Source organism: Enhydra lutris, unplaced genomic scaffold, assembly GCF_002288905.1.
Source record: "Enhydra lutris kenyoni isolate GAN:26980312 unplaced genomic scaffold, ASM228890v2 scaffoldscaffold45, whole genome shotgun sequence".
Lineage (NCBI taxonomy): Eukaryota > Metazoa > Chordata > Mammalia > Carnivora > Mustelidae > Enhydra > Enhydra lutris.
In genome coordinates, this window is record NW_019154129.1 from 2,539,059 (window position 1) to 2,611,147 (window position 72,089).

The window sequence follows — 72,089 nt, forward strand, 5'->3', positions numbered from 1 at the left end:
GTCTTTGCTACCTGGATCCTGCCCCAGCACTAAACTGTAAGGTCCACACATGCACCAATTATTGTCTAAGGTCCATTGCTATATTCCCAGGGCCTAGAACTGTGCCTGGCCCACGGAAATGCTCAGTAGACACTTACTGAATACATGATAGCTCTGTCCTTTTGTATGTGAGTTCTCCTCTGCCCTTCCCTTCCCCACCTTTGCCTTCTTAAGCCCTACTTTTCCTTCATGAGGTAGCAACAAGCATCATCTCCTTTTAGAGACCTGTCTCCACCTCCTCAAATAGGGGCCTTGCCATGTGGGTCCATACAGTCCTGCCAAGTAGCCACCAAACCATATCCCAGTTATGTGTTTACCTGGTATCCCACCCAAAGTGTGGCTGTTTATACAAGTGGAGGAGCCATGAAACAAGGTGGGGGGTCCTTTGCCCAGCTGCTCTGAGACCAAGCTCGCTGCCTCACCCTCCAGTCCCAAAGCTTCATACTGTCTTTCCCTCCAGACTGAGTGACTTGAGGGCAGGGCCAGCAGGTAATTCATTCTTTATATTCCCAGAATATAATGCAGTTCCTGGCCAAGGGCAAGTGCACAAAACTGTTGCTCAAATGATAACAGCCAACGTTTACTGAGTGCTCACCGCCAGCCATGAATCAGTCTATTAGGGTTTCCCAATCGCTTCTCGGCCTTTTGGCTAAGATCAAGTGTAGTCTATTAGGGTTTCCCAACCTTGGTACTCTTAACATATGGGGCAGAATAATTCTCCACTGTGTGTAGGGGCTGGCTATCCTGTGCACTGGGGAACCAGCATCCCGGCTTCTACCCATAATCCAATAGCATGCACCCCAGTTGTGACAACCAGAAAGTCTGCAGACATCACTAAACGTCCCCTGGGAGGCAAACTTGCCCCCATTTGAGAATTACTGGTCTAAGTGTTTACTGTGAATTAATTAATTCAATGCTCACAGTGACTCTGTGAGGAAATACTAGTATTAAATTAAATCACAGAGGAGCAAAGTAAGGCTCAGAGAGGTTAAACAACTCACTGAGAGTCACACAACTAGTAATTAGCAGAATGAGAATGTGAACCGGGCAGACCAGCTCCCAAGCCTAGACAATCAACCACCTATAAGTTAAGGCTGGAAGGGAAGCAGTTGGGAAATGGAGAGGGGAAGAGGGGACTACATGCAGGCACTATTCTAACCCCAAGAAAAATGATTTCATCTAACTCTACCTAGCCTTTGACACTCTCATCATTGCTTTTAGCATTGTATCAGAAAAGGAAACCGAGGCACAGAAAGTACCCGGTTATTTGGAGGCGTAGCAGCCAGAATTTAAACCCAGGAAATTGAACTCTAAAGTTCATGGGGGTGGTGGGCAAGGGCTGAGGGGAGGTGGGGGTGGATTTCTACTCTGCTCCAAGTCTGTGCAAAGTCACATTGCCCTTCACCAACTTTCCCTGCCAGGCAAGCCCTGGCACTGTCCCCGTGTTCCCTCTAAAATAGTTTCACTGCTCCTCAAACTCACTGTGCCCCCCTCTCCGGGGCACTGAGCCCTGAGGGTCTTGGAGAGTGCTTTCATGTTCCAAAGCGGTCTTTGACACAAAGCCAACTGTGTGGGGAGAGTGCCAGAGGCTTCCCCAGGGCTGGGGCTTCTAAAATGGGGGCAGCCTTTGTCTTCAACCAAATCAGGCTTAACAGAAGAGCATGAGGGGAGCGTGGTGGGGAGATCTCGGGGGTGTTTTCAGAATATCATGAGAGTCTCCTCTACCAAAAGAGAGAGAGAGGAAGAGAGAACTATGAGGCACCTTGTCCAATTTTCTCCCTTTCAGTAGTTACCAAAGCAGAGATAGTATGTTTCAGAGGTGTCTTCTGCTATGATTGCCCTGGTGTTTAAAATAATGATCACATCATTTTCCCACAGCCATTTCATCCAATGAGCCCAAATAGGATTATTGAGAAATTGCAAGGTCTTGCAGGAAATATCTCGTCTGACCTTGGGTATTGTTAGCCAGGCTGACTCAGAGAAAATAAGATCCCCTTTCATTGTTAGAGATGACAGTTCGGCAGCCTCCTCTCCAAGTGGGGTGACCCCAATGTGGCAGGGAAGAACCACTCGGCATGGACGGTAACTGATCACCTGTGCACGCGGACACAACTGCCCTCTGTGCAGATGGGAAGCAGAGGCACTGTGTGTGTGTGCAGGTGTGTGTGTGACCATTTCTGTGACTCTCCGCAGTGAAGCGATGTTAGCTTTTCTTAAGCAATCCTCTCGGCTTCACCAAGATGCAGGGGGAAAGATTATAGTAGGCAGAACACAACGGATTGTCCTTTAAAATTTTTTTTTTCTTAAAAGCCCAGTTTGGTAAGTAGATGAGACTAGTGAAGACCACATGAAAAAAGAATGAGGGAAGACTTGCAGGGTCAGATATTGAAGTGTACCCTAAAGCTGTAATAATTATAACGATCAATATGCACATGCACAAACTGCTAAGATCAATGAATCAAAACAGATAGCTCTAAAACAAATACACACATTCTCTCTTGTTTCCTCTCTCTCCCTCCTTCCTTCTGCATACGCCCCCCCATAACACACGTGTGCATACACAATAAACCTGGCATTGCAAATCAGTGGGAAGAGGAAGATTTATCAGCGTACACAAAAGAAAACTGAAAGCACTTCAGGTATATTGAACAGAAAGGAATTACTACAGGAAACTGACTACAGGTACATGGAAAACCCAGAAAAACAAGAGCAGTACATCTTGCGTTGCCCAGAGAAGAACACTACGACCGCTTCTAGGGCTAGAGAAATAAATCATAAAAGGTAGTGTTATCAAAAGCCTGGGAGTCAGCATCTCTGCTGTTACTATTGCCACATGCAGAAAGATAGCTTTTACATTTTTTTAATTTGTTAATCCGTGTGATCACCTCCCAATGGCAGAAACAAACACCAGCTGGCAAAGAACTCTGGGAAATGTAGTCTTCCCACTCCTGGTTATGACGGTGTGGAACAGAGCACATACAATGGTGGGGTGGGCTGAGAATCAACAGACAATACCTGGCACAGAAAGGTTATTTGAGAATGGTTTAAAAAGCAATCGGTTAATTCCATGCTCTTGGATCGGAAGAATAAACATTGTTAAAATGTCTATACTGCCTAGAGCAATCTATACTTTTAATGCCATTCCAATCAAAATTCCACCGGTATTTTTCAAAGAGCTGGAGCAAATAATCCTAAAATTTATATGGAATCAGAAGAGACCCCAAATCGCTAAGGAAATGTTGAAAAACAAAAATAAAACTGGCAGCATCACATTACCTGATTTCAAGCTTTACTACAAAGCTGTGATCACCAAGACAGCATGGTACTGGCATAAAAACAGACACATAGACCAGTGGAACAGAGTAGAGAGCCCAGATATGGACCCTCAACTCTATGGTCAAATAATCTTCGACAAAGCAGGAAAAAATATACAGTGGAAAAAAGACAGTCTCTTCAATAAATGGTGCTGGGAAAACTGGACAGCTATATGTAGAAGAATGAAACTCGACCATTCTCTTACACTGTACACAAAGATAAACTTGAAATGGATAAAAGACCTCAACGTGAGACAGGAATCCATCAGAATCCTAGAGGAGAACATAGGCAGTAACCTCTTCGATATCAGCCACAGCAACTTCTTTCAAGATATGTCTCCAAAGGCAAAGGAAACAAAAGCGAAAATGAACTTTTGGGACTTCATAAAGAGCAAAAGCTTCTGCATAGCAAAGGAAACAGTCAACAAAACAAAGAGGCAACCCACGGAATGGGAGAAGATATTTACAAATGACAGTACAGACAAAAGGTTGATATCCAGATCTATAAAGAACTCCTCAAACTCAACACACACAATAGATAGTCATATCAAAAAATGGGCAGAAGATATGAACAGACACTTCTCCAATGAAGACATATAAATGGCTAACAGACACATGAAAAAATGTTCATCATCACTAGCCATCAGGGAGATTCAAATTAAAACCACATTGGGATATCACCTTACACCAGTTAGAATGGCCAAAATTAGCAAGACATGAAACAACATATGTTGGAGGGGATGTGGAGAAAGGGGAACTCTCTTACACTGTTGGTGGGAATGCAAGTTGGTGCAGCCACTTTGGAGAACAGTGTGGAGATTCCTCAAGAAATTAAAAATAGAGCTACCCTATGACCCTGCAATTGCACTACTGGGTATTGACCCCAAAGATACAGATGTAGTGAAAAGAAGGGCCATCTGTACCCCAATGTTTATAGCAGCAATGGCCACGGTCCCCAAACTGTGGAAAGAACCAAGATGCCCCTCAGCGGACGAATGGATAAGGAAGATGTGGTCCATACACACTATGGAGTACTATGCCTCCATCAGAAAGGATAAATACCCAACTTTTGTAGCAACATGGACAGGACTGGAAGAGATTATGTTGAGTGAAATAAGTCAAGCAGAGAGAGTCAATTATCATATGGTTTCACTTATTTGTGGAGGATAACAAATAACATGGAAGACAAGGGGAGATGGAGAGGAGAAGGGAGTTGAGGGAAATTGGAAGGGGAGGTGAACCATGAGAGACTATGGACTCTGAAAAACAACCTGAGGGTTTTGAAGGGGCGGGGGGTGGGAGGTTGGGGGAACCAGGTGGTGGGTATTAGGGAGGGCACATATTGCATGGAGCACTGGGTGTGGTGCAAAAACAAGGAATACGGTTATGCTGAAAAGAAATAAATAATTTTTAAAAAATTTAAAAAATAAAGTTGTTTTAAAAAATCAAAAATAAATAAATAAATAACTTTGGTAATCCTTGAGGTTTGTATATGGTTAATTCATGTGAACTGAATTTTATTTTCCTTTTGGTTTAAATTAAATTAATATTTGCTGTAAATTCATCATGAATTCCTTTGTAGTAATATAATAAAATGTTTTAGCTTCCAAAGAAAAACCACCTCATGAATTAAAAAAAATTTTATACTAGGAAAAAAAAAAAAAAGCAATTGGTTAGGGATGCTTGGGTGGCTCAGTCAGTTAAACAACTACCTTCGGCTCAGGTCATGATCCTAGGGTCCTGGGATAGAATCCCACATCAGGCTCCTTGTTGTGTGGGGAGTCTGCTTCTCCCTCTGCCTGCTGCTCCCCCTGCTTGTGCTCTTTCTCTGTCTCTCTCTCTCCCTCTGACCAATAAATAAACAAAATATTTTTTAAAAAAGCAATTGGTTAGCAACTTAATAAAAACAAACACGTTCACTTCTTGCTGTAAAGCAAAATAAATTTCAAATGGTATAAAGGGTTAAATGCATACTTAAATATTCAAAAGACAGAAAAGGAAAAGAACAACAAAACAGAAGAACATAATGAAAAGAAATTCCAATTAAGGGTGACAGAGAACTTTCTAGATATCGAAACAAAATGAAAGAGTCACCAAAGAAAAAATTCATATACTGGAATAAAAATAATTTCTAATTGTCAAAGAGAGGCTACAAAAGATTAGGAACCAAATCATCTGGATAGTGTACATATGTTAAAATGAACTTAAAACCTAACATACTACCAAGTAAAGGGGAAGCTGTACATACCAGGACTCAGGTTTCTTTAGAGAAATACAGAACCTACATGTGTACAATGCACAACTATTCAGTATGAAAAGAAATGAATTTTAGTATACACATAAACATGGATGAATCTCACTTTGGGATTAAATAAGCCACAGAAGGATATCTACATTATTATTATATTTACATAAAGCTCAAAACCATATAAAACAAACTTTGTGTTTAGAGAGGCATAATGGGTGGTAAAACTATAAGGAAAATGGAAGAAATAAGTACTACCCATGTTAGAATTATGGTTACTTCAGAAAGAAGGAGGGAAACATTCATAGGAGGAATAACCAGGAGATTTCTAAGGTATGGAAATGTTCTATTTCATAAACTGAATGGTGGAGAAATTAGTGTTTTACTGGATTATCATGATGAAGATTTAAACCATACATACACATCATTTTGATTTATGTCACAATAAAAATGAAAAATTTTTAAAACTCAGATATAAAAAACTCAAAACATGGTTAAAAACCAAAAAATCAAAAATGTAAAGATAAGAATATTCAAGAACATTTTAAATCAAAGAACTGTACAATTATTTTATTGTTTTAAAGATTTATTTGTTTATTTTAGAGAGCAAGAGCGTGAGCAGGGGCCGGGACAGAGGGTGAGGCAGAGATAGAATCCTGAAGCAGACTCCCCACCGAACACGGAGCCCAGTGTGGGGGTCCATCCCAGGACCCTGAGATCACGACCAGAGCTGAAATCAGTAATTGGACACTTAACTGACTGAGCCATCCAGGCACCCCAAAGAATTGTAAATTTAAAATAAAGTGATAAGATTTTAACAATCAAACTAATAAGGATTCAAAATCTCTGAATTCTTATTGTTAGAGTGGTAAAGTGAAAACTATCATTCTCTTAGTTAAATCATTAACCATGAACTCGGTTAAACATTTCTAGAAAGACTTTCAGCAACGTATATCATGAGCTTTTAAAAAAAATTTTATTTTATTTTTATCATGGGCTTCCAAAAATGTCTATGCCTTAGAAGAAATGACTACAAACTTGGATCAGTTTTGTATATGAAATCATGGTCATCTTGGTATTTCTCTAATAGTGGAAAATTCAGAAACAGTATGGGAGTAACTAAATCATGATAGAATGAAATATCACACAGCTTAATTTAATGATGATTACAGAGAGACTGCCATTATCATAAGAAAATGCTCGTGTTATATTAGTCAGAGAGGCAAATTACAAAACTTTACACCCAATATGATTTCATCTATTTTTTTTTAAAAAGCAAGCATATTTGAAGGAGAGACAATAAAATATCAACAGTGGTTGTATCCGGGTGTCAACACTATGGACACTTCTTTTCTTCATTTTTTCTATATTTTCCAATTTCCTAAAATAAGCAGTTTTTACTTGTATGATAGGGTGGGAAGGGTAGGGGGAATTTAATAAAAGATAAAAGTCTGGTTTAACTCATGCCTTTTTCCCTGTTCAGTCCTATTACACTGCACTTCAGCTCTTAGCTTGGCCTTATCCCAAGAACATTCTCTTGTGGCAAGGAGACGGGAGGTAAGGTCATTTCCAATTGCCATGGTTCGTTTCCACCCTGACTTACATAGTGTTAGAGAAAGGGGAACTAACAGTCATTGACTGTTGTCCTGGGCACCATGTTATTCCTGCATATTATCCCTTTGAGACAGAAAATACTTAACCCATTTTAAAGCTGAAGAAACTGAGACCCAGCAGGTGAAGGCACTGGCTTGAGAGCACACAGCTAGTAAGTGGCAAGGGGCTATACCAGGTTTCTAGTTGTTTCACCAGACTCCTTCGTTCCCATATGATGGGGCCATCCATTCAAGTTTCCTGTCAGAGCTTTAGTGACTTGGCTCAGGAATCAGTCTGCCCGGGCTACAGCAGTGCCTCCATTTAGCTAACTACGGGACTTCATGTAAGTTTTATTTAACTTCTCTGTGCCTCAGTGTTCTCATCGGTAAAATGAGAAAAATAATGACGTCTTTCTCATGCGGTTGGTTGTGAGAAATATACAATATGAAGCATATACAGTGCTTAGGACAGTTCGGGGAACTCAGTAAAAATTAGCCAACATAGTTCTCTCGAACGGGATCTGAGCAAACAATGAGGACTGATTTGAGGTCATTTACATTCCCATTCTCCCAGTGGCTCCAGTGGAATGCCACCAGACATGACCAGGTCCAAGGCATGATTTCACAGACAGGAACACCCGGAACCAGAGAAGTGAAGTGAGTCATCCAGACCCTCCAGTGGTGAGTGATTGAGGAGGCTACTATTAGCCCCACATGCTCTCCACCACTGCACGCAACCTTCCCCTGGCTCCCAATCCCTGGGACCGACAGCAGGGTGGTCACAGTACAACCCTGGAAAACCAGTCTCTTCTTCAGGCGTACATTATTCTTCATGTATATATTATCATTTGGTCACTCAGCAACCCTCGGGGGTTGGGCAAGGCAGTACTGTAAGTTTGGAAATGACCTCAGAGAATTTAGGCTGGGTCTCCTTGGTCCCATAAGAGAGCAGAGACAGGATCCCAGAGCTCTCTGTATGACACCATGGTGCCTTGAAGAGCTTTGTGTCTCTGCTGCTTGAGATAACCAGCCTCAGATGTGCGTCTCTCACAGGCAGGAAAGAACTCAGACTGGTGGATGTTCTCACTCTGATTTCTCTCTTCAACTCCATAAGGCCAGCTATTACTCACCAGCTGCTCAGGGCTGGAGACACAGTTTCAGCCAGCTCTCCACTACTAGGCCTGACCCACTGAGTCTCTCTTCCTGAGCCTTAGGGGGCCAGGTGTGGGGATTGTGAGAGAGGTTAAGCCTGTGGGACAAAAGTGGTGTTGTCCTTTTCTCCAACTCATCCCCTGCTGCCCGCAACCTTAGGGTTAAAGCACCTGCCTTAGTTACGTATCACACTATCTTTGATGCCTGAAGACAACCGAGAGCAACCAGAACTCTGAAGAGCTGCTAGGTGGGGGTGTAGACTGGGGGAGCCTCTTCAGAAATAAGCCAGGCAGTATCTCCTAAGGCTAAACGTTAACCTACCCTATGACCCAGCAATGTTTGTGACAGCTTTACTAATAGCGGGCAAAACTGAAAACCAACCTAAACGTTCATCAGTAGGAAAATGGATTAAAAAAAAAAATGACAGTATTTGCTTTGTGGAATTTTATCTGATGATAAAAAAGAATGAAACACCACCACATGCCACAGTATGGTTAAATCTCACCATGTGTTGATGAGATAAGTAAGACAGACACCAAAGAAAACATCTTGTAATGATTCTACTTACATGAAGTTTAAGAACAGGCAAAACTAATCTATGGTGATAGAAACTGTAGTGTTTATTGTTGCAGGGGCTTCTACTGACTAAGAGGCATGAAAGTAACTTCTGAAATGACAGAAATATTCTGTATCTTGACCCTGAATGGTGGCAGGTACACAAGTAGGAATATATGTAAGATTTCACCAAGCTTTGCACATAGGAAATGTGTCCTTTGCTCTATGTATATTATATCAAAATAAAATACTTAAAAACAAATCCTGTCAGCTGGGTCACTAAGGTTTCACTCACCAGAAACTCAGAATAATCCCAAAGCAAAAGCCCAGAAGATAAGGTTATCTTTTAAGTCAGCCCATGGACTGTGAATACCTAGTAGATTCTTCTTTCTTCAAGACTCGATCCCTACACTGTCTCTTCTCTGAGCAGCAACTGGCACTGCACTCCCAGAGTGGCTACGGTTCATCAGAATGCATGCCCCGAGGGAAGGGAAGTTTGATCCATTCATCTTCTTACCTCAGTACCTAGCACCGTGCCTGGCTTAGAGTAGACACTCAGAAAATACCAGTGGGCAGCCGAAGGAGTGGGTGTATCAGAAAATGAACACAGCACATACAAATATCATCTATGCCCACAATCTAGAAAGCTGTGGCTGGGCTATGAGCTGTAGAGACAATGTCTGAGCAGCATCATGCAGACCAGTGCTTCTCAGTCTGGGGAAAGGTGGCTTCCCAGGAGACATTTGGTAATTTCTGGAGATGTTTCTGGTTATCACAAGCAGGGGGCTGGGGAGGTGGTGGGGAAGGCTATTGCACCTGGGATAATGCTAAGTATCCTACAATGCACAGAACAGTGGGCAGCCTCCTCTCCAACACACACACACACACACACACACACACACACACACATCACCCCACACAAAATGTCAGTAGCATTGAGTTTGAGAAACCCTGGTTCAGACGAAGTAAACACAGAAAGGTAGTAAACACGGAAAGAAAGCCCTGACGTCAACCGGCTACTCACGAGCTCTGTGACTTCCAGTAAGTTACGAAACTTCTCGGAGAGCTCTCCCTTGTACTAATAGGGCTGATGCCTACCTTAATGGTATTTGAGAGGATTAAATGATCTCAGCTATGTGAAAAGTCTGGTTCAAAACAGGAGTCTGGTGAAATTTGGTTCCCTTCCCTTCCCTAGAGTCATGGATGGGCAAGTTTTAATAAGAGAAACAGCAAGCATTGCTTCTTTTCCCTCTGCTTTAGTAACTACTGAAGAGTGAGGCAGCCTGTGAAGAAAGCATTTTATTTGCCAAGTACATCAATAGCCCCTGTTCCTAATGAAATGCATTATTAAAAGATAAAGTCAACATATTCAGAACTCAGGCCCACGTCGCATCCCAATGTAATCTGCCATTCTCCCAGCATTGCAGGTGTCCTGTAAGCTTGCCTCTGAAACACTGATTCTGATTTCCCTGCTCTCCTTCACTTTTCTCTAAACAGGCACAAACACACTGGGTTCCCGGGAGATAGGGAGCAGAGCTTCACACAATGCCAGCACTATGTGCAAATGGCAGAAACACCACAAAGAAAAAGCCCAGCCTTGTTCTCTGCAAGTGGGAAGTGGAGTTTCCCGCAGGGCTCAATCCTCCTTCATATTCCTTCCTATTCCTCCCCCACCCTAATGTATTTGTAATAGTCACTGGCCCCTAAGCAATCCTATGCTGAAATCTTATGAACTGATTGTTATTTAGTTTGCTGTCCTTGGTGCTGAAAAAGTCTCACCGTGCTAAGAGTGTCTGGGTCACTTTTACATTTCTATTATTCATACTGACCAAGAAATATAAGACAGAACACTAAAATACATTTCTACATTACTGTAGCAGGTGCTTAATATGGAATATTTGAAAAACATACAGAATAAAATAACAAAAAAGACTACTATTTACCAAATGTATGCCACTTAGGAGGCATTGTTATTTATCTTATCTCATGAGGTATGTACCAGAGATTCCCCATTTTTCAGATGAGGAGAACCGAGGCAATAACAATCCATTAGCCTAACCTCCAGTGGCAACCACACTGGCAATGGAGAAGAGCTGGGTTCCTTCACAGGTCAACCCATCCACTTGGCTGTAGATCCTGTCTCCTCTAATCTGCAGATGTTTTTTCAGTGTCTGGAGTCCTTGAATTATCATCCCCTTTGCTACACGACCAGCTTCTTTTCTACTGCACCATTCCCAGTCTCATATCAGTATATCCCAGTATTCCTCATCTGACAGAAAAAGAAGCTAAAGCCCTTGGCCATCACATTTCTCTGGACATTTCCTCATCCCTTTGTTCCTTTTCAAAACAAACAAACAAAGGACACTCTTCAAAAGAGTGGTTTTAGTCACCATTACCACTTCTTTACCTCCCATCTTACATCTTTTCCAGAACAATCATCCACATCATGGCCTTACCCTAAATCAGGAATGGCCATCACATTGACAGATCTTATGCTCACTTCTCTAAATTCTTGCTTTATAGCCCCAGCAACATGTGACATAGGTAAGTACTATCACTTTGGAATATTTAATGTTTCCTCTTGACTGTGGTGTCACTACAAAAATACTAATTTTCCTTCTAACTCCAGAGCCTGGATTCTCAGTCTCCTTTCCTGGATCTTTCTCTTCCACTTGACTTGAAATAGTAAGTGTCACAGGGCTCAGCCCTGGCAAGCACACTCTCCAGGTACACTCCTCAGCCAGGAATTAATCTCATCTAACCCTATGGCTTTAAAAACCATCTATATATTGATGCCTCCTAAGTTTATATCTCCAGATCCAGGACTCTTAACATTCAACTGCCTCCTCGATTTCTACCTGGATGTCTCTATCGTCTCAAACCTAAGTTCAAAAATCAGAATTTCTGATTTTCCTTCCAAAAAGAACTTTGACTCCAGTCCTCCTCAATTCAGGAATTATTACAACCACCCCATTTCTCAAAACAAAATCTTAGGGATCATCTTTGATTTCCCCCCACAGCTCACAACCAAATCCCCAGGCAATTTCCATAGACAGAGTCTACCAAACATATCCTAATTCTACCAACCTCTCCGCAGCTACAATGTCACTATTTTAGCATCTCCCTTATCCCTCCCCTGGATTGCTGAAATCCCCACGTTCTATCTTAATGTTGTTTGAATAGATGGGACACATGTTTGAACATCAAATTATATCAAAATATGTATGCCCTTAATCTTCGTTGGCCCATTCCTACCCCTATTTTTCACAGGTAACCACATTTTAGCATTTATATGTTAGCGCATGATACATCCTGTTCTCCTCTCACTTTACCATACCTTTAGAGATATTTTCATATGAATACTTGGAGAGCGCTTCTTTGTTCTTTACATAGTTCCTTAGTATTCCATTATATCGCTGTAACAGAACGTATTCCATCAACCTATCCTTTGATGGCTGGGTTTGCTATCACAAACGATCCTGCAGTAACCTTTTAATGTAGTATTTTTGTATATGCAATTATATCCATATGATAAACTACCAGAAGTAGGTTTGCTGAATCAAAGGGAACATGAAAAAGCCACTTACCTTCTTCCTCCGTTTTCTCTCTTGACCCCTACATTATATTTCCAAAGGCATCTGGGTGTTTTTAAAACGTTGATTATATTAGGTCACTCCCCAGCTCAGGGGCCTCCAAGGCTTCCCATTACATATACATGAGATTTAAACGCCTTACTCTAGCCTCCAAGATCTGCTTATTTTGGACTGTGCCTCTTCACACAGTATCTCTAGCAGTTGTTCTTTGTATTTCTAGAACACACCCAACTGTCCTTGCCTTTGCACTTGTTCTTTCCTCTGGCTGGCACACTCTTTGACCTGATCATCACACTGGTCCCTCCCTGTCCTCAGATCAGCTTAACTATCACCTCCTCAGAGGCTTCCATGATGTTTGGTCTGAAGCCCTCCACCCTGTCCCTCATCGCTGACACCATTCAAGCGCACTGCCATAGTTTACCTCTTTGTAACTCTTAACTGTTTCCAGATAGTGTCTTGATTTTTTTTTTCCTGCTATGTCTCCTGCTAAAATGCAAGCTTCACGAGGGCAGGAACTTATCTAGGACCACTATAATCTCCAGTTCTAGAACAGCTTCTGAAAAAGTAGTCCCTGACAAACACCTATTTATAGAATGAACGACTCTTAACATCCCAGTGTGTTAAGTTATAAGCACCTTTTCCAAAATGCTATGTACTTTTGACATACTGAGATGGTGTCACACGTATGACTTTACATCTTGGTTTTGTCCTCTAATATTATCCTTAAAGATTTCTCTAGGAAATTACAAATTCTTTGCAGAGCTCCTTTTTATGAATTTGGGATAGTTTATCAAAGGGAGAGATTATAATTATTTCAATCACTCATTTTGTTAGATGTTTGGGTTGTTGCCACCCTTTTTATTTGGGTTAACACAGTGATAAACATATTTAAGCATAGATGTTCACCTATAAATTTGAATATTCACTAAAACTGGATTTATTAGGTTTAAAGGGTAAGATGATGTTAAGCCTTCAGATACTTTTTTGAAATAGCTATTCGGAAAGATTGCAATAATTTACACACCTCCCAGCAGTAAATTACCTCATCCTCAGCAGCTTTAATAGGTTTTCAGTATTTGGTAACTTGATAAATTAAATTGTTGTCTTTTATAACTAATAAAGTCAAATATTTTTATAGGGCATCTTTTAGTGATTAATAACAGCATTGTATCAACGCCCATTTCTATAGGCTTAGGAAGGGTTTGGCTTTATCAAAGCATCATGTAAGCTAACTGTGAATTTTCTGCAAAGGAAAAAAATATTAAACAGCCTTACGGGATTACCACATAAGTACTGCTTGCCTGTCACTTACTTAGAAGAAAGATGGACCTCTTTTATGGTACAATTTCCAGGAAATGCATTATACCCCCTTGTTTTCTTCATAGGATGTAATTTCCAGCACTACTGCTACACTTCCAAGAGTGAGGCATTTCTGAACCACTGGTGGATATTTTTAAGGACCCATCACAAAGCTTCTGGGAGGGGTCTCTGTTTTGCATTTTCTTGGACCATGCTTCTGGTCAAAATTTTGATCATTTCACTTTACCCCTTGTCCCAGAATGGAATCCATGAACATGTATCAGCAAAAGGACATAACATAGCACGTCTCCTCTACAGTTAAGCTAACCTTAAAGCTAATCTTAAAATTTTCAATAACTGTCTCCCCAAACGAGGCATTTTATCCAATGATATCAAATTAGCAAGTTAGAAGGGGTGCTGCACAAATAGCTTACATTGATTCACAGATGACTTTAAAAATTCATCGAGCCAAGAAACCCACATTATTGATTCATGCTAACAAAACGATGAAGCACAGCTAATCTTTACAACGCACGCTGGGCAGAATGACATTTACAAATGCAGACAGACGGAAACCAATTGGACATAATTCTTTAAGGATTAAACTGATGGCTGCAATTAGATGAGAAAAGGTGAGCAGTCTCACTGCTGGGAATTGAGACAGCCTCCGGGTCTGGGCCTAATTTGGCCTCTCCCTTGGTTAACCATGATATCCCACTGACCAGCTAGGTGAGTGGAGTTTCCCACGGCTAGTCAAGTTTAATTAAGTTGGTTTGTAAAGTATGCCGTGTTATTGCTTCCAATTGCTTCTTAGGCTTTTAATCACAAATGCTCTGAAGAAGACCATGCTTAGGACTGTCACAGTTGGATGCTATCACTGTAGGGTACCAGATGAGTCCACCAAAACGCTTGCTGGGACAGAATATGAATATGTCCCTTCCCAACTGATTCTTTGTTGGAATTAAATACTCTGAGTCTGAACGAAGGGGAAGTCCTTGGAATCTGATTTTTTTGTTTGATTTGCTTCCTCCCTTTTTTTAAAAAAAAAAAAAATGATTTTATTTATTTATTTATTTAGAGAGGAAGCACAGGGAGGAGCAGAGGGAGAGGGACAAGCAGATTCCATCCTGAGCACACAGCCTGACCCCAGGGCTTGATCCCACTACCCCTGAGATCATGACCTGAGCTGAAACCAAGAGTCGGCTGCTTAACCAACTGAGCCACCCAGATGCCCCTCCTTCTTTTTAAAGAAATATTCAGGCCACACTCACAGCTCCCCACCTTAGAGAACAGCTCTGCCATTTCTGAGCAGTTCCAAGGTTAGCCTGATAAACATCACCCAAAGAACAGAAAATCTTGATAACCTTCAAGATAACTCTCATAGTCTTAAAATTCATAATGACTCTGGTTATCAGCAAAGCAGAACAATATGGAGTTAGAAGTGCTTTGCAGGCGTGGAGTGTAACAAAGCACCTGTGTTTGAAAATCAAATCCCATTCCTGTCACTTACACAGTAAGGGTTTAGTATGCCTTGTTCCTATGTCCTAGATTCTCCAGCCCAAATAGATCTGCCAGGGTTTCTTAGACTCCGCTAGGATGGCTCAGGGAAGCTCTTCTAAAAAATATAAAACACACCATCCTAAAACACCATGGTCCACGTTTGATAGTTTCTTTGTCCTCTCTTCCCTATCTTTCCAGAGCATTCCATAACTTCCCCACTCTCTGCTAAGCACTTGTATCTGGGGAACCAGCAAGAATATACCCAAAGAAAAACTCCAAGAGAGGACAATTGTAGAGACACTCATCAGCATTTTTGAAAGAGTTATTACTCTGTCTGTGGAAAGTGAGCAAAAACCAAGCAGACAAAACCTGTAAATTATCCCGAGACACGAAAGTATAAGTGTTTATCCCATCAAACACAGGCATTGCCGAAAGAGCAAAATATCTCCTTGATGGACTCAAACTCAGACCTGCTAGTTTCCACATTCGTCCTTTCTCACACTTAGAGGAGATGCCAAGTTTGCTTATTGTGGTGGGGTCTTATAGCAGAAATTGCTTCCCTTTTGAAATCTGACCTTCATGGAGTTAAACCCTGTCTCCTCAACATTTGGGACAAGTAACCAAGTCTCACCTAGCCTCAGTTTCCTAATCTGTGAAATGACCACAGTGTGACAGAACTCAAGGCTCAGTTTCTGTCCATCTTGCAACCCTACCTTTCTCTGCGCAAGCTTCATTCTTAGGATCCAGGGGAGCTCCCAGCTTCTCCAGGTTCAAATCCAGCTGAAACAAGGATGCCTCCAGCAAAGTCCTAGGGAAGGTGAGGCTGAAGTCTGAGAGTCCTGTTCGACCCAGATCCATGGGTCAATACCTCCAAAGCTGTATGGATAGAAAGACAGAGGTGAGAAATTCCCAACCAAAACGGGGGGCTGTGGCCTGAAATGTAAAAATGTCTGCCATGTTTGCCCAATGGGAACTCCATGGTAACCTTCTCTATGCCCGATGCTTCTTAACTTGGTTGCAGATTAGAATCACCTGGAGAGAGTGTCAAAAAACAAAACACTCTCTGGGCTCTAACCCAGAAAGGTTAAATCAAAACACCCTGAATAAGAACTAGACATTGGTGTTCTTTAAGCACCCCCAGCCGATTCTAATATTTTGCCAGGGTTAAGAACCCTGTCCGTGTAGATACGTACAGAGATAAATCTTCATACAAACCACACATCCATATGGGATGTTTGGGCATGGGACTTTGTTTTGAAAGCTATTCTATAGAATCAAAGTCAGAACTCTCATCTAAGAAGTTCAAAAGACTACAAAGTTAAAAGAGACTAGAATCTTGTCACTATTTTCCAAGTAATTAAAGATCTTCAGGGTTTTGAACAATCTGAACGAGTTGCAGCCTCTGCTCAAAATATGCATCAGCTAAAGTGCATTCTGATGTTGTCCAGTTTTGTTTTTTTTTCTTATACATCTCTAATGACTGTGAACTCGCGACTTCATGGGGGAACAAAGTCCAATCTTGGAATTTCTTCCATAGCTCTGACTTCCTGAGACCTACATATTGTTTAGAATTCTGATCTAGAAGTTCTATAAAATCACTCTAATCTCTGTCTCTGTCTCCCGGCTTTCTCTGTCTTCTCTCTCCACAGCAATCACCACTTCAACTTTCCTCCAATCTAATTTCCTCATCTGTTCCTCATGTAGCAAAACGCAGCAACTTTTACTGGGACCACACTTGTCTGGATGCACTCCAGGTAATCTGTAAGCCTCAAATTGTACTCTCGGTTACCGGACACAATGCCCACAGCTAATTAGAGAGCTGGTGGTTGATCCAGACTCATTTTTAACTACTTCATTATTATGCCACTTACAGTTAAAAAAAAGGGGGGGGAGCAGTTAATAAAACTGAGGAAACTAGAAAACAAATCAGAGAAATAAACCCAAGCAAACATGTTATGACAACAAATGCAAATTTTTTAAGCCCCCTAATGAAAAGTCAGAGACTCTGAGATTGGGTCAAAACTTTGAATCCAGCCTTATTCTGTTTACATTGGCCAGACCTAAAATAAAATCACCTATTTGGGTTAAATGCAAAAGAATAAGCAAAGAGGTGCCTGGCTACTGCAAACAAAAGCTAAGCCAGGGGCTGTGAAATGAATGTCAGGCACTGTAGGATTCAAGTAAAATGTCTTAAAATAGAACAGATCATTTTACTCTGATAAATACACAATGCACAAGGCAGACCAAGAGTCATAAATGTTTACTTACTGAAATCGTTAAATACCTAGAGCTAAATTACTACCAATGCAAGGGGCAGATGATATAAACACTTTGGTGCCAGCAGATTTTAACACTCAGAGTTCTCGACAGATTAAGTGGACCCAAATAAATAAGGATGTAAGGGATCTCAATAATACAATATTGATTGAACAGACTTTTAAATATTATGCCAAGAAGATGAAACTTCTTTCAAGAGATCGATTAATACAATTTCCTAAATTTATATAATATTCAGTCACACGTACTCAACACAAAAAGTGGTAATTTAGGTCACTTTCTCTGAGCATATATAGAAAACACAGCAGAGTATATAAAATATAGAAAGAAATCACAGTTTTCTGGGCATATATAATGGAAAACACTCTTTAAAAATCTAAATAAAGGGGGACGCCTGGGTGGCTCAGTTGGTTAAGCAGCTGCCTTCGGCTCAGGTCATGATCCCAGCGTCCTGGGATTGAGTCCCACATCGGGCTCCTTGCTCGTCAGGGAACCTGCTTCTCCCTCTGCCTCTGCTTGCCATTCTGTCTGCCTGTGCTCGCTCTCTCCCTCTCTCTCTCTGACAAATAAATAAATAAAATCTTTAAAAAAAAATAAAATAAAATAAAATAAAAATCTAAATAAAGGAACAAAAACTAGAAAGGTCCAAGCCTTTACAAATTAAAAATCTCCTTCCTAAATAACATGTTGGTCAAAGAGAAAATTACAACACTGGTTATAGATTATTTAGAAATAACTTATCTGAGAACACAGAATACAAAAATGTGATGGTCTAAGAGTTTAGCCTGAAATTTTATTAAGCAAGAAATGATGAAAAGAAATGAACGAAGGAAAGCACATTAACTTTTTTTTCAAAGGCAGCAAGTGAAAACTGAGAAAAGTGTAAGAAAGACATGAAGAGGAGATTTTAAAAAACTCAATAATTAAAGAAAACAAATAACCTGTATAGTGAATACATAAACCTGAATGCTATTTTGTCAACAGAAATATTAAAAAAAGATTAGAAAACAGAATAATAGCAAATACTGTTAGTTTTGTGCCTGACAGTGGTTTCATTAACAATGTTACAAGGAGGGTACTGTTATTATCTTCATTTTACAAATGAAGAAATTGAGGAGAACTGATGAACTGAAGATCATGCAGCAGAGGTGAGATCAAAATCCTGCCACCCTACCCAGGACTCACTCCTGACCCGTGCTTTAGTTGGCCTCACAACACAAGGGAGAATTAATAGAATAAAAAACTACAAATCAATAAATTAGAAGATAATGCAATGTAAAATAAATACATAATTATAAACCAAATAAATTTGAAATTTTTAATAATATTGACAGGTCTTCTGGGAAAATATAAACGATAAAAAACTGACTCAGAAATACAAGTATAGGGACGCCTGGGTGGCTCAGCTGGTTGGGCGGCTGCCTTCAGCTCAGGTCATGATCCCAGTGTTCTGGGATCGAGTCCCACATCAGGCTCCTTGCTCAGCGGGGAGCCTGCTTCCCCCTCTGCCTCTGCCTGCCTCTCTGTCTGCCTGTGCTCGCTCGCTCTCTCTCTAACAAATAAATAAATAAAATCTTTAAAAAAAAAAGAAATACAAGTATAACTTTGGTAGAAATTGGAGTAAGTCATATAAAAATCACCTCTGTGGAAGATACTTGGCCCAAGTTATTCTAAGTGTTAAGTATTTCAACATTTTAATAATAAGTAAGTCCCATGTTAGGTTAGGAAGAAATAAGAAGAGAAAATGTGTCCTAATTTCTTTAGTGGGGCTGGCATGAGGGTTGGCATGAGTCTGCTGCTCAGACCTAATAACTACAACTGAAGAAAGAGGAAGCTCCAGTCTGATCTTACTTATTGATATAGATATAAACACACTAAATAAAATACCAGCAAGGGCAACTCAGCTGAGCTTGGGAAGGATAATTTACCATGACCCAGTAGGTTTTACTTCAGGAAACCAAGGATGATTTACTATTAGGAGTCATTTAATATTCAAAACTCTATTAACATAATTCATCACACCCAGTGGGTCAAAGAGGAAAGACCATAATCAAATACCTCAAGGTTTTTGACAAAATTGCGTATTCGTCTCTGACTCACTCATCTTGGAATAGAGAACTACTTCGCTAACCTTGTAAAGAACGGCTCTCACGTCTCAACAGCTGATGCTTTACCCACCTACGAGACCCAGAAACACTCCCACTGAAGTCCTGGGCAAAACAAAGGTCCTGGGGCGCCCGGGTAGCTCAGTCAGTTAAGCATCTGCCTTTGGCTCAGGTCATGATCTTAGGGTCCCGCGATGGAGCATCACTTCCCCTGCAATGGGCTCCCTGCTTCTCCCTCTCCCTCTGCTTGTGTTCTTTCTCTCTTAAATAAATTAAATATTTTTAAAAAATAAATAAATAATAAATTTTATTATTTTTTAAAGATCTTATTTATTTACTTGATAGAGGGCACAAGCAAGGGGAGCAGCAGACAGAGGGAGAAGCGGGCTCCCAGCTGAGCAGGGAGCCCCACACGGGATGGGGGGGCTCGATCCCCAGACCCCAGGACCACAACCCAAGCTAAAGGCAGCCCCTTAACTGACTGAGCCACCCAGGTGCCCCCAAATAATAAGTTTTAAAAAACAAAAACAAAAAATAAAGGTCCCTGCTTTTCAATGCTTTAGATATTTAAAAAGACAAGTGAAAAACCCAAAATATTAGGTTACGTATCAAAATAACAATGAACTATCACATCTCACCTGTTAGATGGCTATTACCGAAGAGACAAAAGACAAGTGTTGGCCAGGATGTGAAGAAACCGTAAGCTGGTGCACATTGCTAGGAATGTAAATTGGTGCAACCACTGTGGAAAACAGAGGTTTCTCAAAAAAATTACAGGCAGAACTACCTATGATCCAGCAATCCAACTTCTGAGTGTTTATCCAAAAGAACCGAAATCAGGATCTCAAAGAGATCTACACACTCTCATGTCATTACAGCAGGATTCACAAGAGCCAAGATGTGGAAACAACCTAAATGTCCAACAGCTAACAAACAGATGAAGAAAATGGTGTGTATATATATATATATATATATGCAACAGAATATTATTCAGCCTTAAAAAAAAAAAAAGGAAAAAAGGAAATCCTGCCACATGCGACAACATGCAGGAATGTTGAGGACATGGTAAGCGAAATAAGCCAGGCACGGAAGGCCAAACACTGCACAGTTCCACTCATATGAGGCATCTGAAAGAGTCCTACTCATACAGAGGGAGAGCAGAATGTGGACTGCCAGGGCTGCGGGGAGGAGGGAACAGCGAGCTGCTATTCAACTCCTAGAGCTTCAGTTTTGTGAGGTGAATGTGTTCTGGAGATCTGCTGGACCACAGGGTGCCTACAGATAACAGCATGGTACTGGACACTTAGAAATTTGTTAAGAAGGTAGCTCTCAGGTTAAGCATTCTTTCCATGATAAAAATATAATTCCCTATTTAATAAAATAGAAATTCCTGGATGCTTTGACTTTTAGTATAAGGGTACAGAATCAAATATAAATTTTTAAAATGTTAAAAAAATTTTAAAAGGTTGGCTTAATGCCAGATTGCACACATGCATGTGCACACACACACACACACACACACACACACTGGGGTTAGACTTGGGTCTGGATCCCAGCTACATTGTTTACTAGCAACTGAACACTATTTTGGTAAATACTTGGCTGGTACGAGTGTCGGTTTCCTGTGTCTGAGAGCAGTGAACCCGCCCCATAAAGGACAGTGAGGATTCCACAAGCAGACACAGACAGAGCCCTTGGCATGGGGCCTGACACATGGCAAAGGCTGAAATCACCACTGCTATTAGGAGTAGTCATAAGCAATATGACCATAGCTCTAGAAAACACAGTAAAGTCAACTGGAAAATAATCAGAAGTCCAAAAAAGTTCAATAAGATGGCCAAAAGCAATGTAAAGATATACAAATAGTAGTGAAAATCAGGTAGAAAACAAAAGTCCCCCAAAGGGTCTCCTGTTCCCTGTTGCTGGGATTTGGCGCAGAATCCCTTCTTGGGCCATCTCTGTCCCATCCCTGCCTGGTGATAGCTTGGAATTATCATTTAGATTTGAAACATTCCTCAGCCTCTTGTGGAAGCTTTGCCTGACCTCCAGGTCAAATCCCCTACCATCTACTCTTTCCTAAGAGCATCTCCTTTGCAGCTTACCAAAGCAGAAATTCCATATTTATTTGTGGCATTATTGAATAAATGCCCATTCTCCCCCCAAGACTTGGGTTGTCAGACTATGCAGCTTCTAAAAATTATGTTCACATAATTGGATTTAAAGTCTACATGCTATTTATATCATTTTAAAATGCATCCTGGAAGTCAGTATCTAAGCATCCAATCCTAATTTTCAAAAGCACACACTGACATCCACATCCATAGAAGAAAACAAAGATACAGCATCATATTAACAGCAACACCAGATGCCTTATTTTTAACTTTTCTTTCTCTTTAATACTCAAGAATACTTTTAATCATTTAGTACAAAGTCATACTTTCTCTCCTTTAAATGATACACAGGGACTTACCAAATACCACAATTCCCCTACAACTTAAAAGATATATCTATATCTATATATAGATATATATATTTTTTAACCATTAAATAAATTTTTTTTTAGATTTTATTTATTTATTTGACAGAGAGATCACAAGTAGGCAGAGAGGCAGGCAGAGAGAGAGGAGGAAGCAGGCTCCTTGCCGAGCAGAGAGCCCGATGCGGGGCTCGATCCCAGGACCCTGAGATCATGACCTGAGCCGAAGGCAGCGGCCCAACCCACTGAGCCACCCAGGTGCCCCAACCATTAAATAAATTTTAACCATAAAATAAATTTTAACCATTAAATAACCATTTTAACCATTAACCAACAGGTGTTCAGGTGGCCAGTCACTGATGTGGACCACGTATAAACACATGCCTGAAAATGTCTCTCTTTCAGAAGATTATCTTCCTGGCCAATAAAGTATCATTCCTACAGGAGAGAACAAAGAATTGCATATATAAAGAAAGCATCAGCAATGATGATAAAAGCTGGAGAAATATTTTAATCTGTCAAGTACAAGAACAAGCCCACAGAGAATCACACACGTAGCACGCCTTCAGCGACACACGCGCGCACATACACACATGCACGCCCCAAGCCCAGTATGCCATCAGGTACACACTGAGCATCTACTATGTGGCTCAGCCCTGTGCTGGCTGCTCTGAGGGCTTACTTCTTGTTCTCAATGAAGTCACTGGTGACTGAGAACCACACATGGAGGAAAGAGAACCAACAGCATAAAATGGGAAGGGAATACCGACAAACAAGGGGTAGACTGTAGCTCTGCACGTTTGCAGAACTAGACCTTCGCACCTGTCACCGGCTGCCAGCGGGACTCCCAGCAGTGGTGTGAATCAACAACCTTGCTGTTTCCACGGCACTCGTATAAATAGAGGAATGGATGGAGGAACTCCTGTGCTAAGAAAATGCAAACACCTTCGTCAGGTTCCACTCTCTTGCCACCTACCCACCTGGCATGCTGCCCCCTAGTCTGACTGCAGAGCTTGTGCCTGAGCCAAGCACTTCTTGAAACGTACTTCTCCTTCCATCTTTGGTGTTTGGTTCTGCTTCCCTCCCCAGGAGGAAGTCTTTCCTGGCCTTTCCTGCCGGAGGCAAGTGCCCGCCTCTGTTCTTCAAGTCTCCTGTGGTCTTTCCCTTTTTGCTCTTGCTGTCCTACACTGCACTTTCTCCTCACCTTCTCTGATTCACCCACTAGGTCCAATTCTTGTCATGTTTTATGCATCTTAATATGCCCGGGCCTAGCTCTCTGACCCTGAGCATACTCCGGGCTGATATGACACTTCCACTGAATGAAGGAAGGCAGGAAGGAGTAAATGAAATCCAGCTCAGGACACCTTTACGACCTGAACTGCCTTTGTTCAAACTGTTCTACACACCTGAGACATCCTTTACTCAACCAATTTCTACACATTTAAATTCTAATCTTCCTTAAAGGTCTTAGGACAAATGCCACGTACACCATAAAGACTCCCTGGCTTCTCAGCTAGCAATGACGTCTTCCAGTTCCTACAGTCCTTTATCAGGATTTCCCATACCATTCTACCCGTCTGGTGATACCTGTGGATATATTTTATTTTATTTATTTTGAGAGAGTGAGTGCATGCACTTGCACACGGGTGAGTTGGGAGGGGGAGAGAGACAGAGAGAATCCTAAGCAGGTTCCGTGTCCAGCACAGAGCCCAACACAGGGCTTGATCTCATGACCCTGCGATCACAACCTGAGCTGAAATCAAGAGTTGTAAGCTTAACTGACTAAGCCAGCCAAGCGTCCCATTGTGGGCATATTTTACACAACTTACCCATTAACTGATGCACCCTGTGATGATAGAACCCATGTGTCTCCTCCACACTTGACTGCCTCCTAGCTACCACCACACTGTATGGAGATAACAAACAGAGAGTGGGCAAATGGACAAATGCAGGCTTAGTGGCCTGGAGATGTTAGTCTGGTGTTCATTCCCCCATGGCTGGACTTGGCAAATTTAAGCAGAGCAGAAGGGGTAGTGGTGAAGACAAGTTCTTGGATCTTACTCAGAACTCAGATATTCCCATCACTGCCATCTTTTATGAGTCGTGTTTTCACTCAGCCTATCAGGAAATGTATGTGATTTCCTGTAAGTATCTGAATGAACTTAAGGTGTCAGAAGAAACATGAGACTGTCATCTGGGGGAATGTCACGGCTGAAATTCTTTCTGGAATCCCATCCTTCCAGGAGAGCAAGGCAATGACATTTGCACTCTGTCTCATCGAAACACACCTCTGAAGACAGAAGCGTGGACGGTCTCAGGTGAGGGGTTTGGTTGTTCTTGCTGTCTAACTTGGGGCCTCCCAGACACACTGTTTCTCTCCTGTCTGGGCTGGATCTTGGCAGCTCCCGCAGCAATAAGGGGAGTTATTCTGGGGAGGCGGTTGATACGTGGCTACTCCTCCTACAGATCAGCAAGAGCTGCTTGAAATGTTAAATGTCTCCCAGATGGAGATACTTAGCATTTGTAGGAGGAATAATTTGGAGGAGAAAAAATGCATTTGTCTTTTTGGCATCCTGTGGATTCCATTCGAGAAGAAAGAGAACACTGTGATTCCTGCCATCCACATGTCACTATTTTCTTGGAATTTTGCAAGTTCCAGTGACTGTGCTACTTCTTCCTCCCATCAAGTTTTGGATGTGCCTGAGCTCAAGGGAAAAGTGTATGGAACTGAGTCTCAGAGGTCAGACAGTTTCAAATTTCCCAAAAACCATCCAAGTTCAGCCTCTTGACCATCAGTGGCAAAAGCTTCCATTTGTGTGTACCAGATGGTTTTTTTCTTTTGGTATGATCTCTTATGTACAGGGAAGGTTGCAAAGTATACGGCAGACTGGTCTAGAACACTAGGACTTAGGACACATGAGTTCTGGCCTTGCTTCTGACACTAACTTTCTTTGTGATCATGGGCAAATCACCTTATCTCACAAAGCCTTGCTTTCTTTTCCCACCTATGAGACAAAGGGGTTTGGTTGAATTATCTTTAAATCCCCCTCTAAATGAAGAACAATGCTATCATTCTGCTATGGCAGTGACATTGAGTGATATCATTGTAAGGAAACATGAATTTGTCCTTCAACTAGGAAGAAAAGGCTTTGCTGAACTGCCCATCGTGCCCACTACTCATGGAAGAGAAAGAGCGCATCACTCACAAAAAGGCTGAATCAGTGACCCTTTTCTACTTTACTCCTTTTCCAAACACCATAAGATACCCATGGCTCACCAATAAGGCTCACCAGTAAGTCATGCCTTTGAGTCAACACCTGCCTTTGGCACCAGACTGAATTAAAGCAGATAGAAAGCTGGGCAATAGCACAGAAAACTTGTAACTGGGTCGCAAATGTGCTCCCATGACACTGAGGTATGTAAAGAAAAGTGTACCTTATTTATCTTCTATGACTAGTCTCACATTCTTTAGGATTCCCACCTTCCTTTGGTAGATCAGTAGGTAAATGGAAGTAGGGGGCTAAATTTAGTCCAAAACACAGTAAGCTTTGTCCTGTTCAATATAGGAAACTCAAACTAACTTCCTTCCTTTTTTTTTTTTAAGGATAATGTGATCTTCCCAATTTCCTTCCTTTCGTCCTGATCATTCCCAAGAGATTCTGGGAACTAGGGAGAGGGGAAGAAGATGACCCTGGGTGCCTCTGTATTTCTGCTCCCCGCTCTCTGCAGCAATGCATTGTGCCCGATTGGTCACTGGTCATCAAACACTGATCAGGACCTGACAGAGAAGTCTGGGGCTGCTGAATTCAGGGACTGTCTTCTCATTTCTTCAGAACCCAGATTCTGACTCAACCCTATATTGGGCTGGATATACTTGATTTCAGTGTGGTCCCAAGCTCCAGGAATCCTACACAATGGCCCCTGGTAGCATGGTCATTTCCTCACCCTGGAGGCTTCCTAGATAAGAAACTCTTATCTACCCTCTTCCTCTTTCATCTTGATGTACAGGAAAATTTCTTGGTTCATTATTCGACATGGGACTCCAGTAGCACTTGGGAATGGTATTTTAGTCTCTATATGTCTGTCTCTCCCCCTCTTCCTCGCAATCTTGTTATGGTCCTATCTATCACCTTGATATTGAAGTCTCCATTTTAATATAGGGGCAGCTTGGAAGGAGGCAAGTCCCCAAATCCCAACCTACCTCCACGCCTGATCCTGAAAGAGAAGGGAAGGATCCATGTGTCTCCCAATATCCTCTCTTAATAAGCTGAACCCATTCGGAGCCAGAAGAAAAAGGAGGGATTTCTACCCTTCCTGTCTTATGAGAATTTCACTTAAATTTTATCCTATTCTTTTCTGAGGTTAAAAAAGTTTTTTTTTCTCATTTTCCCTGGGGCTTTATTGGTACAATGGCATTCTGGGAACACGATTCTTGTGGAAGAAGATGAAAACAAGTAATTAATATTTTTAAATATCATTCCCATTCCCAAATTAGTTCTCCAATTGCTGAAAGAGACTTGCTTGACTTAGGGGTGACTCACTTCCCGTCTGCGAGCCTTTGAACTATAAAATGAGGTGGTCGGAATATACATCCACTAAAACACCTTCCAGTTCTTACGTCCTGGTCTCACTCCAGCCACGAGGAGCTGTGGGAGGCTCACAACAATCTAGAAAGCCAGCCATTCCACTCCTCAACCATGTTAGGGCACTATTTAGTTCCTTTGGCATCTCAGCTATGAAAAAAGTTAGCTTCACAACCTTTTGCCTAGGCTAAACTCCACTGTGAGTTGTATGCTTTAACAACTTAGTGTTCTAGTTATTTTAGGAAAAACAGAGAAGAGGAGAGGAACAAGATGGCAGCCAACAAGAACAATAGTTACCCTTCTCAATGGCTGAAACCTGAGGCTGGTGAAAACGGACGGGATCATAGACATATCAACACAGAGGTCCTGGTACACTCAGCTGTAATGCAGGATTAAGTCACGTAGGGCAGAGAAACTTCATGATTAATTTTAAGATTGGGAAAGCTGAGAGACTGGATACTGTCTCACACACACACACACACACACACACACACACACGATCCATTCAGAAAAAAGGTTCAGTGGCATCGACTCAGGGAGTGATGACTGTTCTCCAGATTGAGACTGTGTCAGTCATTCTAACGTTAGACTCTGCATGCTTTACGCACGTACGTTGTCTAGGATTGCTTTTTTAATGACAGCAAAAAGATTGTGGTCTGCGTGAATGTCACATTTCAGCTACTCTACGTCCGGATGGGAAGGTGGACCCTACCACCCAGAAAAATGAAAAAAAAAAAAAAAATCTCTTGGGAGAATGTAGTGTTGAGTTACAACGTTCCATTCCTTTGGCCTATCAGGAAATATTATTAAGGCCACCGTGTGCCAGGTAATCTGCCAGGTGATGAGCGATTCTATGTCACAAGACGGCACAGTCCCTCCCCTTGCAAACATGATGATCAGGTAAGGAAGCTGGGAAAATAAGCCAACGATTCCATTTAAACAGTTAGCGCCAACATGGGGAAGTAGAGGGGGCTTCCATAGAAGCCGAGAGCTAACCACCTAACCTATCTCGTGGTTGTTGGGTAGGTGGGCAGTCAGAGGAGGCCTCTGAGAGGACATGGCCTTTGAGAAAAAGAACTTCCAGTGTTCCCGATTGGCCTGGCTAAGGGTGCTTTCCATGAAAAGAGATAATGGAAGCCTCCAACTCTCAGATTCCCCGATATCGGTCCCAACTGTACTTGAGTTCTCCAAGCTTTCTCCCTCCTAATTTGTCTGTATTTATAAACATAGAGCTGAATCTCAGAGCAGCCCTGCATGGCTGCCTTTAATGGCAGCACAGAAAATAAGCAGTTGGCATTTCTCGGGGCAACCCAAACTATGGAAACTCCTGCTAAATGCTTGAAACAATGTAATGCTTACAGAGATTTGGATTTCTGGCACGGAACCCATTTTATTTATTTATTTATTTGTTTATTTATTTATTTATTTTAAAGGGAAAGAGATTTTAAAAAAAGAAAGAAAGAAAAGAAAGAAACAGCAAACAAACTCTTAAAGAATGCATTCAAACTCCCCAGTTCCCAGTGCAGTCAGACATCAATGATGTATTTTAAGGCCGTGGGTTTCTCATTCCTTGCTGTCTTCCGGGGCAGTCCTCGGGGGCCGCCATATTGAGTTGCAGCAATAACCGTCTTGGCCACATCGTGCCTGGAATCATGCAGGGAGTAGCCCACGGCCCCCAGTCTCATTGCCTTAATGAGGGACTCGAAGGGTTTACTACACACCCGGCTCCCTCTAACTGACCTCATAGGAGGCTCATAAGGGGAATACTATCTGTCAGAGGCTGGTTTTCTTTAACTGATTTTTATGTAGCAAGCAAGGAACTACTCCTGAGAAACAGGAACATCCTGTTGTGCTAAGATGGATACTTGTGGGCTCGAATCTGCTTTTCTGATTTACCTGGGCACGTCACCTTACCCTGAGCCTCAGTTTACTCCTCTGTTCAATGGCAACATTTCTTCTTTGTAAGATTATCTTAAAATTAAATTTTATATTTGCCAAATATACACATTGAAAAAAAATCAAAGAGTACTGAAAGTCTTAGAATGAAAATCCGCAGTTTCACCCCTCCTTCTACCTGAACCTGCTCCCCAGGTAGCCACTCTCCACTGCCTGAGCTGATTCTTCTAATATTTACCTCCACATATTGAAATACTGTAGATTTCTCTTGTTCTTGCCTTGTTTCTCGCATATTTGGGTCTTTCTCTTTCAGACTGGACCTTTCCTGCACAGAGTGGTGGTCAGATTGAAGATCAAGGCTCTAGGAAGCTGTTGTGAGTTCCATGCATGTGAGGGAGCTGGCTGACGAAATTCTTTGTAGGATGAGAAGGCAGTGAGTCAGCCTATTCATTTGAGAACCACAATATTTTAGTATCTTGATATCTTTCCTCATCGACCTGTCACTTTCTCCAGATAGCCTTTGGGTGAGGAGAAGGGAGCTCAGGGACCTTAGTGTTTACTCACTTCTCTTTTCAACTGTCCACTGTCTTTGTTGAACCCAAGAGTCCTGGGTGTGTCTCCTTGATTAATACAAAAATCCCACTTCTGTGGCAGGGGTGAGGGGTGGAAGGAGAAGTGGTTGTCAGTGTCAGGAGAGCGCAGGGGACCTAGAGCATCAAAGATCCATATAAAGCTTCTAAATCCCAACTCATTCCCACCTTCCCTAGTACCCTGGGCCTCAGAAAGCCTGCTTTGCTCCCATCTCTTCTTGTCGATGTCACTCATCAACTCTTCTGCCTTCCACTTTCCAGAATCCACCTAAATCTCTCATGGTCTGCTCTCCTCTGCTGTGCTCTTTGTCTTTGTAAGATAATACCTTCTTCCCTCCTTCCCTTCCTTTTTTGCTACCTCTCCAATGGAATTTAAGGAGGGAGAAGAGATACATTCTTGTGGCCAAACTGCCAATCTCTTACCCCTTACTTTATAAACAGGAGTTCTGTTGAAGACCTACCCAAGGTAAAGGAAATACAGTGTCCTGCCCCATACCTGGCATATATTTAAGTACTCAATAAAATAACTGCACTGTGTCTCTCATCTTCCCCAAGAACATTCCCTAACATCCCCAGAGGATGGCCTGAGAGCTGTAAGACTTTTAGGAGACTACTGGAATCCATAGTGCCTCCAAGGGAACGGTGAGGAGTCTGAAATGCTCTGTTTCTCCAGGTCAATTAGCTCCATTAACTTAATTAATCCTCAAGACAGCTTCGTTAAGCAGGTATGGTTATCATTCCCATTTTATGCCCATTGTCTTAACATCCAGGCGCTGCAACAAGGGGCTGGAGCAGTCTCTTGTTTGGGAGGAAGGAAAGAAAGAAGAGAAACATCCCTTGGCCCTCTGCCGGTGACCAGACATCAGAGAAAGCATCCACCCTGCCCTATGAGAGCCTTTCCAAGGTCTGGATAGACACAACTGGACATTAATTAAAGTGGTGAAAACAGATTTTATTTTCTATATTATTTGATAACTACTGATAGCAGGGGGAAAAGCAGGACTCTGCTCCATTTGTACAGAGATGATTTGGGCATTTTAAAGGGAAGAGGAGGGGGAGGAAAGTGGGGGGCTCAGCTGAGTTAGAGAAGAAAAAAATTACAAAGGGATGGTCAGGTAAATGCAAAGGGCTGTGTCTGCTGGCTGGCAGTCATCAAGGCCCTGCAGAGACTGGGAGACAGAAGTTCTATCTTTCTGATCACTGCATTCAAAATGAAAGGCTCTCAGATCCTTAAGGAAAACACTTGAATTTTAAGAGATACATATTCGCAATTATAAGACCTTTTTGGTAGATTGTCTAAGGAAGAAAGGTCAGGGACCTATGTCAGGTGTTGGCTAGGAGAAACAGTAAATCCCTCCGCAGCACTGAGCTTTCTCAAGCAGGCACTTTAACAGAGGACTGGGGTCACCCTCCGGACGTGGCCTTCTGCTGCTAGAAGTCACATTTGTACAGAGCTGGGATCAGCAGTTCTCTCCACCAGGTCCCAAAAAGATGTAAAATAACGGTCTTAGTGTGATGCTAGCGCACTCTCTCTCTCTCTCTCTCTCTCTCTCTCTCTCACTGTGGAGAGTGATAACTAATAAGCAAAACTACGGTCCCTGGGTATGCTGGTGCCTGAGCTCCCCTGCAGAGTTCCCAATCAATGCAAGGTTGGCTGTCTGCAGCTCGACTGAGTTACTCAGATTACAAATGAAAACCAGCCCCTAGAGAGTGCGCACTGCCGTAGCACAGAAGGAAAGCATAATTCTTGCTTACACTCGGCTTTGTGATCAGTTTCTCCCCTGGTAGCTACTCTTGTAACTTCTTTTTAGGGCTGCCACTTTTATAAACACACACACACACTCACACAGCCCAAAACTTCTGCAGATCAAGTCTTTCGCATCTCTCCACGGCATTCCTTCCCCGACTAAGTGGAGGATATTCTTTCTCTGTGGCTGCCTGTTTCAAACGGAGCAGCTCTTTTTATAGCTTAAAAAATAAACTGAACAAGGAATAGCAGTAACAGTAGTAGTAACTATTATTATTGGGTTTACTGTTACAATTTCCAGTTCCCGGGTCTAAACGTCCAAACACTATGTCAGATATTATGCTAGGTGCTATATAGATATTACCTCTAAACCTTCCCCGAACCACAGCACTCATGTACAGATATCATTTTCTGATAAATAAGGAAACAGGGATCAGAGACAGTAAACAATGTATTCAAAGTCACACAGCCAGCGCAGAGGGTCTCAAACCCAGATCTGTCTGCCAGAAGAGCTCAGGCCCTCCCAATGACACTGAGATAATGGGAGCACGTTCTAGGCATAAGGAGAGCTGACTTTTTAACCGGACATCATCCCCATCAACAGAGGTTTGAAATAACATCAGATTAAAAAGTCAGAGGATCTTCCACCAGCCCAAGAAATGCTATCATCTGGAACTTTCAGGTTTATCTCATAAGACAGAAGGAATGACGCCTACCTATTTCCAAAGATCAGTGTGTGAGTAAACTCTTGGAACAGTAGTAAAACTTCAGAGCATCTGGTAGCTAAGGAGAATCCCTAATGATTTAATAAAATGCCCATTCTCTACCATCCCTCACAGAAGGACGCTCAAAGTAGAAATCTCCTCTACAACACCCCTGACAGATGGTCATCCTGTTGATATTTCGACGTCTGAAATCCAAAATGCTGACAGTCCCAGAAGATTGTTGTATCATCTTTAATGAGCTCCAGCAATTTTTTTTTTTTAAATTTCTGCTCTGGTAAGTGCAAGTCTACCTTTTTGTTCCTTATACTTGTTAATGGTAAAATAGTAACAGCGACGATCACTGACAATGCACCACATGCCTAAGTGCTTTATGTGTTATCTAAGTTCATCTTCAAAGCAACTCTCAAATGTGAGTATAATTATCCTTTTTTTTAGGAGTCGAGGAAACACACTCAGAGCAGTAGAATGCTGTGCCCAGAATCACATGGATAGAAAGTAGCACAGCTGGGATGAGCACCTGGTTCCAGCAAAGCCCATGCTCTTGACCGCCATGCCAAGAGGATGGAAAGAACATAGGCCTTTCCTCCGCCCACTGCCCTTCTGATTTCTTAAGAAAGAGCCCATGTGTTCTTTCTTCCCACCTTCTTTCCCTCCTGGCTCTTTCAACTGTTCATTTTCTGAAGGGATTGGCAATGGAAATAATTTGAGGTCCGCGTGCTGAGATACAGAGCAGGAGTGGAAAAGCCAGGCTTATTTTTGTAGCATCTTAGTGTTTTATTTGAGATGGCAAATGGAGAGTATCTGGACAGTCCATCTGGTCCCATCTGCAGGAGTAATATTTTGCTTGGAGAGCCGTGGGTTCTTTGGATAATGGGGAGTAGAACGCTGTGGCTACATCCCAGCTTCTCATCCTGTGAATCTCAAGGGCAGGTGAGAGGTGAGGCCCCATCCTCTGGGGTCGCTTGGCTGAGCTGGACGATGGGGGCTCAGATGAGGGTGAGGTGAAGGAGGTAAGATGGAGGCTTCACCACGGTAGTTGGCAATAAGTAGGCCCAAAAAGGTTTTCAAAACCAGATGGCTGAATTAAGTTTACAGTGAGCACTGCCTCTCCAACACCACACTGGTGACACTGGCTTTCTCTCAGTCCCTGGTACTCAGCAAACCTCTTCCCACCACACGACTGTGAACATGCTGTTGTTCCCTCACCTTTTCCTTCTCTTTGCTTTTCCTTCTCTTTGCCCAAGTAACTTCCATTAGTCCTTCAAACTGCGGCTCAAGTGATCCCTGGGTTTTTAAAACCAGCTGAAAACTACATTGTAAGTTTTCCTAGAATGAAATACCTCTCCTTTCTGTGCTAATCACATCTGCAAATTTACATTTATTTCTGTATCTAATTAATATTTATCTTCTTGGTTAGGCATAAGCTCTATAAGAATAGGCCACATCTGCTTGTTTCTCACCATCATTTTCTCAGTCTCTAGCAAGGGGTCTGGAAGAGAGCAGGGGCTCAAAAAATTATTTTTGAATTAGAAGATGAATGAATAAATAGGAATAGGGGAAAAAAGCAAGTCAATGAGGGCGGCTTCCAGAGAAGCTGGGATGAGCATCACAGATAGTTAAAATCACCAGGCACTTCCCAGGGGGCTGTCACATATGATCATTTTATGCAACTGGAACCCCTTGGCTTTGCACAGTGCACAAACTAGACAACTGTATTTGGTGGTTCTGCAAATGGTCCAAAGGGCTTCCAAAGGGCTTCCAAATGGTCCAAAGCTCCTTGCACAGATGTACCAGATCTATTTAAGAGTCAGTGGTGTAGAGCAGACACATTTCATCAGTTGTTATCCTTTAAAGAAGTTCTCCAGGGACGCCTGGGTGGCTCAGTTGGTTAAGCGGCTGCCTTCGGCTCAGGTCATGATCCCAGCGTCCTGGGATCGAGTCCCACATCGGGCTCCTTGCTCAGCGGGGAGCCTGCTTCTCCCTCTGCCTGCCACTCTGTCTGCCTGTGCTCATGCTCTCTCTCTCTCTCTCTCTCTAACAAATAAATAAATAAAATCTTTAAAAAAAATAAAGAAGTTCTCCAATTAACATACTGGTTCTCACTGGCTTAGGTAGCTCCATAAACCCAACTTCCGATACTAAGAAAGGACTGTGATATATGAGCAAGGAGTAACTTCCACATAATCTTCAAAGATTATGGTGATGAATCCACCTCAGAGATGATCAGGTTTACTTTTGCCTACATTCCACCATGCTGCTTGGTTTCTAGATCCATCACCCTCAGAGCTCAAATAAAAAGCCAAGTGCCTTCCCTCTGGGAAAGTCACATATCTTAAAAGGTTGATAAGTATTTCCAAGCTTTCCATCCATACGAGACACTGTCAGAGTTCTCCTTCATGGGCCCCGTCTGTGCCCCACTGACCTTGCAGCTCCCTGATGCATAATGTAGGGAGGAAGGGAGCTTGAATCTCGCCTTAGGCTCAGGTTCATTCAAAGACCCCAAAATAAAACTCTTAGGCCAGCGCAGGAAATGAGGGCCAGGTGATCCCGGTTCTCCTCAACGCCTACTCCTACTCGAGGTTACACACCCTAGTGATGTGGGAACCAGGAAAGGCTCCTCTAAGTGGTAGGCCTTGTAAGACATGCCTCAGTAAAGCCATATAATTCATATGGGAATGCTCTCAGCCACAAGTAGTACAATAGCCAATTAACAAATAGGTCCCCTCCTTTCATATAACAAGAAGGCTCCTGACTTGGTTCAATGATCACAAGGTCTCAAGCTTCCCCGCAGCTAGCTATCTTAGCTTTCCTTCACGGTCTGCTCTGCTCCCAGGCCCCATAGCCACCACAGAAGTAACATCAAGCAGGAAGTGTGTGCGTGTGTGTGTGTGTGTGTGTGTGCGCACGCGCCACAGTCACAGCAGCAGTAAGAGTAATGAGTAAAGGGACATCTTCCCCCTTTTATCACGAAAGAAAGTTTCCTGGAAGCTCTACCCAGCAAACTATTTTTTTTTAAAGATTTTATTTATTCATTTGACAGAGAGAGATCACAAGTAGGCAGAGAGGCAGGCAGAGAAACAGAGAGAGAGAGAGAGAGAGAGAGAGGAGGAAGCAGGCTCCCTGCTGAGCAGAGAGCCCAATGCGGGGCTCGATCCCAGGACACTGAGATCATGACCTGAGCTGAAGGCAGAGGCTTTAACCCACTGAGCCACCCAGGTGCCCCCCCAGCAAACTATTTTTGACCTCCTCCGCCGTACCTGTATCATAGGGTTACTCCTGGCTTCAAGGGAATCTGGAAAATCAAGAGTTTTAGTTGGGTACATTTCTACCCTGCACGAAAACCAGAGTTGTTTTAATAAGGAAGCAGAGTAAATCAATGTCCGGTAATTATCTTTCTGAATTGCCAGTGCAAAGCAGTTTAGTTATCCTGAATTAGAGTCCTCTCCGAGCAGCTCGGCACTTGACAAGGACTTTCTTCCTATCAAGGAAAACCTCCACAGTCTCCTTGGGACTTTTTTCAAATAACAACAGTGGTGCAGGTGAGAGAATTGTTAATCAAGGCTTGTGCTCTCTGACTTTTCTACAGAAATGGATATACAATGTACTTTTCATGGTAACTGAAATCTGATTTGTGCACCTGATGGTTTAAATAAATTATTCTGCCTCAGGAAATACCCATCACCCGGCATGTAAATGGAGATCAGCCGTGTCCTAGTGGGATATGAGAGGGAGAAACCACCCCATCTCAAGGAGACCCTCACATATATGTTGATTCTGATTCAGTGTCTGCCTTTCCAGGTTTGTCTGCCTGAGCTCTTGTAACAAGTCTGCTAGAAATCCTTCATCTCAGAGATTCATCCCATGTTGAGCCCACATCTCTGGCTAAAGCAAACGCAGGTGTGGAAGAGAATTTTAAAAATCAGCTTGTTATTCAAGAAGCTGGAGTTGGAATCCAGGGCTTGTTGCTTGCTTATAAGTTCAATATGGTAATGTTTATAAAACATCTAGCTTGGTCCCTGGTGCACAGATGCTTGGGAAATGTTACTCTTATTAACATCACTTTAAGAAAGTGGAGTTGAATGAGATTAAGAGGCTAAATTCTAATTGTCACCCAAATCTGGCAGAACCAAATTTGATGTTTCAGAGGTCTGAACATGGTCTTTGGAGTCTTCTAGAAATCAAATTCAAATCCCTTCTCCTCCACGTGTTGATTGTCCTGTTAGATAACCTGCTAACCTCTTGGAGTTTCATTTCTTCATCTGTAAAATGGGGGGAAATAACTCCTACCTTACTTAGTTGATTATTCATTCAACAAACGCATATATGTACAAATGAGATAGATGTTGGGGATACACATATTAACAGGACATAGGGGACACCTGGGTGGCTCAGTTGGTTAAGTGGCCACCTTCGGCTCAAGTAATGATCCCAGGGTCTAGCATTGAGTCCTGCTTTGGGCTCCTTGCTCAGCAGGGAGCCTGCTTCTCTCTCTCCCTCTGCCTGCCACTCTGCCTGCTTGTGCTCTCTCTCTCTCTGTCAAATAAATAAATAATCCTTGAAACAGGACATAGTTCCTTTCCTTTGGAATTCAAAGTCTAGTGTACGGATATGCAGAGCAACCTTAACTGCTTACATTTACTAAAAATCTACTAGATGCTGAATGTTCTTTTTTTTTTTTTTTTAAGATTTTATTTATTTATTTGACAGACAGAGATCAGAAGTAGACAGAGAGGCAGGCAGAGAGAGAGAGAGGGAAGCAGGCTCCCTGCTGAGCAGAGAGCCCGATGCGGGACTCGATCCCAGGACCCTGAGATCATGACCTGAGCCGAAGGCAGCGGCTTAACCCACTGAGCCACCCAGGCGCCCCAGATGCTGAATGTTCTAATCACATTATCCAAATACAGCTTCCCTACAAGATAGAGAATACCATCCCTGTGTTACAGTTGCAGAAACAGAATTCAGAGAATTTAAGGAAATAACCCAAGGACACACAGTTGATGGACATATCAAGGTTTGCATGCAGGTTCACGGGAACCCAGCACTGGGCATGACACCAAGGGCATGGCTAACGCAATCCAAGAAACCAGTACTCTGTTACCACTGAGGTCTCATTAGCGACTTCGGCCCTGTACATAGAGGATGAGTCGCACGTGACCTCGGTGACTGCTCTCACGGCTACCTGCCTTGCAGACGCAGATGAACGTGGGTTTGCTTTAATCGGTCTGGAAGATGAGCTGCAAAAATTATTATGTAGCAGAGGCAGGCCTTACAAGACAGCAGAACAAATAGAAATAGCCTGGGAGACCAGCAGCCCGGCATAAATTACCAAGGGCCCTTGGAGAGCACAGCTGTATCCAAAGCACATGATTGCACAAATACACACAGAGAACCTGTCAAGAATGTATGATGACTGTCCTTAAATCTCCCTAAATAGGTACACTGGGAAAACGGGCCTACACCCTGCCAAGAAAATGAGTAACGCTAATAATAACCATTACACTTATCAAGCAATTAGTAGATGTCAGGCATGTTGTTTAGCAGTTTACATACACGGTCTGCTTTTCTTGTCAATGGCTCTTTGAGTTGGATACTATAAATACCCAAACTCTAAGGGTGGGGAAACTGAGGCTTTAAGAGGTTGAGCCATTTGTCGAAGTGATGCACTTGGTAATTGGCAGAGCTCAAAAGAAGGTCCGTGTGAGCCCTGTACTCTTCATGACACACATCATTATAAACACAAACATTATAAACTCAACCTCCACCCATAACATACCTCTATAAATGGAGAGAAAGACAACCATCACTACTCCCCATACTCACTGCCAACTCCAGCCTCATCTGGGTCCCATCCTCACCTACCCACTATCCATCTTCTCCCAGATCTATTTCTCTATCCCCGTCACCAGGGCCTGTATCCCCAAAGAGAATGATTTTCCTGCAATGTGACCTTGGGTCCTGTGCTCCTAAAACATGTTCAAAGTGTGCCCAGGCCTTTTCATATCACTATGTCTTTGCAATCCTTCCCTTCCAGGGGACTGAATCAGAAAATCCTTGGTTCAGGGGCCGCTGGGTGGCTCAGTCAGTTCAGCATCCAACTCCTGGTTTTGGGTCAGGTTGTGATCTTAGGGTCATGAGACTGAGCCCTGAGAGTCTGCTTAAGACTCTCTTTCCCTCTGCCCTTCTCTCCTGATCTCTCTCTCTCTTACTCTCTCTCAAATAAGTAAATCTTAAAAAAAAAAAAAAAAAAAAAAAAAAGGGAAAGAAAACCCTTGGTTCAAATCTAGGCTTCACTCCTCCCTGCTGGGTAAACTTGGGCCAGTCACTTAACCTCTCTGAGCCTGCGTCTCATCTGTATCGATGTCTATTTCCTCAGGGTTCTCATTAGGAATAAATTAAATGAAAAATTTTATGCATGAAAATTTAAAAGACATGAAAATGTCTAACACATAAGAGGCAAAATAATTGTTATTCTCCTTCTCTGGAGAGCACATACTCATCCTTGAAAACCCAGATCAAAGTCTCCTCATTTTGTCACAGGTGGATTTTGTCACTCCATCCTCTGTGTTCTGGGAACTCTCTGTATCTCTAATTAGCATTTTTCACATTGTCTTTTTTTTTTTTTTTAATCTGTTTACCAGACTATCTTTTCTATTAGAAGGTGAGCTCCTACAGGGAAAAGGCTTTGTCTCATTTCTGTGTGCATCCAGACAGTCTACTGCCGTCCCACCACGGGGTAGGGTGATCCATTATTTGCCAATTGAAGGCATTAAACCGCATTAACACTCCCTCGTCCACACAAGCACCTGGAGGGGGGCAGGTCTTGGAAAGCAGACTCGCTGTCTTGTTTTGTATATGGTCTCACAACCAGCACGAGAGCATCTGTCCAAATCTAACTAAGGACGACTGAAAACACAGCGTCCTTCCTTTGAGCCCTTATCCTGTGCTATGCACCCGCGACTTTACATACAGTTCTCTAATTCTCACAGTGCCCTTACGAAGTTCATGAGACTGGACTGAGAGAAAGATAGGTTAAATTATATTTGTGGTCGGGCTCCGTGCTCTGCCGGTGAAGGGGGCATACCTTGCTCTGGCTCAGGAGAGTCTGTTTATTAAGCAGAGTGATGGTTCATTTGATGTGTCTGCTCGACTGCGGGGCAGGGGAGACAGACATTTGGCCAAATGTCCTGGTGTCTGTGAGGGTGTTTTTGGAGGAGATAGACGTTTGAACAGGTAGGCTGAGGAAAGCAGGTTACTCTCCCTAACAGGGGCGACGCTCATCCAATCAGTGGAGGGCCTGAGCAGAAGAAAAAGGCTGGCCCTCCCTCAAATAAGAGGGATCGCCTTCCGCCTGGCTGTTCTGAGCTGGGACAAGGGCTTTTTCTGGTCTCTGGAACTGAACTAAAAACAGACTGTAATTTGTCCCACTGGCTCTCCTGTGTCTCTACCTTGTAAACTGCACATCTTGGGACTTCTCAGTTTCCATAATTGCATGAGCTGATTCCTTACAAGTCTCTCTCTCTCTCTCTCTCTGCATTATTTGGATTTTTGTCAAATGAACAGAACCAATAGGATATGTCGCTCCTACTGTTTCTTTAGAGAATGCTAATACAGGCAGAATCCAAATGACATTACAATAAGGAAGATTGGGGCATCTGGGTGGCTCAGTTGGTTAAGCAACTGCCTTCGGCTCAGGTCATGATCCTGGAGTCCCAGGATGCAGTCCTGCATCGGTCTCCCTGCTGCCTCTGACCTTACCCCCTCTCATGTACCCTCTCTCTTTCATTCTCTCTCTCTAAAATAAATAAATAAAATCTTAAAAAAAAAAAAAAAAAAAAGACTGGAGGGGCGCCTGGGTGGCTCAGTTGGTCAAGCATCTGCCTTCAGCTTAGGTCATGATCTCAGGGTCCTGGGATCAAGTCCCACATTAGGCTCCCTGTTCGGTGGGTAGTCTGCTTCTCCCCCTCCCTCTCCCTTCCACTCTGCCTACTTGTGTGCTCTCTTCTCTAATAAATAAATAAATAAATAAATAATAAAATCTGAAAAAAAATAAGGAAGAAAACTGAAGAAATAAGAGAGGCTTATTTGATACTTATAATTTTAAAAATACTAAAGTAGGAAGAGAAGTGGAAAAACAGAAGAATATCTTAGCTTATATATCAAGAAGCATTGGAGGACAGTACAGAGAAATGGGAAAATGGTTTTGTAAGGAATCATTCCCAAGTATGAGACACTGAAACAGAGAAATAGAGAAGTTTTATGAAATAGGTAGAAAATTGGGATGTATTCCCTTCTTTGTCATTTTCTCATGACTTTGAATGAAGCTTCGATATTTTTTTGGCTCTATTTCTATAAAAATGAGATATTATATAAGACAGGACCATCCAGGGCCCTGGTTATATGTGAGTCACAATGTCTATTCATATTCTCATGCATAAACTGAGCATTTGGGGTGGGTGATAGGTCTGTGACAATCTCTCTTGCATTCTCTCTTTCTCTGTATATCTCTCTATATTTATCTCTGTTTCCTTCTTTGCCTCCTTTTCTCCCTCTCTCCTCCCTAAGGTAACTAATGTATCAAGCTAAGGATACAGAAACCTGTTGGAATCAGAGGAGCCTCACTGAACATGGGCCATTGCAACGTGTCTCATGGTCTCCAGGCTCTCTGAAAAGTACACACTGACACACACCAGATTTGGAAAGTCCCATTCCTAACTACAATCCTTGAGTTTTATATACTCACAAGGTGCACATCAGAATTGCAAACTAAGTTTCACCCACAAACTACATACTTCCATTTAAGGACAGTTTTGTAAAAGAAGAAAAAAAAAAAAAAGAAAGAAAGGAAAGAAAGGGAAGGAAGGAAGGAAGGTAGGTAGCTAAGTATGTGCGTGCTTTCTCCTGGTTCTCAAACCTAAATTCAGTATTGGCAAGGTCATGTCCTCATCAGAGGTAATGGGAGAAAGAAGAAGAGAATTCTTCAGTCACCTTGAAAACAAAACAAAACAAAACAAAACAAAAACACACACATCTGCCCCTAGCATTCCAGAACACTTGCTTCCCTGCCACCAAAGCTTGTAACACTCTGTTAACATCATTGAGATAGCTCAAATTATAGATAGCAAAGACAAGATCTGAATTTGGGTCTACCCAACCCTGAAGTACATGGTCTCAAACTCTCATCTCTGCCAGCCAGCACTCAGTGATAAATGAGGCCACATGACCCTTAAGTAAGGACAATCCCACATTATCAGCTCAGCTCTGAGAAGTTACCCAAAAAGTGAGTGGTTTTCCCCTGGGAATCTGAAATGCAGCAGTGGATACACCTGTATGACCAGTTCCTCCAGGGCAGGTCCTATCAGACGTGGACCCAACTCAAGCCAGTCGTGAGGTCAAATAACGCTTCTGACAAATTCTCAGTTGGCAAGCAGGAGGCATGATAGAACCTACTGAAATTTATGACAGAAAAAAATATATATATCAGATAATTCAGTCTCTTTGGCGGCTTCGGGTCAGAGATTTTAAGTCTAAATTTTACTTTATTTTGCTCTGAATAGAAACAGGCAATTAAAAATGTCCAGAGAAATTTGCTTTTGAGGTAAAAAGGTCCTAAGACTATACTGGCATGTTCTACGGCACTCCAAATGTCAAACTGGAATGGTCATAAAAGAGGTAAAGTTGAATGTTAACCGTAAATTGCTGCAATTGAAATGCCATAAAACATGAGAGCCTCTTGCAGAATTTTAATATTTGGAGAGGATTAGAACTGCACCGAGCCCTTGAGATGTTCTCTGACACCCTCATTCCCAAATCCCCACCACTGGTGAAACTGAGGTACGAACTAGAACTTGAACCCAAATTTCTTGATTCTCAGGCCAGAGAACTCATTCATTAATTTTTGAATGCAGGAATGAAATATTTATGATGGGTGACTTAATTTTTACCCTTATGTCAAATTTCACTGACACCATTAAATATTTCAGAAACAATCACCAGAAAAATTCCCGGTATACTCTACAAGGGGAAAGAGTTTAGAAGGGGGTCACAGCTGGTGTCTAGGACACAGTCTAAATCAGAATATGTTTCTAGAATATGATCCCTGGTTAAATGCATTCAGGTAAATTATGAGATATATTCCCTTCTTGGAGATTCTCAGTTCTCTTTAGCTTATTAAAAGTTCTGCGGAATAATACAGAGCACACTTAGCATTCTCTGTCATCTAGCCTAGGGATCTGATAGTACTCTGCAAGCTAATCCTGTCCAAGTAACTCCTGAACCCCTCTGAATTCCCAAGCTTATGTCTATATACTTTTCTTTCTTGAGAAAAATGGAATTCTTTGGAAATTGGGATATGACATTATTCCTTCCCCCAAAGATAACAGGACATTTCCCAAAAAGCCAACGGAGTAAGCTTAACACAGAAACCTTGTGGGAGAGCGGATCCTACAAAGGCAAGTGAAGTTAGGGCGAGCACTGCCTTCTCAAGAGTTTCAACTCTTTTGTGGAGCCAAAAGTGCAGACAGAGCCAGTGGTGGCGGGGTGGGAGAATGAAGAAAAAGCAACTCTTGGAAGGAAAGGGGTAAAGGAAGCTCTGGACATTGGCCTAACACTCAGAGTGAGTGACTAGGTCAGTGGTTCTCAAACTCAAGCATGCATCAGAACCATGCTTATTCAAACAGGGTGCTGGGCCCCACTCCTCAAGCTTCTGAGTCAGAAGGTCTGGGTGGAGCCTAACAAGGTGCCAGGTAACGTGGATGCTGCCAATCCCAGAGCCGCGCTTTAAGAAGCACTGGCCTTGACCATTGCTTACCTAGAATTTCTAGCATGAATACTGAGCTTCTTCCAAGCTCAAAATACTTTCAGCATGACATCTCCGTTGTTGGCCTCACCTAGCATCCAGGTCACATCCTGTGGCCACATCATCTCAACCTTTCACATTGTCTTGAGAATGTCATTCAAGGTCTTTCCCCTTCTCCCAGGCGTACACCAGATGCTATATCCAAGCCATGGAGAAGCCTTGCTATAAGCTACTATGAGCAAAGCTGGGTGGCAGGGGAACCTGGAGGAGCAGCAGAAATTTCACTGTCTGTTCCTGGAAGATGAGCACCAAAAAATGGTGCCTTAATGTGATCACTTTTCCTACATCACAAGGTCCTGCTTCTCTTAGTAGCTTTTCAATATAGTCTTATTGCTGCTCTCGATAAATTACCTTAATTTTTATAAAATGCTTCAGAATGAGCCTACCTACTTGACCCAGTTACCTTTCTAACCTAAGCCAATCAGACTCTTGCTCCTGAGCATTTAAACACAAAGTCCCCCAAACCATTTCTTAACAGAAAGATGGGAAATCACTGAGGCACAACACTGGAGCCCTGAAAAGTGAGCCCATTCAATTTCCGCTCCTCAGATCCTGGAGCTATCCCAGGTACAAGCTTCCTGAAGCCTACTTATCCAAGTTTTGCTTCTCTGTGCCCCCTCATTTCTCTTTACTAAATTTTTTTTTTTTTTTTTTTTTTTTTGCCTAACTAAGCTAGTTTGTTTCTAGGACTTAAAACCTGATAGGAGAGTCTTCCAAAATAAAAGATCTAGAACTTTATATTTAATCCAGATTTAAAAAAAAAAAAAAAAAAGGAATGTCTCTGGATAGAGAGCGAAGTTGGGATCTAAGACCCCAGGCCACTTGGCATCCATAGCACACACACACACACACACACACACGCACACACTCTGACCCAGGAATATCCCTGAAGAATCTCTAGAACCTCAGCATTTGTTGGACACAGTGTAAGACCTTGAGCCATAACACCGGCTTCTGTTTGGGGCTCACTCTGGCAACCAGCAGGAGATAAGGACTAGGGTGGATCTAGTCATGTTCGAGGCCAGTGGATAAAAATATTACCTGCCTCCCTGAGGGGTTTAAGTATAAATTTCTATTTTAGATCAACCCTCAAAGAGCCACCCCCCGCAAAAGGCCTAGTTATATTCATATATAACACCAACTCCCTGGCCCACCAGGCTGTATTTCTCATTTCATCAGCAGAGATGGAATCAGATCTTTGGCTCGACGATTACAACACGCATCCAAGGTTTCGCTTCCTCCCAAAATATACAATAGGAAATAACAGCTAAAACTGAGCCAATACATGTTAATTTCAGCATAAATTGTTAAAGAGCAGACATCAGCAAAGACGCAGCCGTGGAGGAGGCCCACACAACAGCACCACCGGAATGCTTTCCAGCCCGGCTCCAAGCAGAGGTGGCTTCACAAAGGATTCAAAGAAGGAAAGAAATGCACATAAATAAGCTTTGTCTTAAAAAGAAGGAGGAGGCTCTCTCTGCCTGCCTCTCTGCCTACTTGTGATCTCTATCTGTCAAATAAATAAATAAAATCTTAAAAAAAAAAAAAGGAGGAGGAAGAAGGGGAAGAAGGAGAAGGAGGAGAAGGAGGGGAAGAAGGAGAAGAAAAAGAGTTACCCATCCCACAATATCCTCCGCAGGATGGCTCAACTGAATAAAGTCACCTTCTTCAGGAAACAAGGTCTCTTTACCTAGTTGAGGGCCATTCTGACTCCACAGATGAATGCTTCACTTGGAAGCACTGGGACTCCAGGAAATCTGAATCTCACAAGTGGAAGGCCAGACCATTCTAGCCAGGAGACTGGAGGGGCAGACTTCTGGAGTCCTAGACAAGTCTGTTCTTGGGTATTATTTTGACCGGGGCGGTTCGGTCAAAGGGTGAGGGTCTTAGACATTCTGCTTACCAAACCAGCTCCATCAGGCAGTTGGGATACAGACCCTCTGAACGTTAACCAATTCAGTAAGGGAAGAAGGACTCCAAAATCTCCACAGGTCCATCTAGGGGACAGAATCTCAGAACTAGGGGACTGAACCAGTCTATTGAGGTGACGGGCCATTCAAATGAGAAAGGGCCAGGCAATCGCACGAAGGAAACTCACATACTCTGAGGTCCAAAAGTCTACCTTTACAAGAAATTGGGGGCTCAGACCCACTGGCGAATTTCAATCTGGTATAGACAGAAATGTTTTCTGCAGAAAAATTCCCTTCTTGGTACATTACTCTGTAAGGGACTAAGGCTGGAAGGAGTTCTCAAACAATCCATATCCTGCATATTCCTAGATAAACATGAGAATAAAAGCATTCTTGATCCAGGCTGGAGACCAAAAAAAAAAAAAGAAAGAAAGAGAAAGAAAAGAGAAAATAACCCTTGAGTAATATTGAAAAAGGAGCAGAAATATGAGTACCCAGGAAGTCTGACATACTGAAAAGGAGTCACTGATCCCCCAACCTTGTCAAAACAGTGTCGCCCCTTTGTCTACGCTTACCTTTGCTTCTCTGCATTTAATTCTCAAGTAATCACTGAATACATGTCCTGAGATGCCCTGACATTTTCTTATAAACTGCCATTTTGCTTAGATGTGGTCTCTGGCTGGCAGCCAAAAAACTGTATGAGATACAATTTCAAGGTGTTAAAAAACACACGTGGTCTTCATTGTCTTATCCTCTGTCCCGCTGCCACAAAGTGCCTACAAACATACGCTGCTCCATTTGAAGAAATAAAAGTTCTCCAGTTACGTGTTTGCATCCAGATATCGGCACAGCATTCATAGTTCACAAGCATTTTCACAGCTTCATTGATTGGGGGTCCTTATATATTCACAAGGTTAAAGAGAAGAATTGTTGATGTGGTTATCCCAGTTTTATAGATAAGAAACAGAAGGTTTGTGAGATTAATCAGTTTGTCCCAAGATCTCATAGCTCACAAGTGATTCATTTAGAACCAGGCATATCTCAGTCTACTGCTGAAGTCCCAGCCTTACCATCCATCTTTAGAATTTCTTCCTTCAATGCCCCCCCACTCTGATTTCCCACCCCCAATACTGTGTATCTGGAACCGGATGCTGGCCCATGCCTGGATGGATGCAGCCGTGGAGGCATGGAACTGCTGTGTGATCTTGAGCAGGTTACTTAACTACTCTGAATCAGATTCCGCATCCATATAAAAGTATAAGTATTTGGGCAGCTTGAATGAAATGATATGCAAGAACGTGTATTGCACAACAAAGTAACTCAAAAATGGAGGGCCCTGAGGTCACTCATTCATCACCATCTTTCCCTTGGCCAGGTGGACTGCATTTTTATAAGGGGACACAATCACTCCTGAAATGTCAGTGTTGTTGCCTTTTTTTTTTTTTTTGCTCTGCCTCAAAAGGTCAAAGTGTAAGATGCTAATACTCCTGCTGTGCCTGAGATGAGTCTTAATCTAATTCCCTAGCACAGATCCACCCTGAACATACCCTAAGAGAGTCTTTGTCCCTGGGCAGACTGAAACCTCCACATCTGGAGTCTGTAGGTTTGAGGCCTGGGCAGATGTCCCTCTGAAAATGTTACCAAGGAGTCGTGAATTCCTCGAATCACTGCCAGCTTATCTACATGAATTACCACATTTGCCAAGTCAAAAAAGATCTCTAAGAGCCTGGGCCCAGGAGAGAGAAGCCCTGATGGAGACAAGGTAAGAGAATAGTCTCAGTGCTATTCTCCTTGAGGGAGGATAGGATTCATCCCAGCAGGGAAGGCTGAACACCAGGAGGACCCAGAGAGCCTTGTAGGGCACGGAAGCAGAGAGGGAGGGTGTACACAAGGAAATAGATCCTTGATCCAAAATCCACCTCTCAGGTCCTGATGGTCATTATTAGCAGTGTGGTTACGGGCGAATGTCCTATTCAAAAATGGGAGAGGAAGTGCTTTGGAAGGAACCGGGCTTGTCTGGATTTAGGAGGGAAGAGCAGGAGGTCATCAGAGGACTCACAGGTCTCTGGCTCAAGAAATCAAGTTCATGAGACAGGAGACAATGGAAGAAAAACACAGTGGAGTAAAAGCACTGGGTGAGGGCTGCCCCGAGCTTCCTGAGCTAGTGAGCTATCAAAATGGAGACATCGGGCAGGCCACTAGGTATCCAGAGCTGTTGAGCCAGATGTGCTGGGGAATGGGACCAATAATCACACATCGCATCCCACTCTCGTCTGGAGGTGTTCTGGCTCTGACGGCTGGTCCTCCAGGGACTCCATTTCTTGTCACTAATCCTCCAGGCCCTGAGACCCCTCCGCAGGATCCCATCTCATTTCCCTGCACATAAATCAGCAGAAGAACCATGCTAAGTCCCAGGTGATAAATGAAGCCCTTCCCCAAAGAGTTTGGCCCAAGCCCAAAGCAGCAGCTTGCCTGTCGATTTATTGCCTATTTAAATCATTTCTTCCCTCTTATGACAAAATGTTAATGACAAAATATAGGTGATCCTCCAAGAGAGGGAAAAGCTATATTTTTGCAACTGGAAATTAGAAATGTATTATTAACAATGAACATTAATTATATATATTTAATGCTCACATGGGAGAGGAGACGGGGGCATAATTTGCAGAGAGGTGCAGGGGAGCCCTGGAAGCTAGCATGGCCATTTTATTAAACACGGATCCTATTTCCTGCACCCATGAATATTTCATTTCATCCTATTACTATTTACTTCATCCTATTACTCAGCCATTCCTTCTTAGCTAAGCCACAGTTTTAGACAAGTCTTTTCTCTTTCTTGGTCTTGTTCTTGGAAGAATGACACTTATCCAGAAATGATGTATGATTTTGAAAAAGAGTATCCTGAAAACCATATTAAAGCTTACTCAGTGCTCAGGAAAACCCATAATAGCCCTGGAAGGAAGCCCCATGACCACTTTAGGCTGTGAACAGCTCTATGGGAAAAGAACATGAGGTGTTTTCAGTATTGATAATCACTTACCCCAGAAAGACTTTCCAATAATCTAATCCCTGGGTCCAGGTCTACCTACTGTTCTTCCACCGCAACTCGTCCTATCCCTATCAGAGCCCCCCTTGGACATCCCAATTGCCTGAGGATAAGACACACACCCCCTTCCAAATGTGCCAGATTCTCAAAGGAAGGCCAGGCACAGAAACTTCAATCTCATTATTAGATATTGGTCTATTCAGGTTGTCAATTTCTTCCTGATTCAGTTTTGGAAGTTTACAGGTTTCCAGGAATGCATCCATTTCGTCTAGGTTGCTTAACTTATTAGCATATAACTGTTGATAATAATTTCTGATGATTGTTTCTATTTCCTTGGTGTCAGTCATGCTCTCTCACTTTTCATTCATAATTTTATTAATTTGGGTCCTCTTTCTTTTCTTTTGGATCAGTTTGGCCAGTGGTTTATTGATATTATTGATTCTTTCAAAAAACCAGCTTCTAGTTTCATTGATGTGTTCTACTATATCTCTAGTTTCTATCTCATTGATCTCTGCTCTAATCTTGATTGTTTCCCTTCTTGTGTATGGGGCTGACTTAATTTGTTGTTGATTCTCCAGTTCTTTAAGGTGTAAAGAGAGCTGATGTATTCTGGATTTTTCTATTTTTTAGAGTGAGGCTTGGATGGCTACGTATTTCCCCCTTAGGACTGCCTTTGCTGTATCCCATAGGTTTTGGACTAATGTGTCTTCATTCTCATTGGTTTCCATAAATAGTTTAAGTTCTTCTCTGATTTCCTGGTTGATCCAAACATTCTTAAGCAGAGTGGTCTTTAGCTTCCAAGTGTTTGAATTCCTTCCAAACTTTTTCTTGTGGTTGGGTTCCAGTTTCAAAGCATTTTGGTCTGAGAATACACAGGGAATAATCTCAGTGTTTTGCTATCAGTTGAGCCCTGATTTGTGGCCCAGTATGTGGTCTATTCTGGAGAAAGTTCCATGTGTGCTCGAGAAGAATAAGTATTCTGTTGTTTTAGGGTGGAATGTTCTGTATGTATCTATGAGGTCCATCTGGTCCAATATGTCTTCAATGCTCTTGTTTCTTTATTCATTTTCTGCTTGGATGATCTGTCTATTGCTGAGAGTGGCATGTTAAGATCCCCTACTATTAATGTATTCATATCAATATGACTCCTTATCTTGATTACCACATGGTCCTCTCAATTGATGCAGAAAAAACATTTGACAAGATACAGCATCCATTCCTGATTAAAATGCTTTGAAGTATACAGATAGAGGGAACATTCCTCAACTTCATAAAATCTCTCTATGAAAAACCCACAGCAAATATCGTCCTCAATGGGGAAAAGCGGACAGCCTTCCCTTTGAGATCAGGAACATGACAAGGATGTCCACTCTCACCACTGTTGTTCAACATAATACTAGAAATCCTACAACAGCAATCAGACAACAAAGAGAAATAAAAGGTATTCAACTTGGCAAAGAAGTCAAACTCTCTCTCTTTGCAGATTACCTGGTATTTTAAATGGAAAACCCAAAAGACTCTACCCCCAAACTACTAGAACTCAAACAGCAATTCAGTAATGTGGCAGGAAACAAAGTCAATGTACAGAAATTAGTTGTTTTCTTATACATTAACAATGAAAATATAGAAAGGGAAATTAGAGAATCAATTCCACTTACTTTAGCAGCAAGAACCATAAGATACCTGCGAATAAACCTAACCAAAGAGGTAAAGAATCTGTACTCAAGGAACTACTGAACACTCATGAAAGAAATTGAAGAAGACATAAAAAGATGGAAGACCATTCCATGTTCATGGATCAGAAGAATAAACATTGTTAAAATGTCTATACTGCCTAGAGCAATCTATACTTTCAATGCCATCCCAATCAAAATTCTACCGACATTTTTCAAAGAGCTGGAACAAATGATCCTAAAATTTATATGGAACCAGAAGAGATCCCGAATTGCTAAGGAAATGTTGAAAAAGAAAAACAAAACTGACGGCATCACGTTGCCTGATTTCAAGCTTTACTACAAAGCTGTGATCACCAAGACAGCCTGGCATTGGCACAAAAACAGACACACAGACCAGTAGAACGGAGTAGAGAGCCCAGATATGGACCCTCAACTCTATGGTCAAATAATCTTCGACAAAGCCGGAAAAAATATACAGTGGAAAAAAGACAATCTCTTCAATAAATGGTGCTGGGAAAATTGAACAGCTATGCGTAGAAGAATGAAACTCGACCATTCTCTTACACCATACACAAAGATAAACTTGAAATGGATAGAAGACCTCAACATGAGACAGGAATCTATCAAAATCCTAGAGGAGAACATAGGCAGTAACCTCTTTGCATCAGCCATGGCAACTTCTTTTAAGACATGTCTCCAGGGGTGCCTGGGTTGCTCAGTGGGTTAAAGCCTCTGCCTTCGGCTCAGGTCATGATCCCAGGGTCCTGGGATCGAGCCCCACATTGGGCTCTCTGCTCAGTGGGGAGCCTGCTTCCTCCTCTCTCTCTCTCTCTCTCTCTCTCTCTCTCTCTCTCTGCCTGCCTCTCTGCCTACTTGTGATCTCTGTCTGTCAAATAAATAAATAAATTCTTTAAAAAAAAAAAAAAGACATGTCTCCAAAGGCAAAGGAAACAAAAGCAAAAATGAACTTTTGGGACTTCATCAAAATAAAAACCTTCCCCACAGCAAAGGAAACAGTCAACAAAACAAAGAGGCAACCCAGGGAATGGGAGAAGGTATTCACAAATGACACTACAGACAAAGTGCTGATATCCAAGATCTATAAAGAACTCCCCAAACTCAACACACATAAAATAGATAATCATGTCAAAAAATGGGCAGAAGACATGAAAAGACAATTCTCCAAAGAAGACATACAAATGGCTAACAGACACATGAAAAAATGTTCATCATCATTAGCCATCAGGAAGATTCAAATCAAAACCACGTTGAGATACCACCTTACATGAGTTAGAATGGCCAAAATCAACAAGACAGTAAACAACATGTGTTGAAAAGGATGTGGAGAAAGGGGAACCCTCTTACACTGTTGGTGGGAATGCAAGTTGGTGCAGCCACTTTGGAAAACAGTGTGGAGATTCCTTAAGAAATTAAAAATAGGAGCGCCTGGGTGGCTCAGTGGGTTAAAGCCTCTGCCTTTAGCTCAGGTCATGATCCCGGGGTCCTGGGATCAAGCCCTGCATTGGGCTCTCTGCTTGGCAGGGAGCCTGCTTCCCTTTCTCTCTCTCTGCCTGCCTCTCTGCCTACTTGTGATCTCTGTCTGTCAAATAAATAAATAATCTTTTAAAAAAATAAGAAATTAAACATAGAGCTACCCTATGACCCTGCAATTGCATTACTGGGTATTTACCCCAAAGATACAGATGTAGTGAAAAGAAGGGCCATCTGTACCCCAATGTTCATAGCAGCAGTGCCCTCAGTCACCAAACTGTGGAAAGAGCCAAGATGCCCTTCAACGGACGAATGGATAAGGAAGATGTGGTCCACATATACAATGGAATATTACTCAGCCATCAGAAAGGATGAATACCCAACTTTTGCATCAACATGGACGGGACTGGAGGAGATTATGCTGAGTGAAATAAGTCAAGCAGAGAGAGTCAATTATCATATGGTTTCACTTACTTGTGGAGCATAAGGAATAACACGGAGGACATTGGGAGGTGGAGAGGAGAAGTGAATTGGGGGATAACGGAGGGGGAGATGAACCATGAGAGACCGTGGACTCTGAGAAACAGACTGAGGGTTTTGGAGGGGAGAGGGGTGGGGGGATGGGTGAGCCTGGTGGTGGGTATTAAGGAGGGCGTGTACTGTATGGAGCACTGCATGTGGTGCATAAACAATGAATTTTGGGACACTGAAAAAAAATTAAATTAAAAAAAGAAGTACACATTCTAATAAATATGCAGAAATGTACACATGTGACTTATACCCCTGCAAATATGATAATATGATAAACTTCATGAGGGCAGACATGCTTGCCTCCTCTCCCCCTTCCCCCTCCCCCTCCTCCTCCTTCATCTTCTTCTTCTTCTTTTTTTTTTTTTAACAGTTTACATGTCTCTAGCCTGCATATAAGACTACTCCTGCTACTTCAGTGTATGGTATTAAAGGAAATATTTCTCTTCCTTTTACTTCTGGAATATAGTATCATTCCTTCCTCACAACCTCATAGAAAGATGCTTTGCATTGTATGTAATTTTTTGATAGACATCAGGTGACCTTCAGAGTGACTAAGAAGTAAGCCTTCAAGTGCACATGCCGGTTGGTACGGGCCAGAACTGGGCCTGCAGTGAAGACTGATGTCCGAGCCGATGCATGCAGCCCTTGTGTATGACACTACTCACGTGTCCCCATCATTGGGTGAACTCGGGGAAGACAATGATCATCTCAGCCTTAGACAAGTACCATCTAGTCACAGCACACTGAGAGTTTTGCACATCATATCTCATTTACTGCCCTCAACCATCGTGGAAAGCAGGTAGAGTTACCTTACCTACTTTATTGAAGACAAAAGCGAGGCTCAATGAGATTAAGCAACTTCCCCAGACACACGCAGCTTGTAAGTATAGAATCAGAAACAGAACTCACATCTTGCTGACTCCAAAACAGGTGACTTTTCACATTGGCATCAAAGCGTCAGTCTCAAAGACATGCTGCTTTTCTTACTGATTGCCCAGAAAATAGCGAACTATCTGCACCACAGGTCCTAAACTACCTTCTTCTGCTTGTGCCAGACTGCAGACTCAGCAGGCCCGGTCCTTGGCTCCAGCTCTCTGCCTCAGGGACCCTCTGGGCCTTCGGGGCCAGAGAAGACACTTCATCTCCAGTCCAGAAAAACTCCCTGACCTAAAAGTCCAGGTTTGTCTGGGTAAAGAACCTATTAGAGAATGGCCTATAAGAGATTTTAACTCTGGCTACCTTTGGGAACGTGTTAAGGGATAAGTTCTCTAACGAATGCTAAAGGTCCTCGGTGTGGTTTCTGTGGTGAGTGCTAAGAACGTCCCATAAGAGTATGACTAAAACCCTAAACAAATGACACAATGTTTAACTGTGTGTGCAAATAAAATTACGCAAATCCCCCTAATCTGAATATAAAGTTTGAAAGACCATTTAGATTTTCTGAAGTATTTTAATGACCTGAGAAGATTGTCACACGAACATGGTAAAGAGGAAAAAAAGAGTAGGTGTGAAGCTGTGCATAGGGTATGACACAGTTATGTAAATTATCTAAAAGGTGTGTGGTGTAGGTGGAGAACCTGAAGATAGATACACCAACATGCTAACAATGGTTCCTGACAGATGGTATTATGGAGACTTTAAATTATCCTCTTTTATACTTTGTTGAATTTTCCAAATTCTCCTCAACGAAAATATTTGCCTTTGTCATGGGGGAAAATAAACATTTAAGTAACTACAATCTGTTCGGTTATAATTTTAAAAAATTTATGTGGAGGTCTAACATAGATTTGATTGTGAACTTGAAAGGAGAATAAAGCTTTCAGATTTTGCTCCTGTGTCCATTTACCATTAGAGAGCATTTTCTTTGCATATTTTCTCTTTGTTCCTTTCCTTCAGAGATAATGGAGTTCAAGTACCTGTGTTAAACAAACATGTCTGAAGGCCTGCAAACCAATTACAACCTTCCTCCCAAGCCCAGAAGAGGGGAGAGGAGGAACATCTACTTTCCCTGTCAGATACACATACTTAGGCTGGGCACAGATGACACTTTTGTGGACAAAGGATAATACTGCAATCACTACTGATTATGTTCCTGCTAGCACCATACTATTCGTCACTGCAGTGTGCTGGAAGGAGGAAAGAGGGCGAGATGTAAGAAGATATTATAATATGAACCCATGATATCTTTATGAAAACCTTTTCTTCAGAATCAGAACCCCCTCTCCTTCCTCCCATCAGATATTCTGGATATGGGACATGCCACGTGACCAGTAAAATTTAAGTTTCTGTGGGGCAGAGTGTCTGTCTTAATTTACATCTGCCCAGGATGGCAGAAGCCATAACTCCAATGAAAAATAAACAGGTCCTTGGGATTGTAGGGTCCATTTAGTTTTCCACTGAAATTTTTTTCTGCAAACACCAAGGGTTTTTTTGTTTGTTTGTTGTTGTTGTTGTTGTTGTTGTTTTGTTTTGTTTTGTTTTTTCCCAAGCCTTTGGTGAACTTTATACCCATTTTCTGAGCAACTCCGTTTTTGAGAGCCACTTTTAATTTTGTACTAATCAAAACTTGATTTTAAAAAAATCAGGAAGATATGTTATAAGAGCTGTCAGTCTACTTTCTAATGACCCAGATTCCCTTCTTCAAGGCCAAAGCCATAACTTTAATATGAATATATATGTTCACAGGGTTTGTACCAATGCCTATTAAGCCAGGGAGGAGGCAAGAGGCAGAAAAGATCGACAGTATATTTTCATTCAATCTCTCTTAAAATAATGATGCATGCAACTTCATGTCATTACTTTTTAATGATCTTAGCCTAGTTAATAGCACAGTAATATTCCAAAAAGGAGCAGGGAATTATCTCCCCATTTAATTTTCATTGCAAAAGTGAAAGGAGCTCTCTCTATTTTTTTTCTTCCTGCCAGAGCTGTCTACTGCCTATGACTGCATTAGCTCTGCTACATTACAGCTGAGCTAATGGATCAAAACCAAGTGATTAGTTTCCTACTCTTTTGAGCTTTTCCAAGTACTGACTGACTGGCTCCCAGAAATTTGGACGTGGCCCTTCAATGTCTGCATGAAGTTGGCTTGGGTCTTTTGACCTTCCAGCAGACTTGACGGGATTCATTATAAGTATTCCTTTGGGTTTGTGGGTTGCACAGAGGAATTAAGAAAGAAGGCTTCTGGGGAGTTTGACAGAGATCATGCATCTATGCTCAGTTTTTCAATCTTAGTCAAAAGCCCAGACGATCCCACCATTCACAAGGCATTCATCCCTCCATTCATTACTTACTGTGTGCTGGGCACTGCTCTTGGCCCTTGGCATGCTATACTGACCACTACAGAGACAGTTCCCTGTGTTGAAGCTCATAGAAGCAATATTTTGAGTATGAGATCTCCTCAATAAAAAATGCTCTCGATTGGAAGAAGTACAATGAGTGGGACCATTTGTTTTGGGAGAAAGGAGCATAATAAGCAGCAGACCAACCTAAATATTGACTTAGATCAGAAGATGCATCCCAAATAATATTCAATGTGGAAAAAAATAAAAGAGTATTTCTGAACCACAATGAGACGCCACTATGTATACAACAGAATGGCTAAAGTTAAGATGGCTGACAATACTAGGTGTTGACAAGGATGTAGGGCAACTATTAGTCTTACACACTGTTGTGGGAAGGTAAAATCAATCAACCACTTTGTAAAAAGTTCTGAGTTTCTTCCTAAATGAGACACATTACTATGCTGTGACCCAGCAGTTCCACCCCTTGGCAGATATCCAAGAGAAATGAAAGCATAGATCCACTAAAGACTTGTACAATAATGTCAGTAGCAACTCTTTTTGTAACAGCCAAAAGCTGGCACCTTATTCATCAACAGGAGACTCTGAACAAACTTCAGTATCTTCATTCAGTGGAGTACTACTCAAAACACAGAAGAAACAAAGTACTGATGTGTGCAACAATGTAGGTAAATCTCACAGACATTATGTGTCTCATTTTGCTAAGCAAAATGTCAAACACAAAAGAGTAGATATCATATGATTCCATTTATATGAAACCAAAACAGGTAAAACTAAACTACTGTGGAAAAAAAAAAATTAGAACAGTGACTGCCCCTGGAGGAGAAAGGAGAGGGAATTTGCAGGGAAGAGACCCCAAAAAACTTTCTGGGGTGACAGTATGTCCTATGTCTTGACAGGTACTTGGGTTACACAGGTGTATTCACTTGTCGAAGCTCTTGTAATATTACACTTAAGAACTATGCATTTCACTGTATGCAAATTTTATAAGAAAAAACAAATGTAGACAAATACTGAACTCTGATGAATGATACCCATGCTGATAGTTACAGACATCATGTCTGCAACTTGCTTTGAAATGCATCAAAAATATAAGCAGATGGATGGAGGGAAGGAGGAAGGAAGGATAAAGAGATGATGGATGAATATGTTACAAAGTAAGCAGAGTAAAACATAATTCTAGAAACTAGGTGGTTGGTATATGGGTGTTCATTGTAAAATTAACCTTTCCGTAAGTTGAAATTATCGTAAGAAAGCATTAGAAAACTGTATCTTTGAATCACATAACTATGGTAGATGAAATACATCACTGGCATCTTTCTGTCTCCCTATATAAGCCATTTTTAAACTATGCTGCCCACTTGTCTCCCACTTAAAGAGCCGTTATCCCCCCCATACCTTCTGAAACCTCAAGGTCCTTCCTACATCTTCTTTCATCCAATAAACTGAAAAATCAACACATATGAACTTGTTAAGGCTTTACAATAGGTCAATGTGCATGACCCTCTCACTGGGGTACTTATACTTCAATCCAGTAATTCAATTAACATTCACCAATTGCCTTTTTTTTTTAAGATTTATTTATTTATTTTAGAGAGAGAGAAAGCATGCAAGCACGAATGAGGGAGGAAGGGGTAGAGGAAAAGAATCCTGCTGAGCACGGAGCCTGACAAGGAGCTGATCTCACCACCCATGAGACCACGACCTGAGCCCAGACCAAGAGTCAGACACTTAACTGATTGAGCCACCCAGGTGCCCCTCACTAATTATCTTTTAAATTTCCCCAAGGCCTCATCTATCTCCTCTTATTTCAATATAGCAATTACCATGTTTTGTGCATCTCCTGTGTGCCAGCTACGATGCTGAGTGCTTTCATAAATTACCATTGTCACCAGAAACAACACTGCTACGTAGAAGTCACCATCAACTGCTTTACAGATGACAAAACTAAGGAATTTTCTTAAGGTCACACACCCACCATAGGGCAAAGCCACCATTCAAAACCTGGCATGCCTGATCATGAAGGCCATGCAGCTTTAACAAGCAGTCAAAGACGACCTTTAAGGTTCTTTTCTGTTCCCAAATCAGATTCCAGAGGGTTAAAAACAAAACCAAAAATGAAACAAAACCAAAAAACGCCGTACTACATATTGTTGAGCAGAGCTATTAAGTTTAAGGGCCTTACTGAAACTGTAACTAACTAACTACTAACTGACTGACTAACTACTTACTAACTAACTGACTAACTGAAAATCCTCATCTTCTCTGAGGCATTACCTGCAGCCAATCCTGCAGACAAGCTGTGCTTCCTGTTCCCCAAACACACCCTTGTTTTGAAGCATAACACAATGCAAAAAAAAGACAATCAGGGATAAATCTGGAAAAGAGCATAGCAGCTGTCACCAGGAACCCGAGATCAACAGATTGTTAGAGCTGAGGTTGAACGTGATGTTTCCTGGAAGCCACAGTGCAGGGGGGAATATCGTGTATTCTGTAGCACTTGGTTTCAGATCAAAGATAGTGCACAAAAATATCTGCAGGGCTGGGCATCCCCCCCGCCCCGCCCCCCGCCCCGCCCCTGGACAACCTGGTAGGAATCTACCACACCCTGACTCCAGGAACATTAACAGGGAACAGTTTCTTCGGCTTTTTCTTTTTTTTTTTTTTTTTTATTTATTTGACAGAGATCACAGGTAGGCAGAGAGGCAGGCAGAGAGAGAGAGGAGGAAGCAGGCTCCTTGCTGAGCAGAGAGCCCGATGCGGGGCTCGATCCCAAGACCCTGAGATCATGACCTGAGCCGAAGGCAGAGGCTTAACCCTCTGAGCCACCCAGGTGCCCCACTTTTTTCTTTTTTTAAACAGAAAGATATGAAAACATTGTTCAAATGGGCAGAACTTCAGGAATGCTGCTTAAAGCAGTGGATGATGACCTTAGACGGGAACTCGGCGGCTTTGCTGTGAGGCTGAGCACCGGGTTCACATAACTTCGTTCCATGCAAATCTCATAAATTACTGATTTAGAACTTGGAGACTCCAGATAAAGGACTAAGCTAACTGGTCTTCTGGTTGATGGTGGGCTGCAAGTGATTCATGACTGGTTTCCCTAATAGCAATTCGTGGGGCAGAAACTCAGAGTTTTGGGTTAGAACGCACACATGTCTCACTTTGCCATTAAACACCGCACACATGGCTTACCTAGATGATCAACTAAACTGTAACAATATCCGCTTACATGAAGCACCACCAGGTGGTTTTCAAAGGCTCCAACCCCACCCCTCACCCCGCCAATTCTCATCTCTGTACCACAGACACAGCAGACACTGTCATTTCACTTTACAGAAGAGAAAAGGAAAGAGATCTGACAAACATTAGAAATGTGATAGTCAGGGCGGCTAGAACTTGACCTTGCCCTATGCTCTGACTAGTAACAGTAATGTAAAAATAATAGTAATAGTAGCTGTGATAGTACCGATAGCCAACAGCAGCAATAGTAACTAACAGTCATAAAGACATCACAGCTATAAGCAAGATGCTTTGCCTCCGTGGGTCAGGGATGCTCTCGTCCACCAGCAGGCCAGACTTCCCCAGCTCAGCAGCTCTCTCTCCTGGAGGATTCAGAAAACCTGAGCCTGTCTGCTGCCATTTTGTTAGTTCCTCACTACGGCTCCCCGCCATCATGGCCGCATGCAATGAAACCGAGGGGCTCCTACCTAGGTCAGTGACACGTTCACATTTCCTGAAAACCTTCCAGAGGCTGGCAGCAGTGGGACACTCCCAGAAGAGGACCCCATCCCCACCCTATCCTTCCGGGCCAAGTCCTGAGCTCCGGTTTAGATTCACCTGCTGCCTAACATTTACTCTGTCCTTCCCAATTGAAGGTGTGCCAATGGGGTTCCCACGTGGTTTGGGGACAACCCTCCATCCTTCATTTCCTCCCTTCCTATGCCTTATTATACTGAGAGAAGTTTGGAGGGTTGTCAGGATAAGGTAAAGATTGTGTGTCTCACAGTAGGGCTCATGAACTGTAGACACTTCTTACCCAAAAGTGATTGAGAACCTCGCAACACACAACCAGCACAAGCTCCCACAGCCAGGCTCTGTGACTCAGCTTACCTGTCCCCCAACTGGCCAAAAACTAAGCAAAAATACAATGACCTTGTATGTTACGACCCCAAAAAATGCAACAACATGTCTTTTATTGTATGACACACAATTCCACAGATTTCTATGTTTTCACAGATGACTAAGGCTAATTATCTTCAAGTTACCAAATGAGTTACTAAGGATCATAGATGCTGGTATTCAGGAACCAATATCACTACATTCCTAGAGCTCTCTGAAGACTAATTCAGTATTCTTGAAAGAGTACTTGGGCCATGCAGAATCCCTTATGCCCCTCCTCACATGCAGCAGAGGGGTCTTTGGTGCTAACGGGCACAGGAAAAATCAGCTGAGTTGCCAAAAATGGGGGGGGGTGTTTACTGAAACTGACCACTAGAATTTCTACCTTAACTCATGACCTGTTTCCCTTCTTCCCAAGCTCCTCATGCTCTCATTAGCACCAAGTCGCCTTCCTCATTTCACAGGAAAAATCAAGCACTTCCAGTGATGCTACCATCCAGCTCTCTGCCTGCCTGCGTGTTGGTATGTAGGAGCTGCTACTGAAGGCATGGCATGGGGGAGGGCGGAGTTTTGCAGCCTGAAGAAAGAGACAGTGGAAGGAGAGTATTTGGCACATCAATTACCAACCTCAAGGGCTGTTCATTAAGTGAGATGATTTATATAAAGCACCTCGCACATAATAAATGCTCAATAAACATGAGACCCTTTCACTCCCCCTCCCACAATCCATCTTCTACCTGCTGATTAATTAGCAAGAGGGCTGCATATCTGAGTGATGTGCCATATAGACCGTGGACAGTTGATTCATCATGAATAATGTAATGTCACAATCTGGACTATTTATATTCAGATGAATTGTACATAATATGCCACACATGCTAAAGAGGAACATTAATATTTAGCATTCCAAGCTAAGCCGGGATGATTAATTTGGCTTTAACTTCGTATCCTCTTTGCAGAATTTTCAATCTCCTCTCCTTTTAAAGGGACATTATAAGAAATATTTTCTGAAACATAAGTGGAAGTTGCTTATGCATCTTTCAAAAGGCTTAAAAATCTCCATAGCTTTTTACCCAAATATTTCAGTTCTGAGACTTTATCCTAAAGAAGCATTTCAAAATATAGAGGGGAGAAAATCATTATGCACAAATATATAAATGATAGGTAATCGGCTCAGTAAATTCATCCATTATATAGAACATTATGCAGTCATTAAAAATTACTTACACAAAGCATTATCAACAACACAGAAATATACTTCTGGCATGGATTTAAGTAGAAATAATTAGCATAGACTAAGGGACTAAAGGAAGAAACAGCAGCATGTTTACTATGGCCGTTGTGAAATAGTGAGTCTACCGATAGCTCCTCTTCCTACTTTCTCACATTTCTATAGAAATACTTCCAACCACTTTTTAATTGAAAAAGCTCTTTTATTTTTTTTTTTTAAAGATTTTATTTATTTGTTTGACAGAGAGAGATCACAAGTAGGCAGAGAGGCAGGCAGAGAGAGAGGGAAGCAGGCTCCTCGCAGAGCAGAGAGCCCGATGTGGGGCTCGATCCCAGGACCCTGAGCTCATGACCTGAGCCGAAGGCAGAGGCTTTAACCCACTGAGCCACCCAGGCGCCCCGAAAAAGCTCTTTTAAAAAGAAATAAAACATCACGGACTCTATGAACCATGAGGTCAGAGTCCTTATTTCTCTCTTACTATTGTGATACCCTGTGTTAGCGCAGGACCTACCACACAAACAGACATGGAGTGATTTTTATCAACTGGTTTTCCTGCAGTAATGATTTCCACTACACTTTTTTTTTTTTTAATGTTGGCAAGCTTCTAAAGTCAGGTAAATTTAGTGATAAGGAGGAAGGAGATGATAGTCACCAGCCACCATTTCTTGAGTATCTATTAAATGCCTGTCCTGCGCTAGCCAGTTACCTACTTGATTTCTAATCCTTTTTAAAAAATTTTTTTAAATTTTATCTCTAATCTTTTTAACAGCCTTGTGAACAAATGCCATTATTTGCATATTCCAGATATGTACACTGAGGCACAAGGAGGACACTAAGGAATGTGCCCAAGTCTTACCGCTGGCAAGAGCGACTAAAACCCCACTGGTGTGACTCCAGTGTTCTCACTCTTTCCAGTAGGACTCACCCAACCACTTGGATTATTCTTGGAAATTCCAAAAGCAGAAGCTGTTTGTTATTTATTATTTGGTTATTTGGTCATTTTGTTAATTTCAGAGGTGAAAATTTACTGGTTTATCAGTTGCATATAACACCCAGAACTCAATACATCAAGTGCCCTCCTTAATGCTCATCACCCAGTTACCCCCCACCTCCCCTCCAGCGCCCCTGTTTGTTTCCCACACTTCAGCATCTCTTACAGTTTGCCTTCCTCACAATTTTCATCTTATTTTATGTTTCCTTCCCTTCCCCTTTGTTCATCCGTTTTGTTTCTTAAATTCTGCACAGAGCTACCCTACGAACGAGCAATTGCACTCCTAGGTATTTATCCAAAAGATACAAACACAGTGATTCGAAGGGGGCCTGCACCCCAATGTGTATAGCAACCATGTTCACAACAGCCAGTTACCTTTCTATCATTCATTCTGCTCTACAAATCCCTTCAGATTCCTTCACTGAAGAACTTGGCCTTCTGGAGTCCCCGGGCCCCCTGGCAAGGCCAGAGAGGACAGCTCTTCATTGGGCTATCGTGTCCAACCAGCCACCAGGAAGGCAGACATGGAGGTTCCCTGCAAAATCAGACAGTGAGGATCTCTGGTGGGCCTTGGGGTTTCCTGGATTTGCAGGTTTAGAAGGTGCTCTCATCCTTATTCTTTCCACAAATACCCATTGAGTGCTCTCTCTGCGCAGCACGGCAGTAAGTGCTGGAGTCTGAGAGGGAGCGAAACCTGTGAGATCCAGGTCTGCCCGGAGAACCTATCCCATGGGCAGCATCACACACAGAATGCGTGGACTGCCGTGCACCCTGACGGACAAGAACACGGACAAGTACAACAGGAGCACTCAGAAGGTCACTGAGGAAGTACCAATCGTCTGAACTAGGACGATGAGTAGAGATTAATTCAGCAAGAGGGTGGGAAGGGAGGACACACAGGTAGAAGAAAGCTGGCACCTGGGAGAAATACACATGGTCAGATTTCTGCAGAGCACTGGGAAGCTGATGAGAAGACAGAGCAAGGGAGGAGGGGGAGGCCTGACAAAGGGCACATAAGGCCACGCCAGGGCTGTCTGCACTGATCCCCAAAGCAATGGGAAGTCACAAGTGTACTATAAGCAGGTTCAAGTGATGGCTCTAAGAAAAAGCCACCTGACTAGTGTGGGAAAGGAACTGGGGAGGGGCCAAGGGGCAAGAGTGGACACCACCTCCCCCTTTGTGCCCTGGCCCAGCATCTCTCACTCGGCACACATTCCCGGGACACCGGCTCCTTCACGAAGTCCACTCCATGCCTGGGAGTCTATCTAAGGAGCCCCTCCTGTGCCCTGGGGTAGTCTGCACTTACCCCATCTGAGCACACGTCACAATACATTGGCCCTTCCTGGTTACTTTGCTGTACCAACGTTAACTCACCAAGATTAACACATCCTAATCTTTCCATATGTATTTGCCCGTCTGATGCTCCCAATGTCCCTGTGCAACAGGTTCTATTAGTATCCCCGGGGTAATACATGAGGAAACTGAGTCACAGAGCGGCGAGATAACACGTCCAGGGGGTGATGTGGCTATGAGGTGGCGCCACTGAGTCCCAGAGCCCATGCTCTCAACCACGACACTGTAGTGAATAGCAAAAGAATGGCATTCTGACCTGTTAGAGCCAGCATTTAATTATCTGTGTTAACGGTTTAAAGCAGCAGTCTGCTTCCTCCACAACAGTGAGTAACTACGAAATAATCCCTGGCGGACTCGGTGATACATATGGGCTTTTCTCAGTAGACTGACCTTCGTAAATTACCACTTAGAATAGCCGATGACAAAACCAATCCCTGTTTCCCACGGCAGCAATCAAACTAATGGACAGGAAGTAACTAAGAACTAAACTGACTAAGCCAAAAAAAAAAAAAAAAAAAAAAAAAGCCCCCCAAAGCACTCAATCAACAAATTTAATTAGCACTTACTTTGTCTTCAAGCTCCTGCCATCTTCCTCTGCCCGCCATCGCTGTCTAACTGCTTGAAAGCACATCCCACCCCATGGTCTCTACTTCCTTACCTCTGGTTCACTCATCCTGAAATTGGGTCTTTGTTCCCACAACTTTGTAGAGGGATTTCACCTTCTACAAAGAGTCACCAATGACCGCTGTGTCACCACGTCCAGTGGCTTCCTGTGATCCGTGCCCTGTCTGTGGCATTTGACCCCCTGCAACACCTTCTCTTTGAAAATCCTCGCTTAGCACCCTGAGCCCTGTTGTGAAGACCAAAGGACGAGGGATCCGGAGGGCCCTATCTGATTCTTCATCTCTCTGTGACTGGTAAAATCATATATTCTCCCTCTGCCCCTGAGTTTCAACCCACTGGGCGCTACTGTGAGATTAAAATGAGTCCCAGTTGTGACTTTCTCTCTCTTTTTACCTCTCCTAATCTTGTAGGGACATCACAAAGAATTTTAATAAGGCAATAAGTACTTCGAGTCAGTTGGAAAATGCATGAGTATTTTCGTAAACGAAACCTCCAGGGAGAGAATACCATGTTGGATTCTGAGACTTGCAGTCAGTGTCAGTGAAATTTAGCCTCACCCCCTGAAATGAGTTTTGCTTTGTTTTTTCATTCTAGCAGGGGGCGTCACTGAAGAATATGAGGGGTATGGAGCTTCAGAGATGGGGGAAACCACTCGTCACACAGACGAGGAACCTCCGGTAACTGCGGTTACGGATCGTAGTGGATTAAAAAGGGCTTGGGCTTTGGTATCAGACACTTGGGCTAAAACTCTCATTCAGCAAATTACCAGTGCTGTAAATTTCTGCACCTGTGCTTAGCTCTCCGAGGCTCAAAGTCCTTATGGGAAAAGTGAGGATGATAGTAGGAGGGGTAGTGAAGAACAAAATGGGTTGACACAAAGGTCTCGGCATGTAGTAAGTGCATGTAGTAAGTGCTCGTTTCCTCTCCTTACCATGTCCATTCAAAGGGTTTGGATGCTGCCATCTTCCCAATGTCAGAAACACAACTCATGGCTCACTTCACAGCCATCAGTTTCCCCACGCTTCCCAGCCTCTAGAAGGTGGGCAGGGCCATGTGAATAGTAGCATCCAACGGCATGGGAGGGGAGGTCATCTGTGCCACTTCCTGCCTGAAAGCTTCAGGGCCAGTGCAAGATGCTCCAGCCATCTATGCCTGGTGGCAGTCACCCAGAAGCCATGAGATCAAAGCAGCTTGCATTTCTGACCAACCACCAGGAAGGCAGCCCTGGAGAACTGCCTAACCTGCTGTGGAACCTGCCTGAGTGATACATAAACCACTGTTGTGCTAAACCACTGAATTTTTGGGTTGGTCTGTCATTATGGCACAGCCTAGTCCACCCTGATTAAATCCATCACTCACTGGGGGTTCCTTGTTTTCTCAGTGGTGGAAGAAAGGGTGAATTAAAGCTCATTGCTTTTCTTACCCCAGGTCTTTGCTACCAGCATCTTCCCTTTCCTTCTACCTCTCTCCATCACACACCAGAATCTGATATTTTAATTTGACCTGTGAAGGTGAAATGACATGTCCAAAGCCTCCCAGCATGAATGCGGCATGGCCAGGCCAAGAAGCCAGGCCCCCTGACTTCCCAGAAGCTCTCCGTCTAGCCACACTACACCACCTCAAAGCTTCCCACTTCAGACGTTAATAATGCTCCGAGCTTGCCATACCTTTCAGTCACTGTTAAGTGATATAATCCATGCTACATTAATGCACTAATTACCAACAGAGCACAGTACCATGCCCTAATCACTAAGACGAAGTATTGTCAGTTCGCCATTCTGTTTGCCAACACATGCAAAATGTTTCCAGACTCATTCTCGAGGTTTGGCACGAGGAGAGAAGATATAATACAATGAACAACAGTTTGATTCATTTCATATTGATAACCAGTCTGGTGGTCCTTCTATTAATATTCTTGGTTAGCTAAATGAAATTCGACAGAGCCCCAGAAGGAAGGTGGCTGATAGCATTAGGTAGTGTGGATGAGCTCTAGAAATACCAGCTCCCACTTGGTTTAGATTCTCATGCTCCCCTTTTCTACCTCCATGGGTTTTCCAAGGCTCGGTTTTTCAGTCACAAAATGGGAATGAAAGTAGTGCCAGCCTCATGAGGCTGCCCTAAGAAGTCAAGAGTATCCTGGACATGAAGTCCTGAGCAAAATGACAAGCCCAGAGTGAGGAGCTCAATCGACACCAGCTGTGATTATGATCGCTCTTTAGGGATAGCTCTCCCTGTGTCTTAATAATTTTTCCCAAAGGCTTAAAGGAAAACTGGTAAAGAAGGTAAGGATGAAGGACCTTAAATTATCATTTATGAAACACTTGCCTATTCTGTGACAGGATTCTTGGCAGATACTTCGCTAACATTCCACCCTCTAACCCTTATCCCCACCCTGTGAATTAGGTATAGGTAACCCTATTCCTAGACAAGGAAACAGAGGCTCAGAGAGGTTAAGTAACTTGTCCAAGGTCACACAGCTGGTAAGTAGTAAGCAGCAAGACCAGGAATACAATCCAGGGCGACCTGCATTTTTTTCCACTTCACAACAATGTGCTAATTCAGCTTACGCCTCATGGATTTGCTGTCTCCAAACACCTTCATGGATACATATTTTGGGAAAAACAAAGGGAATTCCACTTGGGAGTAGAGGGACAGGCATATTTACCAGGACTGCCATCTGGAACATCTTTAGTCCTGTGCTCCTGCTGAGCATTTACTTTGTGTCCAGCACAGTGTGTAGCACCGGGATCACAGAGACAGACCGGATGTGGCCCCTGCGGTCAAGGCCATCAGGGTCCAATGGAAGACGGATATGGATGTGAGTCAATTACAGTAACCTCAACAGCACAACAAAATATGAGAGCACAGAGGAGAGGGGGTGGTCAAGAGACACTTCTTAGAAGAAGCAAAACCTCAAGCAAGTTTTGAAAGATCAATAAACACCTGCACACAGATTTGGGGAGAAAGGGCATTCCAGATGTGAGATCAGCCTGTGCAAATCAAAGAGGTGTGAAGCAGCCAGTTTTGCTGGAAGATACCACGTGTATGAGGGGGAGGGGAAAGCCCAAGAGAGCAGGCCAGGGTCCAGTCACTCCTGGGGACCCCGCTCCAGACAGTGAAACCCGGAGCAACACAGATAGGCAGGCTTTATCCCAGAGCCTTCTGTTTGCCGAGTGAAGCTAAGTAGGTGTAAGGCAGTGATATGGAGCCCTGGTTACTGGTGAGCATTTAAAGAAATCCAATGACAGGATCTGGTGGCCCCAGACCAATTAAATCAGCCACTCTGCAGGGTGGACACTGGTGCATCCAAAGGGCTCTTTGGGCAATTCTAATGGAGAGCCAGGATTCAGGCTGCTGGGTTAGAAGTAGGAATAGCATCTGTGAGCTCATGCTAGGGAAGCAGAGTCTGGAAACAACAATATTTTTAGGAGGTAAAACTGGCAATTTTGATTGATGAGATGTAAGTGCTGAGAAGGGGGAAGAGGGTGGGTGGGAAGAGGCACTCCAAACATATTTATAATTATATATATATAATCTCCCATAATATTGCCAGAGCGTGTAACAAGCCCATCAGCAATTATACATGTTTTCCATCCCCGTGGTGGTTTATCTAAGGAGAGGACAAAAATATTACAATAACTCAAGAAAGCATACTGCCTTCCACAGACACGATCCTCAATACTCGAGGGTCTACATTCATTCCAGTCACCCTTCAGGATCCAGAGGGATTTGCGCTGAACTCATCCTGGCCTCCTGAAAGAGAAATAGCTAGGGAATTTCAGGGCAGGAATGAAATGGCTGTCTCGTTAGTGCATTATTTACTTTGATGCAGAATGTTAGCAGACGCAGCAGCCCAGCCTGGGCTCCATCGTTCACATGGCTGGGTAGGAAGTGTAATGGGAATACCATTAATTTGATAGTTTTAAAGGAGGTGATTTCCTTTCTGAATTATTCTTAAGTTGTGAAATGAGTCTGAGCCGGTTTGTAAAACAGTGAAGAGTCAGTGCACCATATAACCTTGATTTTTCAGAGTCCTCGTGCTGTGGGGGAAAAAAAAAATCTCCTCTGAACCCATTATAGGGGGGGGGGGGGGTTAAAAAAAATAAATAAATAAAGGCCCGGCTCCTCCCACCCCCTAGGCAAATTAGCAAGACAAATGTTAGCAAAAAGCTCTGCAGACGCACCATTATTTACAAAGGGGAGAGGGAAGAAGATGCTATGAAATAAATCACGCTGACAGTTCAATCAAAAAAAAATCAGAATATATTATTCATGCCGCTTCTCAAGAGTTGGAGAGAAACTGGGCAGGGAGAGCCAAATATGTACTCGTGTGCTTTATTTACCCATAGTAACAATTTGAATCCCTAAGGAACCCCTGTTTAATGAAATCTGCATGCTAACCGGACGTGACAGGCCTGCACAATACATTTTTTTTTTTTTTTTAATTCCAACCCAGAGCCAGGACTGTTGTAGGAGGTACTGGGAATACAAAGGTGACCAAGACAGGTGAGACCCCAGATCCTATGGAGGGTAAATTCCTGAGCTGAGCAGGGTGAAGGGGCAGGCGACAAGCAAGCAGACAAGCGACACAATGGTCAGCTCAGTAGGGACCGGCTAGGGCCTACTTTATACTGGATGAGACCTCTCTGCCAGGTGACATTTAAGCTAAGTGGCCAATCTGGGAGAATCCAGAAAAACAGTGCTCCAGGGTGGGGTCCCCCCAGGGCGAGGACTGGACATAAGACCTAAGGTGGGTGTGTCCGAACTGGAAGAAAGTCCACTAGGCCGAGCTGCAGTGGGCATATGGCACAGGTAAGAGGTGACGTCTGAGAGGGAGACAGGAAATCTCCGCCCAGACAGGACTTTGAAGGCTGTGGGAAGGAGCCTGGATTTTATTCTGAGATGCAAGGCAGGCTGCTGGAAGGTTTTCAACAGAGGGGCAACATGATCAGATTTAAACACTGCGCAGACCCCTGCGGTTAGGTCAATAATTCAGTGTTGTGCTTGATTCCATGAGGGGGAGGGGGAGGAACACAAGCAGGCTTAGGGTCAGAGAGGGGGATCCACCCAGAGGAAATCCTTGAGAAAGACCAGCTGAAGCCTTTGATAGGAAGAGAACCGAGTGAGCCATGGAAATCGCTTTGTAAGTGTTGATAAATTACCAGCATTAACATGTCTGAGAGAAATGATATAGTGTGGGGTGAGGGGTTGCCCCAGAGGAACAGGATCTGGAAGAGAAAACATGGACAAACATGTCTTGGGAGGAGTGGGCACTAATAAGTCCTAGAACCATGAGCAGCCACCTGGTGGTCACTGGGCATGAGATTGGACAAGAATGCTAACAGGCCTCGGGGTGCCTGGGTGGCTCCTTGGTTGAGCGTCTGACTCTTGGTTTTGGCTTAGGTCATGATCTTGGGGTCCTGGGATCCAGCTCTGTGCTCAGCATGGAGTCTGCTTCAGGATTTTCTCTCTCCCTCTGCCCCTCCCCTCACGCTTGCTCACATGCTCTCTCTCTCTCTCTCTAAAATAAATAAATCTTAAAATTTTTAAAAAAAGAATGCTCTAGGCCTCACATTTCAACTGGGGGTGGCCCTGACCTTACAGGGGCAACAGGCAGCATTTCTGTCGTCTAGGAGAGAAGATGCTAGTGACTTCTACTAGGGAGAAACCAGGGATGCTGTTAACCATGGCACAATGCAAAAGAGAATTATCCTGCCCCAAGTGTCCTTGGACCCAAGGTGGAGAAACCCTGAGGGTACTACAGCAGGAGACTCAGACAGGCCTGGGTTTCAGTCTGCATTGGGCGATCTTGGGCAAAATCCTTAATCTCAATGTGACCCAGTGTCTCCATCTATAAAATGGAGATGAAACTAGTCCCTGCCTCCCATGGGGATGTGGATATAGAACTGAGGCCACAGGTCAATAACCACACTTGGGGGCACTGAGAGGAGAAGACAGAGGCTGTATCATGTTCTGTGGAATGAGGTCTCAAAATACCTGGGTGAGCATGGCAGGTGGGGTAATGCTTTGTATGGGGCATCAGAAGATTGGGGTGTGGGTCTGGGTTCTCTCACACACAATGGGTGACTTTGAAAAGTGGTCCGGCTTCCCCTGCCCTCCCTGTCCTAATTCACAAGTGGATACAGAAGCACAGGACCATGTCTCCATGACCACCCCAGTGGGGACAGTCCTCTCCAGGTTCCATCCTCTACGGGGAGAGACCAGGGACAATTAACTGACGTGCCCATGTAAGCTGGGGTACCCTTCCTTCACATGGCAGTGGGGGGCCCATCTGCCCCAGAGGGCTTTCCTAAGGAACACCTCAAGCCATCTTTATTTAACTCAACACTGAAAAGATGGTCAAAAAACATTTGCTAAGAATGTCTCAACGAATGTGGGATTTCTCAACCTTAGCCCTATTGACATTTGGGGTGATTCTCTGGGTAGGGGTGGGGGGCTGTCCTGTGTATTATAGAATATTCGGCAGCATCCCTGAACCTCCAACCATGAGATTTAAGTAACCCCCAGTGGAGAACCACTGGGCCAGCATGGTGTAGTAAAATAATCTGTGTGGAAAGATAAATGTTGGACTCAAATCTCATCTCTACCCCTTGCTAGCCATGAGGCCTTACACAAACCACGTCCCCTCTTCGGGATTCTGTTCTCTCATCTGTAATACGGGTCTAGTACTTCTCTGTAAAGGGAATGAAATCATAGGTAAAGTTCTAGCACATGACTGGTTCTTGAAAAGCTTTTCTTCTTGTTTCTTTTACATGGTGGAAAGTTAGAATCAAGACAGAACTTAGTGGCTAGATCCTGAGAACAAAATCCATCCGTGATAACAGGAGCCACAAACAGTGCGTAGGACCCAATGCCTCTTCAACCCTGTGCCGTGAACATTTGCTCTCTCCTCTACGGAGTGGATATGATTAAGATCACCACTGTCGTCAGTAGCAAAAGACCCTGCTGGAGTCTTCATCATGTCTGCAAGCTGTCTTGACCCCATTCTGATTCAAAGAACGCTTGACCCTTCAAGTCTTCCCCTTTTTAGGGAGGGAGACTGTGAACACCAACTCTTTACAAGATCCACCAAAACAGGGGAAGAACAGGCACCGCAGCAGGCCAGAGTAGGGCACGGCGGGTCTCCCTGACAGCCTGGGTTTGAATCCTTCCAAACGAAAGCCAGTGTGCCCCAAGGAACTGTCTGTGTGCTGGCAGATCCAAACACGGAAGCACAGCCCTCTCGGCCAGCTGCAGGCAGACGTCCTGATGAAGGAGTGGTACTGATTTAAGCCCATTTTGTGAGGTGGCCGCAGCCTCCATGGGAAATCAGCACCATTCTCCGGGGGGACAGTTAAGTACCTTATCCTGTCATGGGGATGGAGGAAACAAAAGCCTCTCAGGAAGGGAGCCTCCCAAGTGGCACGTTCAGCAGGATACTGCGCCCTAAGCATTTTCTTCCCATACTACGATCTGCTGAAAAGAACAGACTATTAGGATTTAAGATGGCTTTCAATGCTATTTTGGTGACAGGGAGCCAATGATGTTCCCCAGTCCTGCCCACCTTTTATTCTTCCTCTTGGTGGAGTTCCTGCAGGACATATAAAGCAAAGAACCTTAGCCAGATGGAAGCAAAGACTGCTTTGTTATTAGCTGGACTGATACCCAACACTCCAGTGCCACACCTTCTAAAATGGCTAAGTCTGTGGAGAATGGACTTGACATTCACCTTCTTAATGCAAAGAAGAGTCCTGGCTGGGTGGAGGAAGGAGGATCTCTAGGTATTAGGCGTGTGGCTGATGGAATTCACCTGATGGACCACCCTGTGTCTATTTACAGGAGCTGAGCAACAAGCAGGAGTGAGGGGATTTGGCTGGGCTGGCCCTCAGCTCAACTCAGTCACCCAAATGTATGGAAGGAAAAGGAAAGAGGGAGCTTAGGGCAGTACAGATCTTTAAAACAGAGGACCCCAGTAAATGTGGCCCATACAGCCTCTTCTACTCCCTTAGAGGTAGGAGCTAGGATGGGAATGTACTGAAGAAGCTTCCCAGCACGGGGAGACCAAAGCTTCGGAGACCAACGCCCACTAACAAGGAGCTCTATGCAGAAGTGATCCTTTCTAAAGGTGCCTGGATGGCTCCGTTGGTTAACCGTCCAACTCTTGATTTAGCCTCAGGTCATGATCTCAGGGTCCTGGGATCAAGCCCTGAATCAGGCTTCGTGCTCACCAGGGAGTCTGCTTGAGGATTGAGTCCTTCTGCTCCCCACCCCTCTGCGCTCTAAAATAAATAAATAAACCTTAACAACAACAAAAAAGGAAGCAATCCTTTCTAGGAGATACAAACTCAAATTGGTTCTCCCACCTCCAGTGCCAATTATTAGGGCCCGGCACAGAAGAAGCGGGTTTCTGCAGATGCAATGCTGCCAACCTTGGGAAACGCTCCCTTGTTCATTCGGTTCTTCCTTTATCCAGCCTCACACAAAACAGCTTCCAGGGCCGCATGTGTGAGTCAGCGCTTCTCCCAGGAGCAGGCCCGTGTATGACCAAGGTCAGGTGTGGGTGGGGGAGAAACCATCCCAGAGCCCCCAGCTCTGCGATCTGATTCAGCGCCAGCCTTTTCTGCCCATGCTTCCCCAAGCTTTGCTCCACCTCCTGCCATCTTCTCTCTGCAACTCAGGCATTCATTCATTCATTCATTCATTCATTCAGCAGATATTCAGTGCATGCCTACATCTTGGGTGGGTGCCCCGGGGCAAAGGCTGAGACAGGGGTGTGGGGGCATGGGAGTCACGGAGGGAGAACCCCTCAAAAGAAGCTTCTAAGGGAGGAAGTGAGCAGAAGAGAGCAGGAGAAAGACTAGAGCAAGAGTGTGCTCACCGGCAGAGCCTCAGCTTGGCTCCATCCCCAGGGGCATGGCTCTCAGCAATGACTGGCAGACTCTCTCTGCAAAGGGTTAGATATTTGAGCCTTTGCAGACTGTGCGATCTCTGTCACAACTGCTGAACTCTGCCACCAGAGCAGGAAAGCAGCAGGGACAACACACAGTTGTGTGAGTGTGGCCATGAGCTGAGGAGCTACCTGTCTTGCCCACTAGGGTACCCCGCGCCCGGAACACCGCAGGCAGGAGTCAGTGCTGTTATAGCCCCTCCCCGGGGGTCCTCTTTATGGTGCCACTGGACCCATGCTCCAGCCGCCATGAATGCTGGGTGCTACTGGCTTGCAGCTCCCCTCCTTATACAGAAAATTGCCCACACCTAACAGAAAGCAC